This window comes from Excalfactoria chinensis, chromosome Z (assembly GCF_039878825.1).
Source record: "Excalfactoria chinensis isolate bCotChi1 chromosome Z, bCotChi1.hap2, whole genome shotgun sequence".
Lineage (NCBI taxonomy): Eukaryota > Metazoa > Chordata > Aves > Galliformes > Phasianidae > Excalfactoria > Excalfactoria chinensis.
The window spans coordinates 45,124,468-45,195,871 of record NC_092857.1 but is presented as its reverse complement, the minus strand read 5'-3'; the positions used below and the strand labels follow the sequence as shown (position 1 = coordinate 45,195,871).

General features: G+C 42.8%; 2 protein-coding genes across 8 annotated transcripts; one reads left to right on the top strand and one right to left on the bottom strand.

Moving 5' to 3' along the window:
* The first annotated feature begins 7,589 nt into the window (after window positions 1-7,589).
* CLTA (clathrin light chain A) lies at window positions 7,590-26,641 on the top strand. Of its 3 annotated transcripts, XM_072360347.1 has the most exons (7): window positions 7,590-7,887; window positions 14,604-14,641; window positions 21,272-21,389; window positions 22,378-22,489; window positions 23,879-23,932; window positions 25,133-25,168; window positions 26,194-26,641. In XM_072360347.1, exons 1-7 carry the CDS (start codon window positions 7,680-7,682, stop codon window positions 26,363-26,365), a joined length of 738 nt encoding a protein of 245 aa, XP_072216448.1. In that variant the 5' UTR covers window positions 7,590-7,679; the 3' UTR covers window positions 26,366-26,641. The 3 variants fall into 3 exon arrangements, with proteins under 3 accessions (XP_072216448.1, XP_072216449.1, XP_072216450.1); XM_072360348.1 differs by lacking the exon at window positions 25,133-25,168 and having other exon boundaries at window positions 26,194-26,622; XM_072360349.1 differs by lacking the exons at window positions 23,879-23,932; window positions 25,133-25,168 and having other exon boundaries at window positions 26,194-26,622.
* Window positions 26,642-30,111: 3,470 nt separating this feature from the next.
* Window positions 30,112-65,103, bottom strand: GNE (glucosamine (UDP-N-acetyl)-2-epimerase/N-acetylmannosamine kinase). 5 transcript variants are annotated; one of them, XM_072360129.1, is made up of 12 exons: window positions 64,900-65,103; window positions 50,299-50,507; window positions 48,093-48,544; window positions 47,466-47,618; window positions 46,831-47,043; window positions 46,060-46,147; window positions 43,383-43,593; window positions 38,476-38,605; window positions 35,414-35,635; window positions 34,275-34,457; window positions 33,619-33,735; window positions 30,112-32,296 (listed from the first exon to the last, which is right to left on the bottom strand). In XM_072360129.1, the coding sequence occupies exons 1-12, from the start codon at window positions 64,948-64,950 to the stop codon at window positions 32,061-32,063; spliced, it is 2,265 nt and encodes a 754-aa protein (XP_072216230.1). In that variant the 5' UTR covers window positions 64,951-65,103; the 3' UTR covers window positions 30,112-32,060. The 5 variants fall into 5 exon arrangements, with proteins under 5 accessions (XP_072216230.1, XP_072216232.1, XP_072216231.1 ...); XM_072360131.1 differs by lacking the exon at window positions 64,900-65,103 and adding an exon at window positions 55,637-55,710; XM_072360130.1 differs by lacking the exon at window positions 64,900-65,103 and adding an exon at window positions 55,338-55,439.
* Between the last annotated feature and the right edge of the window lie 6,301 nt (window positions 65,104-71,404).

The following is a 71,404-nucleotide window of genomic DNA, read 5'->3' as shown; positions in this document are numbered from 1 at the left end:
GGAAAGGCTGAGACCTGCGGCCTGGAGAAGGCTAAAAGGGTATCAGCCAAAGATGGGCACCAGTCAAGTGGATGGGGCCAAGCTGACTTCAATGGTGCCCACTGACAGAACAAATGGGCAGCGGGCAAGATTTGGCAAAGGGGTGCGGCTGGCCTAGGGAGTACAGGTGTGTGGTTGGCACCTTTGTTCTCTCTGTGACCAGACAGGATGGACCCAGTGTGGAGCCATCCTGGGTTCTTGTAAGGGCTGGCCACTGAAGGGGGAGCATCTCCGGGGCATCGGCTGTGTAACTAGGGAGCCCTTTCACCACTCGAACCAGTTCTGTTCCTATTTTTGTATATGAGTATGGCTCTACCTGCAGATTCTTTGCTGGATTTTGGCAAGAATCAGTCACAAACACTTTTGGGTTTTATTTGTTTGTTTGTTTGTTTCTTTTGTGTGTGTGAGCAGAGCAAGTTTGGGTCCAATCTTCAGTACAAAGATTTAACTGTTGTCCTGAAAACTTAATGGAAAACTATTTGGTCAATGTAGTTTTTGTTTTAGTGCTACCAGGGGGAAATTTTTAACTGAATGGTCAACTGGTCATATACCTTAAAGGGCTGGAAGAATTTACAGTTTTTTGCTTTAAGCTGAACAGCTTCTTTAAGTTCTATCAGAGGTGGTAAGGGTGAGGCTTTACAACAGAAAGCTAGGGCGTTACTTCCTGCATAGTTGCCGTCTGTTTGATCAGACATACTAGGAAGTTAAACTACTTTTTCTCCCAGGTCAGCCCTGCCAGATTGGCAGGCGTGTATTCTTTTGGATGAAAGAATATGATGTGCAGGGTATTCTAAAAGGGCAAGAAAATATGAAGAGTATATTAAAGGTCCTCCTTTGCTCTCAGGTTTTTGTTTATCTCATGAGCTGCCTGCAACTTACCTGCAACATTTTACTCAAGCCCTGTGTCATGAGGATGCCTCATGATAGCCTCACAATGCCATCAGTTTCCTTGTTAGTGCATATGCCACAGGAGAGTTGCTTAAACAAATTTTATGCACCAGGGGTTTGAGGCTTCAGCTGTTCTGCAATGGTCAGATTTTTTTCTTCTTCTTAACGAGACTTTTACCTGAGAAACATCTTTCATGTGGAAGGCTGAGGGAGCTAGAACTACTTAGTCTGGACAAGCGATGGTTCAGGAGGATCTTACCAATGTGTATAATAAATGCCTGATGGGAGTAAATGAAGAAGTAGCCATGCTTTCCTCCATGCAGTGCACTGACAGGATAGTAGATGTTAGAAACAAATTTTAAAAAATAAAATCAATTTGAGCACACAGAAAAAACTTTACTGTGAAGATAGTCAGACACTCAAACGGGTTGCCCAGAAAATCCTGCACAGTTCTGCCAACAGCATATTCTTGTTGATACTGCTTACACAAGCACATTAGAGTAGACAATTCTTAGTCATTCTTAGAGCCTGATTTGTTTGCCACTTCTTTTGATGGGGGAAAAAAAAAAACAACAAAACAAAAAAAACAACAACAACAACAAAAAAACTAATGACATTCTTAATATCTAATTCCTTTCCAAAACATCTAAGTTTTGTTATTTTCTTTGGATTATTTAGCTCCCGTCAGTTCATCCAAAGTGGGCACTTATAATCTCATGCTTCTCAGAGTTTACTTTCAAGGTATCAACTCTTCTGGCATTCAGATGATTTCTCATATCTCATTCCTATCATTGCAAGAATGCTTATTTAGACCATTTCTTGTTAGCTGTAGCTGTAACTGCCTGAGTCAGTATGTGATCAGTTATCTCTTTGCATTTGCTTTGAGGAAACTTGCAGCTTGACCTTAAGGGGTGCACAGAATAGTTGCTGTGAAGGAGACAGATGCTGGAAGCTTCCTGTGCTTCTCAAGCCAGTTCCTTTTGGCTCCCGTGTCTTGTGGGCAAGCAGCAAGCAAAATATTAGGTTCCTTAGCATAACTTTTTTTTTTTTTTTTTTTTTTTTTTTTTTTTTTTTTTTTTTTTTTCCCCTCTTATCTATAGCTTGATGGTTGAGGAATCTTTTCATTAGTTTTTGGGGACAAGACCCTAGCCAACACGTGCTCTTCCTTTCTGATTGCCAAAACTATCAGCTTCTGTGCAAGAACACTTTAGTTAAGAGAAATTTTCAGAGATGCTCTACATGTGCAGATGTCAGCTGGACAGTGCCTGTCTCATTTGCATGCCAAATGAGTTATGAGAGAGTTGAAAGCGCTTGCATTGAAATTTTCTGCTCTGGAATCATCTGTTCTAATAAATCTCTAATTTCTTAAAACCATTCTAAGATTCCAGTGTTTTGTTGAAATGAATTCCTTAATGTTGGAACTACGTTACTGCTGTCATTTTTTTGTAAATGCTCAAAAACATCTTACAATTACTTAAAATACAGAGCTCAGTATTTTTAGAAGGGAGAGTTATAAGTCATTCTGTTACAAAGAATGGGGAGAAACTGCACTATCCTTAAATCATTTGTTGTCTGACTGTCATTTTTTCTTTCCATAAAGTGTTATTCATATAATATTCCTGTACTAATCTTCACATCAGTTATCATGGACAAATTACAAATGGCACTGTTGTTATAGTCTATAGCCTAAGATGTGACATCTGCCTTTAGAAAATAACGTCTCTTGACTTCTTTTGCAGGGTAAGAAAGTGGGAACAAAATAATAGCTTTGATAGTACAGAAATACTTCCAGATGCACCTGAGTTATAGATAGGGTATGAATTTTCTAATTCACCATCAAAGCAGATCTAATAACCCACTGCAATTTTTTTCTGCCTCTAAAGCCAGGAACATTGCTACCCTTTCTGATTTAACTCGGATAATTTTATTGGGCCATTTGCAAGCTTATTATTTTGCTTTTTCCTTTCACGCAGTTTTAAGACAAGCAAGTACACAGATTTGCTTTTCATTTGAAATCACAATATTCTCCTTGTAATGCAGGCAATAAGTCATCAGGAATCCCCCATAGGGCTAAGGAAGATTTAAAGAGTAGAAGAGGCAGTTAGAATCATAGAATCGTAGAACCATAGATGGACCTGACTTGAAAAGGACCATAATGATCATCTAGTTTCAACCTCCCTGATATGTGCAGGGTCACCAGCCACCAGACCAGGCTGCCCAGAGCTACATCCAGCCTACCCTTGAATGCCTCCAGGGATGGGGCATCCACAACTTTCTTGGGCAACCTGTTCCAGTGTGTCACCACTCTCTGTGTGAAAAACTTCCTCCTAGTATTTAACCTAAACCTACCCTGTCTCAGTTTAAGACCATTCCCCCTTGTCCTATCGCTATCCATCACCATTATCAGACGTTCCCCATTCTGTTTATAAGTTCCCTTCAAGCACTGGAGCCTTCACCAAGCTCAACAATCCCAGTTTCCTCAACCTTTCCTCATAGGATAGGTGCTCCAGCCCTCTGATCATCTTAGTGGCCCTCCTCTGGAACTGCTCCAAGAGCAACTTGTCCTTCCTGTACTGGGAAGTACAGCTGCAGGCCTGGACGCAGTACTCCAGATGGGGCCTCACAAGGGCTGAGTAGAGGGGGACAATCATCTCTCTCTCCCTGCTGGCCACCCCTTTTTTAATGCAGCCCAGAATGCAGTTGGCCTTCTGGGCTGCAAGCACACACTGCTGGCTCATGTCTAGCTTCTCATCCACCAGGACCCCCAAGGCCTTCCCTGCAGGGCTACTATCAAGATCTTCCCCTGTTCTGTATATACACCTGGGATTGCCCCAACCCAAGGGCAGCACTTGGCCTTGTTAAACCTCATTATGTTCACATGGGCCCACTTCTCCAGCCTGTCCATGTTTCTCTAGATGGCTTCCATTCCCTTCAGTGTATCAACTGCACTGCTCAGCTTGGTGTCATCTGCAAACTGACTGAGGATGCACATGATGCCATTATCTGTCTCACTGATGAAGGTGTTAAAGAGCACCGGTCCCAAGACTGACCCCTGAGAGACACCGCTTGTGACCGGCCTCCACCCACAGGACCATTGATCACAACCCTATGGCTGCATTCATCCAGCCAATTCCTATTCCATCAAACAGTCCATCCTTCAAATCCAATTACTTTTCCAATTTAGAGAGAAGGATGTGGTGAGGGACCATGTCAAAGGCCTTGCAGAAATCCAGGGAGATGACATCCATCACCCTTCATCCATCCACCGAAGCCATCGTTCCATCATAGAAGGCCACCACATTGGTCAGGCATGATTTGCCTTCAGTGAAGCCATGCTGGCTGTCTCAAATCACCTCTTTGTCTCATATGTGCCTTAACATGGCTTCTAGGAGGACCTGCTCCATGATCTTCACAAGCACAGGGGTGAGGCCTGTAGTTCCCCAGGTCTTCCTTTCTCCCTTTCTTAGAAATGGGAGTAATGTTTCCCTTTTTCCAGTCAGCAGGTGTTGGTGAACCTGAAGACAAAAGGTCAGTGTGCTAGGACAAACAGCCACACACCAATATGGTTAAATAGAGCTGTATCCATTGACTGCCCAAAAAGCCATACTTTTATAGCAGACAGACGAGGGTATTCAAAAATCACACATGCTAATTGGAGGAAAGCTACTGCAATAACAACCCTAAAACCCCCCTTCAAAGCTGCGAGCCATTCATTCTTATCCTAGAGATGTCCTTGGTTCTCATGCTGTTTATCCTGCTCTGTAGCTGCTGCTCTGTTAAGTCCTTATCTAGAACCATAGCTGCTGCTCTGTAAAATTCTTCTAGTTTTACCACAACTGGGGACTTCACCAGACAGCCATGATTTTTGAAATATGATGAAGAGCAGCTCAGCAACCACATTGGCCATCTCTTTCAGATCCCTAGGATGGATATCATCTGGCCCTATGTACTTATACACATTCAGTTTCATGAGGAGGACCCCGATTTGTTCCACTGTTACAGTGGGACAGAATCCACTCCCCACACCCTCATCTAGAGGTTTAGGGTCCTGTCAGACATGGGAAGCCTGACTACCTGTGAAGACTGAGACAAAGTACTCACTGGGTACATGGGAAGCCAGCTCCCCATTACCTTTCATCAGAGGGGGACCACTCTCCTTGGCCTGTCTTCTCCTGCCTATGTACCTTTAGAACCCCTTCTTGTTATATCTCACATCTGTTACCAAGTTAAGGTCCATCTGTACCCTGGCTTTCCTAATCCTATCTCTAAATACATGGACAACAGCCCTGTATTCCTCCCAGGCTACACAACCCTGCTTCCACTTCCTGTACATTTCCTTCTTTTCCCTCAGTTTAAGCTGCAAGTCCTAGCAGCAATGATGTTCACCTGTCTTCCCTGATCAACTTCTGCTGGGTGATGGAGAGCCATTGCGTTCTCAGAAGGGTGTCCTTACAGAGCTGACAGCTCTGTTCTGTAGCCATGCCCTTAAGGGCAGTATCCCAGGGGATCCCACTCAGCAGTTCCTTGAGCAGCTGGAAATAAGTTGCTAAGTTTATATCCCAAATTCACTCAAGCGCTTGAAGGGGAAAAATAAGACAACTGTATCTTTTTGTGTGCTTGGGAAGAAGAGTAATTAAAATGTACATGTGAATTGTGCTTTCAGGAGAAATTAAGGGACAAGGCCAGTAAATTTCAGTGTGAGCATGATGTGCTTCATGGGGAGTTTCATTTTTACTGTCTTCTGTTATGAATGATGTAGTTACTCCTGTTATTCTTTATTCCTTCACCCTCCTGTGGCTGCTAGAGATTCATTAAAATAAATGCCATGGTTCTATTCTTCCTAGAAGATAAAACTGAGATAAATTCAGCTTACTACCATGCTAGATTCTGAGTTTTCACTTGAGAAATCAGGCATGCTTTAAGTGACTCAGCAAGGTGCAGGGAGTCATGTGGGACCCGTTTGTATCACCTTCCTAGCAAAACGTAATGGGCAGCCAGACAAAACATACCTCAACATGAAGTTTGCCTCGCCTTGTCTAATTCATGTAGGAAAAAACTGACTCCCAGGGATGTTTTTTTTTTTTTTTTTTTTTTTTTTTTTTTTTTTTTTTTTTTTTTTTTCTGTATTTGGCATTTCCAGAACCGTGCTGGAATGGGACTACAAGTTAGGCCTGGGTGGCTTATCTCTAATGTGCTTTGACACACGCTGACTTACAGACAGCACCTAAGTGGAGGCAGAGGCCTTACCACAGACCTTGGCAGGAAATCCACATGATTTAGACAGAATTACTGTCCAAAAATATACATTTCCAACTGTATGGGAAATTGATAATCACAGCCTGAACCTCTGGTTAATCAGCTGAGGCAAGTGTCAGTCAGCTGTGGGAGCACAGGTGAGAGTAATTTAGCTGTGCTCCCGGAAGGGGTGGAGCTTGATTCCACCTCCTCTAGACCTCATTTAAGGGCTGACCACCACTAAGGCAGCATCTCTTGGAGATTGCTCCCTGGTGGAAATTGCCTCAGCATTTCCCAGTGCAGGCATCCATATTGGTGAGTTTTTCCTTATAAATAACCTTTTGAATAACTGTTATCATCTTTGTATCATTCCACCTTACACCAACTGAGATACCTAACATGTGGTATGCATAGGTTAAGCTTTTGGCCACTGAAAAGAAAACATGCAACTCCACAGCATCACACGTGGATGCTTCCACTGGCTCCTTCTGCAGCACCTAGGCCCATATGCAGGCAGGGAACTGACACCTGGACACTTCCCTGGGGCAGTGTCATGGCACTCACTGGCTTCTGGGAAGTGTCTGGACAACGCTCTCAGACATTGGGTTTGGATTTTGAGTGGCCCTGTGAGGTGGATTGTGAACCAGAAGCTGGACTGGATGACCCTGGAGGATGCTTATGGGAGTCTTTATTGCTCTATCCAGCTCCGTGAAAGGAGGTTGTGGAGAAGTGGGAGTCAGGCTCTTCTCTCAGTTCACAGCAATAGCACAAGAGGATGCATGAGGGGAGGTTCAGGTTGGATAAGAGAAAAAATGGTTTCTGAGAAAGAGTGGTGGCTCAGTGGCATGGGCTCCTCATTGAGGTGGTGGCATCGCTTCCCTTGGAGGTGCTCAAGAACCACATGGATGTGGCACTGAAGGATGTGGTTGGTGGGCATGGCAGGGATGGGCTGATGGTTGGACTCTGTGATCTTAAAGGTCTTTTAAAAACTTTAATGATTCTGTGGTTTAGTGGTACACCTGGCTGTGCTTGGTTAACACTTGGAGTTCTCAGAGGTCTTTTCCAACATACAAGATTCTATGACTCTTTGCCCCCTGCAGCTCACTACGATTCCGAAGCACAGCACGGTACAGCTCAGAGTTACTACGACGTGGCAGAGACTCAACCCCGCACGAAGGAAGTCACGCGACCGCTATCGGCCGGTGGGGAGGGGGGGGAGCCGCGCGCACTCCCGCAGCCGAGCTTGCGCGTTCCCAGCCCCACGTCCCTTTTCCGCTCCCCTCTCCCCACTCCCTACCACGCTCTTGGCGCTGATTGGCCCGAGCCCACTGAGGCGCGCGGAGGATTCCGTTAGCCCCGCCTTCGCCGCTCGTTGATTGGCTTTGCCTCTAGGCGGTGCTCGTCTCCCATTGGTCTAGGCGGAGGGTCCTCTGCTTCCGCGCCGATTTCTGTGTGGAGGCGCAGGCCCGGAACCTGCTGTCGTCCGTGCCCGGCTTGTGCTGCTATAGCTCGTCCCTATGGCTAATCTGGAGTTCTTCGGCGCGCAGCAGCCGCCGGCCACCGCCGGTAACGGGGCGGCGGACGGCGCCGAAGAAGACCCTGCCGCTGCCTTCCTGGCGCAGCAGGAGAACGAGATCGCGGGCATCGAGAACGACGAGGGATACGGGATTCTGGAGAGCGGCGACGTGCCGGAGGCGCTGCAGGCAGCGGACGGCTTCGACTCTGGTACGGCTCGCGGCCTCCCTCTCTCCCGTCTCCGGCGGCCTCCGGCTTGCGCCGTTCCGGGCCCTGCCTTCCGGCGAGGCCGCCCGGCCTGCAGCCCGCTGCGCTGCTCCTGTGCGCCCGGAGCCGGGGGGATACTGCGGGTAGGGTGGTGCGCGGCGCTCCGCCCGGCGGTGGTCCGCGTGGAAGCGGCGGTCTGCACTGCGTCTGAGCGGCTGGGCTAATGTTTAATTTTACTCAGCCTCTGGCTGTTGTGTCTCTGTAACCTTTGTACCGAAGGTGAGAAAAATGACGCTGCAGAACGGGTTGTTGTGCTCAGAGGAGCGTCGTTACGTATTCTGGGCATCAGGGTGAGGGGGTTCTCCGTTAGTGTGACTGCGGCTGAAGTGATCCTGAGCCTCTGGCACGAGTGTCTTTAATCTGAATTTTGAGTGTAAAGGAGCTGTGAACGTAGTGAACACTGTGGTGAAATGCTGTTTCTTTGTTGCTGCAAGGCATGCCACGAATTTATCTCTGCGCACAGGCGAGTGTGTTTTGATCTTGAGGGCCATTCATTTATCGCTTCCTGAACTGGCAGACAGCCTCTTCAGTCTGAGCTGAATTACTTTGCTCGGCAGTTCACTATTGAAACTTCTTCAGAATTAAGTTTTCAACATGAAACACTGTTACTGAAGTGACTGGTGTTTATGGGGCTGTTGGTTCAAAATATCCCTTAAAACGAAGCGCTGTTAAGTTATCTGAGTAATGGAGATGTGCTGTATCCAGTGCTAACCTAGAGGTACTGCAGCCCTTAGAAACTGGCTCATCCATGAAGGACAGGCTATACAGATCGCATGTTTCCATGCAAATATCTTTGTCAGATGAAGTGACATCCTCACGCACTAAAACATGAGAGTAATCATTAGAACGCCATCCTCTTCCAATAGCAGGTATAATGTGATTTGCAGACTTTATAAGACAGAAACAGGCTGTCTATGAATCCCCTCTCGGAAACCCCGGATGTTGTTCTGTGGAACTTTATGCTTTATATGGCAGAGAAGAAAGCTGTTGGGTGTTCGCATCTCAAAGGGTGCTGGAACCAACTAGACTTGTGATTTCTGTGTGTGCGGTCTGGCTCTTGCAGTGTGATTCCTTGCCAGCTTGTTAAATGCTTCCAGGTTGGGTGGAAATGGAAAAGTAGTTCAGCTGTGGCTGAAGAAATTTTTCACTTCCTTTGCGAAACTGTTACTGAAGAACTTCCTGTAGAAAGAGAGCCATAAAGTAGTGTATATAATAATTTGATCTAAACATCTACGAAGTCTAGGTGTGGTCTGTATGTCATTTTGCTTTTTGGTATGAATTTGGATTTTCACTAATGCTCTGGCCTGTTGTATGGGTGTAGCTGATAATCTTTTTGGAGTTCTGGTGGTTGCTTTATTAATACAACACCTATTTGTTGACTGTTGAAGCCTTTATTCCCTATTAGGAAGAATAGAAGGTGCAGTTTGCAGTAATGCAAAGTGTTCTTGTTCAGGTGACAGGTGTATTTGTAACTTGTTGCCATTAATTATAAGATTTCTTATGATCCAGTTAACACCCTAACAAACATCTAACCACACTAGTCGTTATTAGTTTACTGAACTGTTTTGGTGAATGAAAATTTATTTTTGAATTTATTTATATAAATCCTTAAGAAAAATACGTAAATAAACCCTTAAACCACTGTGGTAAGGGATTTCTGTATTTACTTTTTATTTACTTTTCTTTAGCCATAACTTTCTTGAACTCTCGATTTATGAATCTGCTGGATAAATTTTTTTGTTTTTTCTCAATGCTGTACAAGAATTGTAGTTGAGGCAATTCTCTACTAAAGTGCAAAGAGCTTGACTTCAAATATCAGAAATAGTCTCCAGCTTCCTTAAATATGCTTGTGAAAAACATGCTGTCTCACACAACATACTGTTTAAGCCAAGTCTATTTAAAAAAATTAGTTAAATTCAAGGTCAGTGTTGAAATTCATGTACTTAGGCTAGTGGAAACATAGTTATGGTAATTGAAACTGTACGCCTGTTAATTGTAGCAGTGTTGCGTACTCTGTGTTTGGGGGAAGGGGCATAATATTGTTGAGCTCACATGGTCTCACTGAGCTTCACTTCATATTGCTTCTGTCAGGTCTGCAATACTGGCCCATATGTACATAGCCATTCCTGGGCGTATGAAAACTAGTCGTGTTTTCACTTGAAATGTGAAGCATAATCAGTATCTCAGAAGACAAATGGTGTGTAAATATAGCACTATAGAGCAGTTGTCTGGTTATTTGTATCCTGATCTCTTTTGGGATCCCCTTCCCAGTGAGGAAACAGTTGTAGTGGTTCACTTGCTGAGTCCACTCAACAGGAGTGAATATGTTTGTGTTGAAGCATCTAGCTTCCAGAATCTGCATGTCAATGTAAAAAGCCTGTAAGGGCTTGTTGATGGCTTCTTACTGAGAAAAACATTCAGTGGCAAGCAGTTCTGTGTTAACAGTCATGAAAATACTACTAAAGTTTAAGGTAGGCTGTCTAGTCTTAAACATTGACTTCAGTTTCACGTTCAGTTGTCTTCACGTGAACTTCAGGGAATGATGCATTTCCATCTTCTCATCTCCATCTTCTGAAGAGAGGCACATGAGCCTCTCTCGGAGATAAGGAACTTAAATCTCTCAAGGACTGAATATCCTTTTTTTTTTTTTTTTTTTTTTTTTTTTTTTCTTTTAATGTCTTTAGGAAAGAATTGTTTCCTTCTGACTCTATTTAACATTACAGACAGAATGAGTTACTTGTCAGTGGCTATTGTTTTTTCTAAGCTGTTCAAGGTTTCAGAGTGTTCTGTAAGGTAGCACTGAGAAAGGTTTGACTAAAAAATTGTGGTAGTATATTATTATGAAGCTCATGGTAAAAACATGCCTGTTTTGCCCTTTTGGAAAGTTATAGCAGCTGTTGTGATACAGCATTACTGCACATACTAGACCACACTTACCTATGCTGATTGTATTGAAAATGAAAACTGAGTTTTATGACAGTAGACTGAAATTAATGAGAAGCCTTTTTCCTGGCTTGTTTTTTATTTATTTTACCCATATCTATAGAAATGAGGTTTTGGCTGGAAAGCAGATTTCTTCCTCAGTGATATAAGAAATTATCTTAAAAGAATGAGGAAGCAAAACCCTCACACAACTACTTTTAGAAAATAAGCATTGAAGAGAATACTCACTATTTAAAAGGTATGCTACAAGTAGCTCATAAAAGCAAAATTTTACACAGTCATATTTTAGTTAATTTCTCTTGCATGGGGGATGTTCTCTAAAGCCTACTTGTTAAGAAGAAATCAGAAGGAATTAATCCGTGAAGTATAAAATGCCTGGGCTGGAGTTAGAAGTGTTACTCTTCATGGTCCTCTGGTTCTTCTGATAGCCTTCATCTGCTGTGTTGACAGTAAATCATTGCAGAGGCTAGTGAACAAGGCTGAAACTGTTTTGTGCTGCATAGCTGTATGGTCTTAGAGCAAGGCATTACATTTGATTTAAAGAAGAAACTACAGAAAATATTTTGTTAATGCTTGCTTGCAATACCACAGTAGTCTTTAGATGTTGTGGATGATAAGTGGAATTAAGCATTGCAGAAGGGGAGATGATGTAAGCCTGTTCTGCTTTACCAAGGCAAAAGAAACAACAGTGGAACACCTAAAATGAGACAGCATCAAGATGTTCCCCTTTTTCTTCCTTATCTCTTGTGTACAGATTTCTCCAACTGTCCTTGCATTCCACTGCAATCTTTAGGACAAAAGGGGTGTTGGAAGTAAACAACTCCCAAGGATGGATGGTGGACTATCAGGATGCTAGAAGGACTCTAGATGACATTGAAGATTGCTAAATAAGGCCATGTCTGTTAGTTTTTGTTGGGAGTGGACAGGGTAATGAATTTGGGAATGTAACGGATATGTAATACATGTGAAAATATGACCTATTTGCAAATGATCAACTGGTGGAGCATTCTTGGAGAGGTACCTGATGCTACCTCAGCACTGCCAATAAGGAATACCTTGTTTAACTATAATAAAGCTTTGCTGTTAAGTTTCTACACATCAGTTTCTTTGAATCACTTTCTAAATCAGTTGATCTTCACTTCAGCAAGCCTCTGACAGCTCAGTTGTTGAAATTCAGTTCAAAGCTAACTTTAAATGAGAATTGTGTCAGCTCTGAAGTAAGCCCTTGGCCAAACCTTTACTTCGGCGTTGGGATTTCTCTGTAGTTTTTCCCTACTTAGTACTACCAGGAGAACAACTGCTTATGGATTAATTTTATTCCAAGTCTCGTGCTGTCTGCTTGATCTGCCCTGGTTCAGAAGTTCAGCTTTCCTGGTTGTTCCTTTAAGCTAGAAGCTTAACTTTGCAAATTAAATGTATGTTAACTTGTAGGACTGAAGTGCAAAAACTGCACTTATCTTCAAGGCCATTTGTCTTGTAAGCTGTTGTACATTTGGAGGACACTGATTCCAGCTGTCTTTTTCTCGCAAGCTCAACTGTTGTTTCCCTCCTGTGCAGGCAGACAGTGGATACAGCTGATACAGGTTCTGCTTAACTTACAGGCTCAGGCTAAAAGTTTTCTGGGTGGAACTTTGGAAGTTTGTTACTCTATTGCCAGCATGTTCTGGAACTGTGGATACTTGGATATTTTCTGTGCTGTGTCCAAAGTTCAGAAGGAAGCACCAAGGAATATGGGATGTCCTTAACTTTTTCAAAAAGCATGGTGTTAACTTTGGTAGCTTTAGGGTGCTGTGTTAGGCATGGATGGACTCTGAAGCCAGTAGAGAACTGTCACTGTTCATAACTACTGAAAACATTTTTCTGGGGGAAGTTGTAGACAAAATGACATCCTTTCGTGAACAAGGAAATCTGATACATGGATTGCTTTTCTTTCTGAAACAAAGACTGGCAAACTTTTTTTTTCTTCTTCTATAGAGACAGGAGAGCTGAAGAGAGAATATTTGACTGTTGATTCTGTTCCAATTAGTGTACTTGTGTTGGCACATGATAGCACAACAATAGTGTTCTTTTTTATTTTCAGCAGGCAGTGTGCTTTGTCAGCATGCTGACTTAGCATTGTAATCACAAGTTCTAGGAAGCTTAAAACAGATGGGAAGCTGCAGTATTTTTTAATGCTTGTGACTTGTGTGCCCTCTAACCATACTTTCTGCTATACCAATTAATGTCTAAGCAGAAGAAAAGTAGTCTTAAGACAAACACATCTGTTTTTCATCCCTGCAGGAATGTTGTTCCTTTTACCTCTTGCAGACTACCAGCTTGAATGCTGAAGACTTCGACTTCAATGAAAGTTTTCTCTTTGTATCATGACAAGAAAAATCTTAAAGATGTAATCCCCCTTGCCTAGCTGGTCAATCAGTGCTCCAAGTATGTCTCATGGAACAACTGCCTTCCCTGTGGATATTAGAACTACGTTTATTTCAAGACTAACCTTTCTTGGATCCTCCCTCCAACTAGGTTCTGTCTGATGGTGCAGGTTGCTCTTAGCTCTTCCCAGGTAGGCACTGTAGACAGCTAGTTTGTATTGATAGAAACCATCAGAACAAGTTACATATCCTGGCTTAGCTGTAATTCCAGCCCAGTCTAAAAAGGTGAACAGCTGCAGCATCCTTTTGTAGCATAAAGTGTAAGCAGGTTTCCTTTGTGCCCTTTGGTCTTCCTAAATGTAATGAGATCAGTTGTTGGTTGTGCCTGTCTCTACTTGAGTCAGTATGTGCTCAGTGATCTCTGCACATTTGCTTTGAGGAAGCTTGATGTTAAATAATGTGCAGGATAGCTGCTGTGAAGGAGACAGATGATTCTCAAGCCAGTTCTTTGGCTCCTGCAACTTTGTAGCAAGTTGCAAACAAAGTAGCTATTACTCTTGACATATAGGAGTCTAGCTCTAAAATATTAGCGTCCTTTAACTGGAAAAACTAATGCTTATTAACTTCAGTTACCTTTCTCCTTCTGAAGCTAATAAGTGCATTTTTGGAGGCTAGTATCATTCAGTGTTACCATGTTTTGACTTAGGACTTTGCATACTTTTGCACATTCTGTAAATTATTTCTGTTTTGGAGTAAGAGTTAAGGGCTTGGTAACAACCAGTGTTTACTGGTAAAGGTGCAAGGAGAACTTGCAACAAATAGAGCATGTGGTAGCATGACAGTCTGCTCCAGGTGAATTATTGACCTTATTTAGGAAGCTATTGTGAAATACTTGAGTTAGGGGGTAACAAAACCATGATAAGATTTAGAAGGTGTTGCCCTATCAGACTGTCTTCCAGGTAATGTGAGAAGAGTAAATCATATTTAACTTCTGAATAGTTGTCTAGTATTCATTTTCTGAGACAGGGATGAGAAAATTGGAGAAACTCCAGGACATTCCCCATAGCATCTTCTCAGCAATATCAGCTCTGCTTTTTGAGTAGCCTATAGCAAGACTTCATAGTGAAGAACTGGTTTTAGTTCTGAAGAATAATGATTCACTGTCTCTTCTGTCCTGGAAAAGGAAGAAAAGTGCAGAGAATAAGGAATTGACCCTATGGGGGATTGAGTAACATTCACTTACGTAAATCTCCTACTGGAGATGCTGTAATAAAGGATTTCAGACAAATAACTGTAACAAATCTAATTGTATTGTTTTTCTCAGATGGTTAAACTACAGTTATTTTTTTACAGGTGCTATTGATGGAGTGATGAATGGAGTTGTCTATCAGGTAAGATAGAAGTAATATTTGCTTAGAATGTGCTGTTCTACTGTGAGAACTTCAATCTCGACTTGCACTCACTATTTCTTCTCTAATGTGCTTGTCTCCTGTCTCATGACCTCATAAAGGTGCTAGTGCTCATGGTATGCTCCTACTCTGAACTTGAGGGCATCTTAATGCAGTAGTCTATTTTGAGCTATGGTTGAATGGGATGTGACCACTGTGAGCAGGCTGACAGGCTCTGTAATATGACTTAACATTTACTTGTTACTGGCTAATAAATCAAATAGAACATGTTCTGACTACCTACTTCAGAGTCAAGTTTAGAAGTTGCTTACTTGTTACGGGTAACTCATACTGTCTTATCAAAGTTGGTCTTACAAGGAACAAATTGACTGAAAATATTGTGTATTTCTTAGTGATGTAAAGTTGCATGACATTAAATTGCTGGCAAGTGGCTCATTCACATTAATCATAGAATCATAGAATCATAGAATTACTCAGGTTGGAAAAGACCTTGAAGATCATCAAGTCCAACCGCAGCCTAACCAGTAGCCTATCTCTTAAAAAACAACCACAAAACAATACCTCAACAACAAACCTCTGCTAAATCATATCCCTGAGTACCACATCCAAGCGGCTCTTAAACACATCCAGGGATGGCGATTCAACCACCTCCTTGGGGAGCCCATTCCAGTACCTAACCACCCTTTCTGTAAAGAAGTTCTTTCTAATATCCAACCTAAACTTGCCCTGGCGCAACTTGAGGCCATTTCCCCTCGTCCTGTCACAAGTCAGTAGTGAGAATAGACCTGCCCCACTCTCACTGTAAGAACCTTTCAGGTACTGGAAGACAGCAATAAGGTCTCCCCTCAGCCTCCTCTTCCTCAGGCTAAACAGCCCCAGCTTCCTTAGTCTCTCCTCATAGGGCTGATTCTCCAAGCCCTTAACAAGCCTCGTTGCCCTTCTCTGGACCTGCTCCAGTACCTCCATGTCCTTCTTGTGCTGAGGTGCCCAAAACTGGACACAGTACTCGAGGTGAGGCCTCACCAATGCTGAGTACAGGGGCAGGATGACTTCCTTAGTCCTGCTCACCACACCATTCCTGATACAAGCCAGGATGCCATTGGCCTTCTTGGCCACCTGGGCACACTGCTGGCTCATATTCAGCCGACTGTCCATCAGCACACCAAGGTCCCTTTCCGTCTGGGAGCTTTCCAGCCACACCTCCCCAAGCCTGTAGGATTGCCTGGGGTTGTTATGACCAAAATGCAGGACCCGACACTTGGCCCTGTTGAAACTCATTCCATTAACCTTGGCCCATCGATCAAGTCTATCCAGGTCTCTCTGTAGTGCCCTTCTCCCCTCAGGCAGATCAACACTCCCTCCCAGCTTAGTGTCGTCTGCGAACTTACTGAGGGTGCACTCAATCCCCTCATCCAAATCATCAATGAAGATGTTAAACAGAAGCGGCCCAAGCACCGAGCCCTGGGGGACGCCACTTGTGACCGGCCGCCAACTAGATTCCACTCCATTGACCACAACTCTCTGGGCCCGGCCATCCAACCAGTTCTTCACCCAGCGGAGCGTGCACCCATCCAAACCACGGGCAGCCAGCTTCTCTACCAGAATGTTATGGGGGACAGTGTCAAAGGCCTTACTGAAGTCCAGGTAGACCACGTCGACAGCCTTTCCCTCATCTACTAAGCGGGTCACCTTGTCATAGAATGAAATCAGGTTAGTCAGGCAGGATCTACCATTCATAAACCCATGCTGACTAGGCCCGATCCCATGGCTGACCTTTAGTTCGTCCATGATGATACCTGAGATTATCCTTTCCATAACCTTCCCAGGCACCGAGGTGAGACTGATGGGCCTGTAGCTGCCAGGATCATCTTTCCGGCCCTTTTTGAAGATAGGCGTCACATTTGCCAGTCTCCAATCCACCGGGACATCCCCAGTCAGCCAAGACTGCTGAAAAATTATGGACAGTGGTTTGGCGACCACATCCGCCAACTCCCTCAGAACTCTAGGGTGCAACCCATCCGGCCCCATGGACTTATAAACATTCAGCTTTCTAAGTAGATCCAGAACCATCTCATCACAGATCACGCAAGGCTCTTTTGGTTCCCCCTTCCTGTCTACCAGTGTAGGGGGCTGCGTTCCCAGGGAGTTACAAGCATAACTATTGAAGACCGAGGCAAAGAAGGTATTAAGTACCTCAGCCTTGTCCCGATCCTCAGTGACCAAGTTGCCCTCAGAATCCAACAAGGGATGGGGATTTTCCTTAGCCTTCCTCTTGGTATTGATGTGTTTATAAAAACATTTACTATTCTCCTTAACCTTAGAAGCCAAGCTCAGTTCTAGCTGCGCCTTGGCCTTCCTAATATTCTCCCTGCACAGCCTCACTACAAACCTGTAATCCTCATAAGTAGCTCCCCCATTCTTCCAGAGACCGTAAACTCTCTTTTTGTTCTTTAGATCAAGCCAAAGGTCTCTGGTCAGCCAGCCCGGCCTCCTCACCCGTCGGCTCATCTTTCGCGATTTTGGGACAGTCAGCTCCTGCGCCTTTAGGACAATTTCCTTAAAGTATTCCCAACCTTCCTGGGCTCCCACACTCTCCAAAGATACTCCCCAGGGGGCCCTCTCAACCATAGTCCTGAGGAGGTTGAAGTCCGCCCTCCGGAAGTCCAAGGTGGCAGTTCTGCTGACTCCCCTCCGCGGTTCGACAAGGATCGAGAAATCTAGCATTTCATGATCACTTTGTCCCAGACGGCCTCCAACCTTTACATCCCTCACCAGACCATCTCTGTTAACAAACAGCAGGTCCAGAGTTTTGTTTCCCCTCGTCGGCTCCTTCACCAACTGTGTCAGGAAGTTATCTCCCACACACTCTAGGAACCTCCGAGACTGTTCCCTGTCTGCTGTATTGTAATCCCAGCAGATGTCTGGGAAGTTGAAATCCCCCACCAGAATGAGGGGGAGTGACCTTGAGACCTCCCCCAATTGCCTATAAAGCATCTCATCCACCTCATCATCCTGGGTAGGTGGCCTGTAGCAAACTCCCACAATAACATCGGTATTGTTGGCCTTGGTTTTTATTCTGATCCATAAGCTTTCAACCCTGTCATCATCATTATTGATTTCCACGCATTCACAATCTTTTTTAACATAGAGAGCTACACCACCACCTTTCCTACCTAGCCTATTTTTTTTAAAAAGTTGGTAGCCCTCAATCACTGCACTCCATGTGTGGGAGTCATTCCACCATGTTTCAGTGACGGCAACTATATCAAAATTTTCTGAACAAACAATGGCCTCCAGCTCTTCTTGTTTATTACCCATGCTGCGTGCATTAGCATAAAGGCACCTGAGCTTGGCCTCCTTGCGATCAGCAGCAGCCCTAATAGCCTTGTGACTACTATTAGGCGTTTCCACAGCCACCAGCTTAACACCAGCCCTCGTGTTTTTCCTACAAGGAGGCAAGTCATCCTCCTCCTTCACCAAGGGCCAAGACCTTAGGGGTTTAGAAGCATACCCCTCTCCTGCAAGCACAGGGACATTGCATGCAGTTTCCATTTTGGTGACCCCAGCTACTGCCCCACCCCCCTTCATAACTAGTTTAAAGCCCTCTGGATGAACCTACCCAATTCTCTCCTTAAGATCCCTTTTGACCGGTGGAACCCAAGGTCAAAAAACCCAAACCCCTGCCGGGCACACCAAGCTCGGAGCCAGGTATTGATCTGTTGGCCCATTATATTGAATCCCTCATTCTTCCCTGAAGCAGGTGGGATAGAGTTGAACACAACTTGTGCTCCCGAACCCTTTACCTGTCGCCCCAAAGCTCTGAAATCCTTTTTCAGAGTCCTCATGGAAGTTCTGCCTACCTCATCACTACCAACTTGGAACATTAATAGGGGATAGTAGTCAGAGGGGTGGACTAGGGAAGGAAGCTTCATCCTTACATCCTTAACCCGGGCACCCGGGAGGCAGCAGACCTCTCTATGTAGAGGGTCTGGCCGACATATTGGCCCTTCTGCTCCCTTCAGCGCAGAGTCACCAATAACGATGACCCGTCGTTTTTTCTTTGATGGTGATGTTCTAATGGTGGGTGAGGAACGGATGGACTTGGGGGACACCACCAACTGAGGAGTACTACCATCATCACCATCCGAGGACCGACTCAGCTTAGGGGGTTCCCTTTTAGGTAGTTCCTCCACCCTCTCTCCACTCACCTCCTGATTGATTTCCAGTGCCTGAAACCTATTGCTCAGGGAGAGTGGTGGACACGGGGCAGGCAGGCAGGGGGGATACCCACGACGGCGAGTTGGAATTCTCTGCCAGCCCTCCTCAGTGGTAGGGATTGTCCTCCTGTGGTAGGGCAGGGGGTCCACCACCTTCCTGGTGTTTTTTCCATACTCCTCACCCTGCTTCTTACTCCCACGTTCTCTGGTGGCCCTTAGCCGCTGCACTTCCTCCCTGAGTTCCACCACCAGGCTTAGCAGCTCGTCCACCTGCTCACATCTCACGCAGGTGGGGGCCCTGCCACCCTCCCCAGGCAGCAACAACTCCAGGCACTCCATACAGCCAGAAACCTGAACTGCGGCATTCCTGGCCTGGCCCTCTGTCTGAGTTGCCACAGTTTTGGAAGAGTAGGATCTCTTCCTGGTGGAGACCATGATTATACTGTAGTCCCAAGAACAGCAAGAAGAGCGTAGGAAAAACTAAAGGCTAATACTTACAGCCCCTGCTACTTCAGCCACTACCTATAAGCACAGCTTACTATGAGCAGAGATAGTGACTACCACGCTGGTGTAAGCTGTGGGCGGAAGCTAGCTTCCGCCCTCCTTGAGGCTCTTTAAAGCTTGTTGTCAGGTGCTGACGTTAATGACCAGCAACAACAACACGTTTGCAGGCTGTTTACAGGCTGTTTAAACTGCCCGGCAGTGTCAGCTCCACCCCGATGACTCAGGAGCCTGCCTACAGCTGACAGCTCCCCAGCACAGGCAAAGCAAGGCACTGCTACTGCCTTCACAGAAGCCTTAAACAGAGTTTTTCTTGAGGAGGAAGAACTTACTTTTGGTTTTTTCTACTCCAGATCCCTTCTACTCCAGATCCCTTGCCCAGTGCAGTCTTACCTGCTCTGTAGCTAGTCTCCGCAGAAAGTGATCAGTGGCTAGCTTCTGCTCTCCTTGAGGCTCTTTAAAGCTTGTTGTCAGGTGCTGACGTTAATGACCAGCAACAACAACACGTTTGCAGGCTGTTTACAGGCTGTTTAAACTGCCCGGCAGTGTCAGCTCCACCCCGATGACTCAGGAGCCTGCCTACAGCTGACAGCTCCCCAGCACAGGCAAAGCAAGGCACTGCTACTGCCTTCACAGAAGCCTTAAACAGAGTTTTTCTTGAGGAGGAAGAACTTACTTTTGGTTTTTTCTACTCCAGATCCCTTCTACTCCAGATCCCTTGCCCAGTGCAGTCTTACCTGCTCTGTAGCTAGTCTCCGCAGAAAGTGATCAGTGGCATTATGAAAGCATATTTGTCAAATTACAGACAATGTTTTGTCTGTGTCAGGGAGAAACAGAGCATGCTCACACAATTGTTGTGGAATAGCTGAATTTAATACCAGTTTGGATAAGGCGTTGCTGATTGTTAAGAGAGTTGTTTGCATAGCCCTGTTTAGATAAATACTTAAAAGGCAGCAATATATAAGCTGCTTTTCCACAGACATAAGTGAATGCTGAGATGGATGGAGACAAACTGCTTTCACTGCTATCATTCTTATATCCTCACTGTTGCTGTGAGGTTCTTGGGAAAACTGCTTGTTATTGGGTCTCTGTGTCTCATTATACAATAAAAGGCAGATGAAATTCCTTGATTGTTTATGATTCTTATCAACTGCTTTGTTAGATAGAGCTTTTACTTGATGAGGTATTTAATCTGGTAAGGGCATAGTGAACCAATGGAAAGAGCTGGATTATGCCACTATACTATGTGGCAATGCACTCATCTTTGAAAGTGTTAATAACCCTATGCACTGTAAGTCTTTGAACTGTTGTATGATAAGCTGCAAGTGCTAGCATACCTTTTAACATTTAAGCAAAAACCAACAGTGCATCTTGTGTTCTAAGCAGCTTATAGCAGTCCCAATTTTGTAAAGCACCTAACTGATATTAGAAGCCAACTTCCTTTGAAGCTTGCAAATTTCTCTAAAGCAGACTTGGAAATTACAGAGAACACTTGAATCTCCTGTTTACAAAAAAAAACCCTTAAAAAATATACTTTTGTTGCAGATATTTAATGTGAAATGAGCTGGGGGGTTGTAGGCCTACAGCTGAGATTCTAGGATTCATCTTCTGCTTTCTTTGGTTATAGACCTCTGGCACAGTTTGAATTCCCAGTCAACTTGAATTTGTTTGATCCCCAGTTGGTAGAGGCAAATCCATATTAGTTCACATCAGCTGTGCTGCCCTCTGTAGCAAGGGATTTTTCATCATGTGGTACAAACGTGGTATAGCATCAGAAGAATATCATACATTCAGTTCAAGTGTCTGCTTTTATGTAGCTTGCAGGTAGTTATCTGAAATGTACAGTTTCAGTATATAAATGATATTACTGTTTTTTCTCCTCCTTCTCTCCAAGGAGAGCAATGGCCCAACAGACTGCTATGCTGCCATATCACAAGTAGATCGACTGCAGTCAGAACCAGAGAGCATTCGTAAGTGGAGAGAGGAGCAAAAGGAGCGCCTTGAGCAGCTTGGTAAGGAGAGTGTTTGTTGTAGTAGTATTCTAGGTTGGAACTCTGAAGTAGCAGTTTCTTAAGCAGGAAAACTTTTCAAACAATAGCTTCTAGCTCTTTGGAGTTTAACTTGCTGCTTGAGCAAGACTTCGAGTAAGCAAACTTTTAATATTGGTGTAGGACTTAGCAAGCAAGTGGTTCTCTGAACTCTTTTCCAAAACTACTGAAGTGACCTGTGCTTAACTTACCAGTCAGTTCCTCATTTCTGTAACAGAAAATGAACAACTTTTATCAGCAGAAAAGGATTGAGTAGATACAACTGTCAGCACTTTTCTCCAAGGGAGTAGATTGCTCATTTTAAGATTGCTGAGGCCACTTGTCATGTAGGTGTTAATCCAAAAGCGTAATTAAATAACCAAATAGTAACTAAATTCATCTATCAAAGGCAGCCACACCTACCTGTGGGCAGATCCTATAAACTGATGTGCTTTCCAGTTTCAGCCCTTACTTCAAGAGTGTCAGAAGAGCCTTCTGAACATATGATACCAGATAGAGCTGAGCCTGTTGTTCCTCTTTTATACCAGTTACTAAAGATGAGTTTATCCTGAACTGTGAGTTAAGTGTAAAGGCAAACTGACTATCAGATTCCCTTAATTTGTCTAATGTATAGAGTTTACTGAGCTTTATTCTAGAACAATCATAGCAAGGTAACAGTTTTTTAGAACGGTTTGTGGGCTAGCAGACTTATTGAATTATAATTAGTCCACAGATGCTTAGACTAAACTGAACTAGACTGTCTCAGTGCTGTACAGGGACATTCTGTTTAGCTAGCCTTCTGAATGTTGAGGGCATTAGAGTTCTTGTGGCCTAAATCAGGAAAAAAAAAATCCATATTTGAGTGGACTAAATAACAATTTGCACTAGACTACACCCTTGAACTATCAGTTGAAATGGTAATGAAATCCAAGTGGAAGAAACATGACTGACAAATCAATTCTTGAATCTTTAGATGCTAATTCAAGAAAACAGGAAACAGAATGGAAGGAGAAAGCAATAAAGGAGTTGGAGGAGTGGTATGCCAGACAAGATGAAAAGCTCCAGAAAACAAAAGCTAGCAACAGGTAAGATTTCTCTAGTCATCTGAGGAGCTATATTGCTGGCTGTGGAAGTAATCAGGTGAAGGAGAGAAGAGTAGAATGTTTACTTTATCCTAAGGCACTGGTCCTTCAGCTGCTTAAGTAACCTATCCAATTAAGAGATGAGTGTCCAGTTGTAGACTAGTCTTAAGTTTCTTTAAAGATTAGCTTAAGTGAGAACACTAAAATTATGAGCTATTCCAGAAGCTTCCTTAGGACAACATTTGAATTTGGACAGAGCTGATCAGTCTGCTTGCTGCGCTGTATGTATGCAGCTGTACAGCTCTTCAGTGACTAATTACCTGCAGCTTGTGGCCTTTCTTGCCACCTTTCAGAAACTTGAAAGCAGTCTCATAGTTATTTTAATACAGATCATTTTGTTAGATATCTTAAAACCTTTGGCTGCTGCTTGTGGAAGTTTATGAGAAATAAACAGAGCTCTGTGAGTGAAGAATTAAACACTTACTACTTAACTTATTAAGTGTCATGCTTGAATTGGCTCATTAAGGGCTGTGGAGCAGAAACAAGTGACCTAGTCACAATCTAGTAAATTCTTACATTTCCTTAGAAGCCCCCTGCAGAATTTTGACTTCTGGCTACATAAAGGTAAATATGATAGTGCTGACTTAATAACACTTAGGTCTTTACTTCTGACCTAGAGCTGCCAGAGTCATTTTCTTCAGGTAATCATTGGGGCTGCTTTAAACTTTGGAAATCCGTAGACTTAAAGTTGAAATTATTTTTGAAATGTCATAACCTGAAGGGCTATCAGGTTTATTTTAAGTAGTCTTCGGTAGACTTTACTTACTGAATGACAAAAGGAGACTTTGTATTTCCTACAGAACTATAGATTTGTCACTCACATTCCCTCAGATATAGTATTTCTGTTGGGCTGAAAACAGGATAACTGCTGTTACAGGTAGTGGCAAGAGGTCATTACCCCTTTAGCTTCATCTTGGCTAGTGGTTTGAGATGAGAGTGTGCATTCTGGAGAAGGGTCTATTTTAAAAAGAGCTGCAGTCAGAAAAGTAAAGTGTTTATCTGAGAAAGTGCTCAGCATTCTCACCAACCTGGTGAGATCTCTCTATTGCAAGTAGTCTCTGCTATCTGGAGATGATTTCATCTAACACAGAGACAAGCCCTAAACTAGGTGGTCCTGATTTTCTATGATATAGGAGGGTATTTGTGTTGCCTCTCTGAGTCAGCAGCTTAATTGGTATGTTCCATATGGTAGCTGCTTCTCTGTTTCAGTGAGTGTAGGTGATACTAGTTAAATCTGCTTTTTAAAACTGCCTTCAGTTGTGTTCTGTACTTCTCATCCTTATCTCTTTTCTCCTGCCTGCTTGCCTGCCTGTTGGACTATTTGCTACCTAGGGTAGCAGATGAAGCTTTCTACAAACAACCCTTCGCTGACGTGATTGGTTATGTGTATGTTGTTTAACTACTAATTCTGTTTGCTAGTCAGCTGGATAATGAGGAGGGTCAGAAATAGCACTGAATGTCCAAAGGTGTCTTCTGCCAAATATTTCAGCCACTATGAGTAGAATAGCCTTTTTTCCCCATTGTTCCAAATATGATCTGCAGCATTAAGTGCTGTTTTTCTGTGAAGATTATATTCAGCACATTTAAATTATGTAGAATACATACCACTGGCATTTTGTCAGTGATTCAGTAGCCTGTAATATGTTGGGCTTCACAGTTTACTGACTTTCCAGGCCTATACAGCAAGATGCTTTGATGCATACATAGATTACTGTCAGATGGAGTCTCATGTGGGTGCTGTATTTAGTCCCAATCACTCCCATGGTGAAGTATAGAGTATAACTGCATTTTTTTTTTTTTTGGTAATAGGCATTGTGTTCCTAATCTGTGCCATTCACCTAAATAATCAGAAAAATATTAAAATGAGGCTTGCATATTGTGCAAGAGGAAGAAATCACATGCTTAAATCAAGGTAGAAGAGGTGCCTATAGAATTTAGGATGCTATTAGAGAAAATGTGGAAAAAACAAGATGATGGTATTAGATAGCTAGCATTAGCTGCTGGCAAAGGAGCATCTATGTGTAGGTGTATTGCCAGCCTCACAGGTCAGTGAGAAGGCAGCCGTGATTTTCAAGCCACAGTAACTATGCTAGTTTCTATGGGGAAAAGGGTTGCAATGTTCATTGGCTTGTTCATGTATTTTAATTTCTCCCTTTAATTTTTAGACTTGAATTGAAAGATGGCCATGTCACAAATTCTAAGGTGACACCTTTAGAAGGTGTACTGGTGAATCATGGTGTGTCTTTGAGTGCATTTATACTGAAAGTCAGGTGTGGAATTAATTACCTAATTGTAGACAGATGTAAAGCAAGACTTGTGAAATGATGGATTTACAGGTGGTGTTTGACTTTGTTCTGAAGTCTCCTGGAGTTAATTTAGATTTTTTTTTTCCAATAAAATCCTTATTTTTCCTGTAGCAAATGTGCTATGCAAGTGCTGCAGAACAAAATTGGCAGCATGCTTCCTGAATGTAGGCCGAACTGCTAGTGCATGTTGAGCCAGCTGACCATCTGCATTAAACTCATTCTCATTTTCTATATCTGACTTAAACTTTCTCTCGTTTCTTTTCTTCTCTTCACCTTTAAGCACAAACATAAACCATCCTTGCTACAGCCTAGAACAGTTAAGTAAAAAATCTTCACTGCCCCTTAAAAGTGTCATGTCACATAAAGTAGCAGTGTTGTAGTGATCCTTGTCTTCAGTGGTGTCTGTAACCTTATCATCCCTGTGAACAGTGTGAACCCTCATGGGGGAGTCATCCTCACTGCTTTTTCTGTATTGCTTGTTGGAGTAGATGGATTTGGTTTGATCTCTGAATGCTCACTGCTCTTTTACTCAGGTAGCTACCAAAGCTCCAGAGTTCCAGTAAATGGTACTGGAGTGTTACATGTGTGTTGAAGCAATGCTGTTGGCAGCACAGAAATGCCAGAAGGGTACTTCTGGGAAGCCGTTGGTGCTAACCTGTTCATACTGTGTAAAGCCTCCTTAGGGTGAGAAGAGGGGGAATGTGTTTATTGTGCTAGCTGACTTCAGATGAATCATCCTATCTGCCAAGATGTGCTTTAGACTACAGCACCCACAGGCATGGAATTCATTAATTACATTCCTTCTGATTTGTGCTGCTTCCGTACAGCATTGGGAAACATCAGCAGATAGTTTTATGATGGCCTAAAGGCCTTGGGACTGATTTAAATCCTCAAATGGAATCTGTTTTAAGACATACTTGTGGGGAACTGTGTATTTCTAGTTGGCAAGTGTCCAAAGCAAGCCATCAAGCGGCAGAAGCTTAAATATTTAAGACTTGGGCGTTTTTCCATAAATAAAATGTCTACATAGGAGTATCTTACCTTCTGGCAGTTTGAGTGGTGACTCCTGTTAGGCAAAGACTCAAAGACTGCTCTTAAAACCAAACACCTGTATTCCAACATTTTACACAGCAATCTTTTGCACTGCTTGTGCACAGCATACTACTGCAGCCTGCTTCCATCTCCAGGGCTGGGGCAGTGGGAGCTTAAGTAGCCATTATGTTCACAAGCAGCTGTCAGGTCACATTTCTTATGAAACCTGCTGAAAGGAACTGCATTCTTTAAGTGGGAAGGAGTGCCTTATGTTGGGTGTTAACACAAGGTCCATTGCATTGCTTTCAGGGCAGCTGAAGAAGCCTTTGTGAGTGATGCAGAAGATGTTTTTCCGGGAACTGAGTGGGAACGTGTGGCTCAGCTCTGTGACTTTAATCCCAAGTCTAGTAAGCAGGCTAAAGATGTGTCCCGCATGCGTTCAGTCCTCATCTCACTCAAGCAGGCTCCGCTGGTTCGCTGAAGGAAAGCACAATGGAAACACTACAAATGCAATATCTTAACCTTACTCAGAGAAGCTATGTTTGCTGTAATTGGATTAATTGTTTCTATGTTTTTGTTGGACCAAACATGATGTATCTAGAGTTGATCATGGTTTGATTGCATGTTCTTCCTCATATTGTCTTTGTTTTAAATGAGAGTCTCCTGAATTGTAGTCTGTGCTGTTTGCACTGAGAAGTCATTTCCAGTGTTACTGATATTAAAGATACATTAAACTGCAAAACGTGTGGAGTCTGGATGAATTGAGAAGCTCTCCTGCACCATTTTCACAGGGAGTGTTTTAGTCAAGTGTTTCTCTTAATTAGAGATTTCACTGTGCTAGTGAACGACTAGACAGCAGTATATCTAGTTTTATGGAGGCTTTCCAGCTTGTCTCTCTGTAAGCTTTCTTAAAGCTCTTGAGAGCTTTAGTTAGAACTGCTTCCTTATCCAATTTGTTTCACAAGACAGAAGCTTTGGGAAACTGGAACACCGGGCTTGTTAAGGAGCTTATCTTGGTTCTGGTGGAACCAAGGACACCACCTTCTGCAGGTAAGCAATTCTGCGTGGTTTTCTGCTGTGTGACAGACTCACTCCAGCTATAGCTTTTAGGTTAGAAAAATAATACAAGGGCACTGAGTACTTAAAGGCTCTGACATTCATCTGCTTGTTGAGCTGTCTGTTTTGTCATATAAGTATTCAATGCTGGTTTGTGTGCAGAGCCCTTTTGTGTGCAGACTGCCAAGCAAAGGGAGGGACAATTTTGCTGCTGCTTGTGTAGCAATTGGATTGCAGCTCTTTCCCAGAGTGGCTTGAAACAAACTTGCTTGGAGGTGTTCCTTCCTTGTTTCTTCAGCCTCACCCAGCGTTCAGATCAGATTGCAGTTTTGCTCTGGTTGGCACAGTAGCTTAGCTAGCGTGTAGAATTTCTTAATCTTTAGTGCATGAGATGAGAGCCTAGCTCAGTTTGGGGAAGATTACAGATGCAGACTAAAGCTCTCTGGAGTTTAGAGCGAGCTTTCTGTGTGCCAGTGTGTGCCCCTTGTGTCCTGTCCTGGCACTGGATGTTTCTGAAAAGAGCCTGACTCCGTTTTCTTTATGTTGTCCCTCCAGCTATTCATACACATTGATACAATCCCTCTGAACCTCCATTTCTCTGGGCTTAACAGTCTCAGATTTGGTCCTCTTCCGTCTGATGCTGTTTATCTCCACAGCAGTAATGTGGCCAATGAAGAAAACAGAATCAATGGAATCTCAAAAAGTATGGACACTTTCCATCTTTCAAACAGAATTCCAGGCGCATGCAAACAAAGCCTTAAGCAGTATTGAGAGAAGCTGTAGACTTTACCAAATATATCCTGGAATATGACTGGTTTTGCTTAGCCTGTGCTCAGGTGGCAGACAGCACCATACTGGCCTGAAATGGTAATGAGCTGAAATGGGATGGTGTCAAGGCCATGAGCCCATTAGAGATGTTAGTCTGAGTACTGTCTTGCATCTTTCTGCCTCTGAGAGGAAGCCAGAAGAACAGAGATTGGAAGTTGTCAGTAGCTATGAGCCCCCTTTCCCCCCTTTTTTTTTCTGTGCAGCTGGTCAAGAGGAGAATGCATAGTTTACTGGCAAGTATTTGAGAAGGAACAAAGGATTGTCTGTTGAGGTTGACAAAAGAGGATTCATCTGGTGGTGCCTGTCACACAGACAAGCTTGTTCCTCTGCAGAGCACTGATGCTGCAGCAGCATGCTGGCACTGAGTGCAGCCTGCGCAAGGCTGTGCTGTCTGCTGATCTTCACTGTCAAAGGTTGTCAATGGAGGCCTTTGTGCAGTGACTGGGTATGGGATGGTCCATTTAAATTAGGAGTTGTAGCAATGGTGGCCTAATTGTAAAAGCAAAGCAAGAGTGGTGTGGGGAGGTACTGTCTCTTTTTAAGCTAATGGAAAAAAAAAAAAGTGAGCTCTCAAACAAGACTGTCTTCAGCTAAAAGTTAAAGCTTTGTAAGGATCTGTGGTTTGCTTATGGTACTGCAGATACCTGTATGGGACTGGGAGGAGGGCTGCAGATGTAAAAGCTCCCCTCAGTTATGAAAGTAGCAGAAAATTGGCTGTGTTACCCATGTCCTTGTTGCCTTCCTCACTCTGAAAAAGGAGTAACCTTAGTCTGATTTTACACCAAACTAGAGCGTACCGTGCAGTCAGTGTTTTGGGCATCATTCTGTTTCCACAGAGCAGACTATGTAGTTTGTGTTTTATGTGAATTAGCTGATGGACCAACCCAGAAGTGCGACAGACATATATTCAAACTTAATCCGTGGACTTTGGCTGTGTCTTCTTCGGAACCTCATGAGCGTCTTTAGCTGTTTTTAAAACAGTTACAGACCCAGAGTGCAAAACATCTGCTTTCAGAGTATAAAGCAAACAGCTGTATGCCAGACTAAAACACAGCTGTACTAAATGCACAACATTAGCAAGGGCATTTCAGCTGCCAAAGTAAGGGTTTCAGTGTGCCTTAGATGAGCAGTTTTCCAAAGTTACTTAGACTTCCTCGAGGGGTGTACAGTTCCAGCATTTTCCCCTGAACTCCCCACTGCATTTGAGAGAAGTGGTGATCAGATTTCACCGAGGCAGGTGACTGAATATAAACTGTCGCTGTGCAGTGTGATCTGTTTGCAATACAACATTGACATTATTTCTACTGGTTGTGCACCCCAACTTCTGATACTTTAAGTGGAAGGATCACCAGGAGGCTGAGGCATTTGTTGATTTTGACTCTCTGGGTAGCAGATCAAAGACAGAAAATGCCGAATAACTACATGTGCTGCTCAGGAGACTTAAAAAGACTTTCTAGACATTGCCGCAGTGCTGACTAGTTATGCTGTTTGCAAAGAATTGGCAGGATTCAGCAGGCAGGCGGCTGGCAGAACCCAGCTGGCCTCCTCACTGCTCCAACTCCTGGCTGTGTCTGTGCACAGGCAGTGTTGGGTGGAACAGTTCTTCCTACCAGACACAGTAGTGCAGCATGTGGACTGGTTTTGCAGTCCAAGTCCATAAAGTTTTGCAGTGATTACATTAGTTGTAAGGTACAGCACTAAGCCTGCGTCAGTGTAAATTACTTTTCAGCCTCTTGGCACTATGCAATTTCAAGTACTGCTGGTGCATGTTAATACTGATGATAAAAACGCATGTCCTAAGGGGTCTCCTACCCATGCTCCTCAGTGCTATATGCCATTCTGCTTGGAGGGCAGACTGTGGCATGCTTAGCAACATTGTTAAGGCTTCAGCACAGTTATGATACCTGGTGTGCTTATGAGGTGCATAGTAAAACCAGACTTCCAACTCCTACAACAGGTGGTTTTGGCAGGTGGTGCCAGTACAGCAATGGGAAGGCGCTGCAGTGTAAGTCAGTCTCACATTTATTTACAGTCTGACATGCTGGTGATAGGTTGGAAAAAGGAAATCCAGCTATTACCCTTCTGCTCTCCCAGTAATCAACATAAAGACTGATCTGCTGTCCACAGGGCCCATGACTTTCAAGGAGTGGGGTGCTTTACAGTGCATAAGGTCAACATCAACTAACCAAACCGCATGGCACTGCAGATGTTCTTCCCTGGCACCAGACGGAACTAGGAGTAAATGTCCACGAAACCTTTGGTTCACAGAAAAGTGCATGAAGTGTGGCAGGATTCTGAACATGGGAGGAAGAAATAACAAAACAAGCAAACAAAAGTCACTACTACACTTTTAAGTATGAAGATCTTTTTAATTTTATAAACTGACAAATGTCTCAGGAAAACCAAGAACTCCTGCACCACTTGCCCCTTTGCAGCTGGTTTTTGTACAGTCGCCAGAAAAAAACACCAAACTTCAAAAAGCATTTTAATAACCATTTTCTCAAAGAGAACAGACTTTAGATTTATTTTATCAAATGCTCTGAAATGTTGAAATGTTCTTCGTATTTTGTCACTGCCTGCCATCTCCCTTCAGCTGCTAAGGAAAGATTTTATCTGAGATGTCAAAAGGGAAACAGCACTGGGAGGTTTGGAAAGCAGAACCTGGTCCCACTTTTAATCAGACATTCCTCGTGATGCTGGGAGGATGGAAAGGTCAAATGATAGGGATTCTCTCTGTTAGAGCCTCAATAATGTCACCCCCACCCTGAGCTGCTGTCACTGTAGATCAAAACAGACTTCTTGGCCTGCTCATGGAGCTACTGCTCTGGTATTGAAGTTACTGGGACTTGCTCACAAAATCCAGACACTAAGGGAAAAAGAACATATAAAGCCTGATGCAACTTATTTAAGGGTTAAGAGCCAGTACATCCTTACTATGGGGCAGATGGTTTAGGTCATTAAATGCCAGAATACAAGATTGTTTCTCTGGCAGCTGTCTTCTTTCTAAGATAGCTGACCACTTATATTGTCCTGTTTTTCAGTTTTTTCTTGTGTCAAGTAATTGTCAGTACTACAGCATCTTGAAAGTGTGCTAAAAAGCAGATCAATAAAGACAGAACTATGTATCCAATAGGTCTAGTCAAAGAAACGTGACTTCCTTAAATGTACAAGAGGATCACACTGTGTGATATTTGGCCTTTATCCAAGTCCCAGAAAAACTTTCTCTCTCTCCCAGAATGTTTCTTGTAGAAACTTCCACAGTGTCATATAAATTATCTTTTAATGAAGCAAGCCTTTAAGGTTAGTTGCACCAAGGCTAATGAATACCATGAATGTGAGGATGAGGCTCAGATTTGACTTTGCATCTTGTGAGCTGACGGTGAATGCAGGACATCACTGACACTTCACCTGCAGCCCCAGCACTGCATTATGTCACTCTGCGGTGAATGAGATTTCTCAAAAGGCAGTCTTTATGCTCATCTGTACTGCATTACTGGCTGTCAGATAACTGGCCACCCAAGAATAAAGTCTGCTAATTTGGGAGACAAAGTGGTTGTATGAGTCCCTTGAGAATACCCAATAAAACGAAATTCAACCTCAACAATAACATTATTTACTGTGGGCTGTTGCCAGAATACAAAGCCACTTGCTGCTACACTTGTCAGTTTGTCTGGATTGCTCTTGCAGTCTGCAAGCTCACAAGACGACTGTCTTTTTCTTTCATATGCAAAGCTTCTAAAATGGGACTCTGCTCTCTAAAAGCGATGTAATAAATAACCGTATCCTCCAAGTCCTTCACAAACCACTTCTAAACAGAGCTTCTTTGTCAGTGGAGGCACCTTCCCTTGCTTCCACCTGCAGAAACTAACACCTGCAGTTGGTGATTGTAAATAGAAAAGCTGGTCACATTGTAGACTTCTCATTTCACAAAGGTGAAAAATGAGAACTGGATCCCCAAGTATTAGCTATAATTTGACACAATACATGTATTCCCTACCATACATCAAGATACACTCATAAATAATTCAGCTACACTTAAATCAACATCTGGGCTTGCCAGCAGAGGTGATTAAGATAAAGAAAATTGCACAATAGTTCCTATGAATTCTGATGAAATTTAGAAAAAATACAAAAAAGGTAATACCTCAATTAGGAAATGTTAAAGTAGTCACTAACTATTCAGAACATTGTTACTCTGATTCTGTAGCTGCTCTGGTCAAAGATTTTGGGCAAAGTATTCCCTCCACCCATAAGGAATCTGAATAGTTCATTTCAGTAATTCTTCCATGCACCTAGTATATTCTACGGGTAGTATAATCCAGTACCAGGCTAGCAGCTCCAAGAAGAGCAGGGTCTGCTAGATTTGAGACCACCACATCCACAGTTTTAACAGATGAAAGAGCCTGTCGATGTATCACATCTTTGACAGCATTAATATAGTGGCTGGCTAGAACTCCAGAAAGGATCACAAGGGAGGGGTTCATGGTGTGCAGAATGTTCACAACTCCAAGTCCTAATGCTGTACCAGCTGAAAAAAAAATAAAGTGAAAAGAAATTACATGGAATACTCAAAGCGGTGCAAGCACAATTTTTTGAAATAGATCTGATAGCAGAAAATATCTCAGTATTCAGAAGAGTGTTTTCTTCCATGTGGCAACGAGTTTTGAGTTTATGTTATAAGACTGTATTAGTCTGTCATTAACCTTTCCTTTAAGGGGAAAAAAAAGTGCAGTAGTGCATCATTCGGTGATATGGAAGTGAACGACCAAGCTGCGTATTACCACACTTTCCAGAAGAAAATAGCAAAGTATTATTTTAACTTCTCATTGCTACCAGGTATATATGTAGAAGGGCCAATGGCATCCTGGCTTCTATCAGAAACAGTGCAGTCAGCAGGAGCATGTAAGTGATCAGCTCTCTCTTCTCAGCCCTGGTGAGGCAATGACTTGAGTGCTGTGTCCAGTTTTGGGGCCCTCACTGCAAGAAAAGACCTTGAGATACTGGAGGGTGTTCAGAAAAGGGCAACAAAGCTGGTGAAGGGTCTGGAGCACAGGCCATATGAGGAGCAGCTGAGGGAGCTGGGAATGTTCAGTCTGGAGAAGAGGTTCAAGAGTGACCTTATTGCTGTCTACAACTGCCTGCAGAGAAGTTGTTGTGATGTGGGGGTCAGCCTCTTCTCCCATTTAACCAGCAGTAGGATGAAAAGGAATGGCCACAAGTTTTGCCAGGCAAGATTCAGCTTAGATGTTAGAAAATACTTCTCTAAGAGAACGGTCAGGTGCTGGAATGGGCTGCCCAGGGAGTGGCAGAGTCACCGTCCCTGGAGGTGTTCAAGAAATGCTCAGATTCTGTACTGAGTGACATGGCTTAGTGGGAAATACTGGTGACAGGTGGATGGTTGGACTGGATGATCTTACAAGTCTTTTCCAACCTTGGTGATTCAATGATTTTATGTCTCAAGGTAATAAAATAGTACGTTATCCAATGTAAAATAATAGGCAAATTGCCTTTGCTTGCTCAGACTAGCTATTAACTTGCCTACAATAAAATGTCTCCCCACATTATTCAATATGAAGATCTTGAGACCTCGCTTCTTTTTTTTTTTTTTTTTTTTCATTTAAGACCAAACAGATCTTTTCAGGAACTTTTAATCTTATTAGAACAGAGAATCTTTAGTACACCTTCTGCTCACACTCCCTCCAACGTTTGCATTTAACATTTCATTGCAGGTAGTAATTATTCATATGGGGGTCCTCAAATCTTGTTTGTAGTGCTAGAGTGCATTACCATATCTGCATCCCCAAAAATCTAGTCATGGGAGGGCATTCTCACCTTTGGTTATCTTCTTACCTGTTCTGAGAACGCCTTCTGCCTTTGTGTTTCCAAGTTTAGCTGCTTGAATGAGATGTGCAGCACTAACAACCTCTTCATTCTTCATTGACATTCCTTCTACTAAAAGCAGATCCTCTGTTTGATGAGAAGAGAAAGCCAAGAAATAAGAATAGCGAACTGTTAACTTAAGAAATGGAGTAAACAAGCAGTTAAGGTTTCTGCCATCTCTACTTACATTCTGAAGTCTGAAACCTGAGCTATCGGCCCTGCCCTGAATTTAGCAGTCACAGTTCAGGGAACTGCTTGTAGAACAACAGCATCAAATTCAAATGAAATAATTCACTAGTATGATCACCTGCACCAAACCTTCATAAAATCAAAAATAAATGTAATCAGCCTCAGTCAATGAACTGAGAAATATAGCTTGCCTGCATACTGCCATACGTGAAAAAGAATTGTATGGTACTAATACAGGCTGTTGCAGCTCCTCCACTGCCTATACACAAGACCTCCTAGCTAGCTGCCTGTAGACCTGTTGTTGTCTCCTCCTGGTGGCAGCTCTGTTCTTTTTTTCAGCGTCTGCTTTGAATTTTTGTTTTTATTTTTATTCTTTTCTATACTGAAGTTTAGGGATCATTTAAATATTTTCAAAAATAAAACACGTAGCTACGTACCGTCATGCAGTTTCTTAGCTTCTCTCTGCAATGCTATTCCAGAGGCATAAGCTTCTATGCATCCTTGGCTACCACACAGGCACTCTGGTCCATCTAAAGACACGACAATATGCCCAAGCTCAGCAGCACAGAAAGAACTGCCATGGATCAACTCATGTTGATGAATGATTCCACCTCCAATTCCTGCAAAGATACAAAATCAGCCAATAGTAAAAAAGGCAAAATGCAGTCTTCAAAGTTCAGTTCAGTAGGACACTGAAACTGGCTGATTGTAATACAGATGGGAAAAAAATACGTGCATCCATGGTCTTCTGACTGGAGCCCATAAATGGCTGTTATTTGACACATTTTTCCATATTCGGCATACATGCTAAGCAACCTTGTAGTGACCTCCTGCTCTTATCTAACAAAACCAGTATATATTGCTTGCCATTCCAAGCTTATTCTAAAATCTATGGATGATATTGGACTACTGTGACAGATCTTTGAGGCTTGCGGGTCATGCTCTTTTTCTCAAAGCTGACCCTAGAAGTGGCCTTAAGATTTTTTATTTTCAGAGTTTTTAATAATACAGCATTTCAACAGCTGTTCAGAATAACTCTAGTCATTCAGAATACCCTAAGTGCTATGGTAAGTGGTCAAAAGGACCGTATGCTTAGAAAGAAAAACTTACGTTTGCATTTGAAATATCATCTGTCTAACTGAGTTCTTATCTAGCTATTCTACATATACAACCTGATCTTGTACTTCTGCAGACAGGAGAGAATTACTTAAGATACAGAGCAGAAAACTAAAATTACTCCAGCTAAAGTTGATCAAATTCTGCTTATTTTGAGAAAATGTCTTGCAAGCAACAGCAGAACTTACATCTATCAAGAATCATAGAATCACAAGGTTGGAAAGGACCTACAAGATCACCTAGTCCAACCGTAAAGAGGTACCATGCAAAAGGTTTCATTTGCCTGAACATAGTAGACTACAAATAGTTATAGTGGCACAAGGATTTGTGGTTTAAGAAGTGAATATATCAGGGTTTTACAGGTGTTTATCAGGTGTTCATGCTTTTAAAACTAGATGAGCCTCTGAGTGACAGCTCTGGCGTTTTGACTTCATATTTAACTGAACAATAACGCACTCACCTGTACCAGTGATGAGTGTTACAAAATTTTCTATTCCTTTTCCATGACCAAATTTCCTTTCTGCTAGAGCAGCACAGTTTCCATCATTGTCCACCCAGACTGGCAAGTGAAGAGCATCAGATATTGGGGTTCTGAGGTCTACAGAGCTCCACTCTTGAATGAGTTTTGTGGAGTGAAGTACAATTCCTTCTCGAGGGTTTACCCGTCCACCTGTGGAAATACCTAAGACCCAGAAGTACAGGAGAGAAAAAACAGAACTAAGTCTATTTAAAACCATGAGTAAAAGTTAGCTTTTCTCTATGCACTGAGAAGTGTTATTTCTCTTGTCAGTGTTGAAGCACAGTGGCAAAGTAAAATATTCTATGTATTAGCAGTATTACTTCTACAACTGACACGTAAAGAAAATTCACAAAACTAGATTACTCTGCTGACCACACACTCAGTAGCTCAGGACTAGCTAGAAGGGGAATGGTTCATGTTAGTCAACAGAGAGTTAGTCTTCCTACTTCAAGCAATACTGCAGCAAATCTTAATACCTGCATTTCTTTTTAGTAATGCATGAAAGACAACACCATAGCAAACTGTGCAAAATAAATCATTAAAACTCTGAACTGTTCAGTCTACTGAATGGAATCATGGCTAATAATTGTTACCATTAAACAGTTTTCTCTAGCTGGAGAGGATTCCAAAGCTGATGGACGCTTTCAGGACCTCTGAGGAGTTAATCACTCTATTATAGAGATATTTAGTTCCAAACAGCACAGTCTGGATATTTTAGCCATAGTTCTTGTGCAGACATTATATAATTCTGTAGTTTATATAGTTTATACTCAGTTTATACTCAGGAAATCCTTACCAGAAGAAAAAAATATTCAAGCTAACTCAGCAAGAACGTATTAAAACACGCCTTTACTTCTACCATTACCTAAGATAAATAATCAGTACTACTAATAGTGGCTCTAGGATCACATCTTGTTCTTCTAAGTATTTGCAAGACAGAAGAGAATACCTGAGTTCATGATTTTTAGACTTAGGGAAATAATGATAATCTAGCAAATCAATTATTCACATAGAAATTACATGTCTTTCTCTAAAAGAAATCTTAATTTCAAATAACATTCTGATTCAAACTATGAGACTGAATGAGGCAAGTATCAGACAACAAAAATAAAATAACCAGGTAAGAAATGTATCTTATTCTGTAGCAAAACTTTTCTCTTTCTTCAGGAGCAACCAAACAGTAATGGTCAGTCACAAAGAAAGTGGGCTGACAAATAAATAGGAATGTAATTCTGGAATAATTAAACAAATGAAAGAAATAGTTTTTTTCTCCATATAAGAACTCTGTATATTGGCTCCTATAACACCATTATCCTAATTCACCAAGGTGACAATGAAAAGTTCTTAGACATTTGGAATACCAATTAATGCAGAGTCTGCGACCACTTCTACAAGAAGTGTGAGGCTTTCAAGACTCAGCATCTGGGCACAGTCAACTAGTCTGGGTGGTTAAGTCATGGGTATTATGCAACAGGTAGTCTGAAATATCTGAAGTGCAAAAGGGAAATATCTTCCTACATACACTGTTTCAAAAACAATTAACTTTCAAAGTTCAAAATAACTTTAATATGCCAGACTGAAGGGATGTTATCTGGTTTGAGGAGTGGGTCTGTTAAACATGGCCAAGTGTAAAGTTCTGCATCTGAGCAGGGGTAATTCCCAAGGTCAATCAATATAGACTGGGGGATGAATAGATCAAAAGCAGCCCTGAAGAGAAGGACTCAGGGGTGCTGATGGATGGAAAACACAACCGTATCCTGTCTGCATAAAAAAAGTGTGGCCAGCACAGTGAAGGAGATGACTATCCCACTCTGCTTTGCTCTCATGAGACCTCACACAGAGTAATGTGTCCAGTTCTCAGTCCCCAGCACAAGAAAAACATGGACCTGTTATACTGCATCCAGAGGAAGGCCACAAAAATGATCAAAGAGGGCTGAAAACCCTCTCCCATAAAAAGTGGCAGAGAGAGTTGTGGTTGGAGAAAGTAAACGTTTGGAGAAAACATTTGGAGAAAACACTTGAAGAAGAGAAGGCTCTTTCAGTGTACGCAGGGAGCAGAGTAAAGACTGCAAGACTTTCTACCACGTCATCTATTGACAGGAAAAAGGACAATGGTTTTAAATTGAACAAGAGTAGAATTAAATGGAGTATAAAGAAAGAAAATTTTCACAGTGAGGGTGGTGAGATACTGGAACAAGTTAACAAAAGAAGCTGTGGATGCCCCATCCCTGGGAATGTTCAAGGCTAGGTTGGGGTACTTTGGGCAACCCGAACGTGTGTAAAGTAACCCTGCTGATGGCAGGGGCACTGGAAGTGGATGGTTTTTAAGGGTCCCTTACAAATTAAACCATTCAATGATTCTACTACAGTGTAAGCAAAATGGAAATGAATGAAAAGGTTGCCTTTGTCTCTGTTAGCTGCAAAACTGATCTAAGGTTGTAGCCTTTTTATTCTGCCCTAGTGCAGCTGAGAATTCTACAGCACAGCCAATCCTGGCCATAAAGAAAGGCTTACAGGATTCAAAGGAAACTGAACTCAGATGAAGTTGTTTCAAGAGCTGCTTCAATACAAAGATTCTGCAGGGAATTTCACAATTGATTTCTATATACCACAGACTTCATGCATGTTTAATTTAGAGAACCTTTCTGCCATTCAAATTCAGAAGAATAGAGACCATATAAAACAGTACAAACAGCAATTTTTTTTTTCAGTAACATGGGAGCCTCTACTGTAAGCTCAATCGTGCTAGAGGTTAGGACTTGGGCACTGTTAAAACTTAGCAGATCACCTTCCTGGCTGTTACAGACAAGGGCAGCTTCAGTATTTATAGTCAGCTTCCCATTTTCTTAAAATTCATTTTTTCAGATGCAGGTAGGAATGTAGTGTAAGAGTTCAAAATACACAGGATCAATGCGAGGGAAGTGCTTTACGTCAGTCAGTAGTGATTTTGTTACATATTGAAATTCTCAGATGAAAAGACAAAAAAGTATTTATTAACTTACCTACTCCCAAAATTCTGCAGTTCAGATTTACTGCCTCTGATGCAGCTTCTACACACATCTTTAGAATCAAGCTTAGTCTGTCTTCATAAGTTTTAGGGTTGAGCTGGGTATACTTCTTAACTACTTCACCCTAGAAAATAAAAAACCATAAGTATTCTCCACAGAAATTTGGTCTCTAATGAAATTTCTCTTTAATTTCAACACAAATCAACTTAAAAATTGACATTTTGATTGTTTGTTTGTTTGTTTTTAAATACAGTATATATCTTAGACCTTGGTCCTACAGAACAGATTGTCCTCTGATTGTCCTCAGCTCAATTCTTAAGTGCTAAGAAAATTCATAATAATTGCTAAAAAGAAGACAGAATCCACAGCTATCCACACAGAATGAGGTGTTTCTAATCCGACCATGTGGAAATTTGATGTTGTTGCAGACACTGCTACTTTATGCAGTTGCAAGCATTTTGTTGCTACACCAGTCAGAGAAAAGTGCTTGGAATTTTAATGTACAACTTACTATGCTTTCAGAAATAATACTTCTTCTAAGTGGTTATGACTCTGAGTCACTGAAAATATTTCTGGAGTACCATCTACTGCGACAACTGATGTATGTGGGAGGGAGGATGCAGGAGGAAGGGATTATTTTTAAAGCCTGCGAGTCGTGCAGTGCTAGTAAAAAAAAGTAGTTATGCACATCTGAATCTGTGGTACAAAAGAACTAACCTTAATGTAATGATAATACTGCAGGACAAGGCTACAAATATATTATTTTGTTTAGCAAGGCTGTTCTTTGTATTATATACTGAGTGCTCTACAAAATATACCTAAGTGAACAGCTGTGTATTTGCACAACTAAGGACAAAGGAATAACAAAGTCAGTCAGTCTATATGCAGCACATCTCACATGTTCTTGCCAAAATAACTAAGAAAATGCCAGAACTTTGATCTTTATGAACACTATGTTTCACTCTACCAGCACCGGTGATGATGTTTTCTGCTGTTGTTACTTTAAATGATGTTCAGTTTGCTCTTCTGGTTTGGGGGGGAAGGAGGAATACAGGAAGTTATTTTTAAGACTAGGGTACGGCAAACCTCCAGAGACAGCAGTTTGCAAAAGGAGCACTTCCTGAGTTCTTGAAAACTACTATTTTCTTCATAAAACCCTCACCTTCATCTCTGCCACTTGTTGTTAAATGCTTAAAACTGTGGTGTAAATTTTATTATGAAGCTTTGATCATTTTGCTGTAATTTGCTAGCATTTTGACGTTCATAAATGCCGCCTCAAACTACACACTGCAGAACAGACAGCATTTTTTCCAATTCAGTTACCTTCACGCCTGTGTTGGCAGAAACCATGGCATTAGTTTGATTGCTAAAAAAAATTACACTTGGTAAAGTTTTCTTTCAGACATTAGCTGCCACATACACACTTTCAAGTGAATACAAACATTCTGAACCATAATGGGTCAACTTAGGCAGTTCTTCCCATTTCTGCAGGGAGAATATTTTGTCCTCCCTTTTAATTATGTCTAACTGATTTATTTATCTGGAAGTACCCAGTGCAACAGGAGCAGTTTTTCCAACACTGAGAATAAAAGCCAAAAGCTTCCTCACACACTTTAATCAAATCCTTAAAGTGCTGCAAAATTCAGAATTTTTACTTATTATTTTGCTTTCCAGAGCAGAAAAACTGATGTTTAAGTGAGTTAAAATTCTTCAGTCTTAACTGCATTCTCATTATCACCTGGGTAATAATTATTTCAAGTATTTTAACACGATACCTAAATAATACTTACATCATTATTGCCCCTACCTTGAAGCTTACAACTTCAAGAAGATATTCTGTAATTCATGGAAATCAGCTGACGATCATGTGTGTATTTACTTGTTTCACTACAGGACACCTTTGCAAGTGATCTGATACCAGGCTGATACTGATGCCATTTTGGTAGCCTCAGTTACTGCTTTATAGGACTTCAGTTTTCATTACCTTTCACCAACTATTTTGCTAAGTTAGTTGGTGAGCACTCATGATATGCTGTCTGTAAGAAGCAAAGTCATGCACACAACGCATCCTTATCTGTTCTATGGCACAGGTGAAGAAAAGGCTCTTACTGTGCCATCTTACCAGACAAATGGGTAGGTGAAGTTCTAAGCATTAACTCTCCATACACACTCTAACAGCTGTAATTTCAAGCCTATTTCAGAAGTAGTTCCTACTGTGTACTTCTGTGATGAAGATCATACTATCCCAAACTACCTATTCCAGCTTTTGAATTTACAGCTAAGTTGGATAGTAAAAAATCCTTTAGAATAATTTTCTACTCTGTAGTTTTAATCCATTGCTACTTCTTCATATACATGCTGAACTGATTTTTTTCCTTGCAGAAGAGGCTTCTACTGCCCAGTGGCACAGTGGTAGAATTGCTGCTTGCAACACCGGAGGGCCTGGGTTCGAATCCCCACTGTGGCGCAGGGGGTAGAAGTGCCGCGCTGCTACACAGAGGGCTCAAATCCCGGGGGCTGGACTCGATGATCTCTAAGGTCCCTTCCAACTCGCACGATACTATGATACTATGATGATACTATGATATCTGTAGGCCTTTTTTTACAGTCAGTTTTTTCTTCCCTGTACTAAACAATTCCAGCATGTTCAACTTCTCCCTGTTTTCCAGGCTTGTAATTAGTATTTTATTTTTCACCTGATTCTTTGCAAGTGGTCAGCATCTCTGTGGTGTTACATCTTACGCCAAATGCTTTTCCATTTAAGGTTTGGTGCCATTACTGATCATGCTGCTGTGTAGGAAGATAGTAAGATTTTTGATTACTACCTTTTCCTATCTTGTGACCTCCTGCCACCTCCTCTGAGTAGACTGCTTTTATACATACCGGCAGTTACTAAAAATGGTTCTCTGCATCTGTCACAGAGCTGTGTAAGTCAGCAGGAAGGGAATGAGACAGGGTATGGAACCTTTCTCTCTTTGTTGACAAATGAAAAGCTGCACAGTGAACTCAGGCAGCTTCTACAGGGAACCAACAGATCAGAAACTTGCCTGTTGGGGTACTGAGTTGTCTTAGCAAGGATTTATGAGTGCTCACAACCATGCCTTTTAAACTAATAGGTAATTAATGGTCGTATAAATTTATGGAGTTGCATATCAGATAGAATCATTATTAGTGGGCAAATGTGCCAAAAATGTGTTTGCGGTGGATGCAATAGGCAGTGCCAGCAGGGCGTCCCCTGCTTCAAAGTGCACTTTACCTCTCTCACCCATCACAGATTCTCTCAGTTTTTTTTGTTGTTGTTGTTGTTGTTTTTGTTTTTTTGTTTTGTTTTTTTTTTTTGTTTTTGTTTTTTTACAGAATATTTTCCAGTTGTACACCATATGCTTGGTATATACTTGGTATCTTGCACAACAGTACCGACCAAGTGATCATCAAACACGCTAATCAGACATTGAAATTGCAGTTAACACGGTTAAGGGAGGGGGGAGTCAAGGGTGATCTGCCAAGGGTGATCTGACTACAATATTGCAATAGGTGCTGGTAGTGCTTAACTAGCCAGCAGCTCTGGTGTATCTTCTTGGGGGTCTGGTGTTGGGTGCTCAAATCTTCTAAATGATGCCCACAGATCTTCTCTCATGGGGTCGAGGGTATGCTTATATTTCCACAGGAGCCAGAACCCAGTGGATTCCTGCCTGTCTGGTCTGGCTGTGGTTGCCAGCTGTTGCTGCCTCTACTTCTGCTCTAGTAGCATAGAGACGCTGACACCAGAATGTGATGACCGCATGTGTCTCGATGGGAGCATGTACCTGGTCCTAGGTACTGTCTTTATCTGGCCCCAAATAGTTCGTAATACGTGTGCGACTGCACTGCTTGCTTGTTGGGCAGCAAAGAATATGAATCACATTTCCCATACACTGACTGATATAGCTGATACTCTGAGTTCCCTTGGCACTGGACTGACTCAGACAAGGATGGCGGCAGACTTTCTGCTTGCTCGAACTGGTCTAGGTTGCGCTGAGATGGAACAACACCTAGGCCTGAAAGGATTCTGCTGTCTTGACTTCAGCGCGAATGCATCTTCGGCCAAAGACAAGATACGACGGGAAGTGAAGGACATAGCTGACTCGACGTTCCAGACATCAAGTACAAGGACTGGGGTTTCTTCTCCAATTTGCTTGGTCTTCCAAGGTGACTTGAGAATGTTCCTACTGTGGGTGTGACTGCCTTAGTAGTTATCCTGCTTGCTGTGTGTTTGATTCCTGTTATAGTTTGTATTGTTCACCATGTTTTGGATCGGGCGGTTAGTCACCTTCTCGCAGTTAATTTAGTTTTTAAGTGCACCACATGGAGATGGTTATCAACCACTATCCACGTGTGACTCTGAAACATCACATTAGCAAAGAGAGGGGGGAGATGTTGGGGTACTGAGTTGTCTTAGCAAGGATTTATGAGTGCATACAGTAGTTCTGAGTAGATGGAGTGTTCTAGAATAGCTAATTTAGACCTGTAGGTTAAGAGTTAGTGGGCGGGGGGTTTAGGTAGGTGTGTGTACAGGTTCTCTCGTGTGCATCGGGTTTTGTGCAGCGGGTGTATGCGTCTGCGCGGGATTTAGGATGGTATATAAGGAATGTGACGCAGCAATAAATTGAGAGAAGACATCGTGGAATCCATGTTTGTGTCTCTCCCCCGGACAGTCGAGGTCCCGGGATAAGCCGGGTTAATTGGTGAATATGTCACTTGCCCTGTACTTCTAAGACTGAATGACTTTGTTCAGATGGTAGGCAACTAGGACCATGCTGTTTCTTTCCCGAAGTCTTCTGCATCCAAACCTATATCCATTGTAGGAAAAGAACCAGAAAGCCCCCAGAAGTCTGCAGAGTAGTGAGAAGGATAATATTTACCTTCATGCTGACAATTGCTACTCGGAGATTTGTTCCACCTAGGTCCACGGCCAAAGCACTCTGTGTCTCTAGAATGTGATCTATATCTTGAGAGATATTATCTTTGACGGGAGGAAAACAGAATTTCTTCTGCAATGGCTCTTTGAGGTCAATAGATTTAAGGAACTTCAAAATCCTTGGAACAGCATTACCATCACCGTATATTTTTGAACTATAATATGAAAAAAAAAAAAATCAATTTAAATGGAAGTAACACTGCAATCTCCAAATCTTTAAATGACAGAAGGCTGTAATACTGTACCATTACAAAATTCTGATATTGCTATTATGACAGTGCTGCACTTTGGACTAGTATATTTGTGGGATACAGTAGACAAAGTACAGTAGCTTGAAGATCACACACAACAACAGACTGTGCAAGCCTTACATTACATTTAGGAATATGGAACATGGTGTGGAAAAAATGGAAAGCTTTTCAACAGAAACAAACAAACAAAAAAATTAAAGACCCCTCAGAATAACAATCTAAAATCACAGATATTAGGAATTAAGCTTCTGAACATGCTACACACTCAGTCAATATATGCTTATCACAAATATGACAAGTACTAACAGTAATAAATTGTATGTTCACAGAATCGTTGGGGTTGGAAGGGACTTCAGAGGATTATCCAGTCCAGCCCCCTGGTAAAACAGGTTCCCTACAGTAGGTCCCACAGGAGAATGTCCAGATGGGTTTTGAATTTCTCTGGAGGAGACTCCACAACTTCTCTGGGCAACATGTTCCAGTGCTCTGCCACCTCCACAGTAAATAAGTTCTTCCCTGTGTTTGTACTTCTTCCTGTGCTGCAGTTTTTGTCTGCTGCCTCTTGTCCTGTCACTGGGCACTACAAAAAGAATCTGGCCACATCCATTTGACTCCCACACTTCAGATATTTATAAAAAATGATGAGATCCCCACTCAGACTTCTTCAGGCTGAAGAGTCTGAGATCTCTCAGGATTTCCTTATATGGGACATGCTCCAGGCCCCTCATCATCTTTGTGGGATCCTCTGATGGACTCTCTTCAGAAGTTTTGTCTTTTTTTTATTTTTTTAACTGAGGAACTCCATTCCTTCATCCAGGTCACTGATGATGTTCAGCAAGACCAGGCCCAGTACCGACCTCTGGGGAACACCGCTAGTTACAGGCCTCCAACTGGACTAGTGCTGTAAAAGCTGTCTGGGCTCTTTCTGTCAGATGGTTCTCAATCCACCTCACTGTTCACTCATCTATCCCACATTTGCTTAACTTTATTACAAGGATATTGTAGAAGAAACCACTTAAAGCCTTGCAGCAGTTAAGGTACACAACTGCTTTTCCCCCATCTACCCAGACGGTCATGACAGCACAGAAGGCTACTAGATTGATCAAGCATGATTTGCCCTTGGTGAATCTGTGCAGACTATCCCTGATGACCTCCCTTTCTTCCACTTGCTTGGAGATGGCATCTAGAACAAACTGCTCTACCACCTTCCCAGGGACATGCAGGAGGCTGATGAGTCTGCAGTTTCTTAGGTCCTCCTTCTTGCCCTTCTGAAGTCATGAGTGACACTGGCTTTCCTCCAGTCCTCGGGCATCTTTCCCATTCCCCACGACAGAGGGTGATGTAGCAGTCACTTCTGCCAGATCCCTCAGCACTTGTTTGGTGCGGCCAATCAGGGCCTGTGTATTTGTGTGTATCAAGTTTGCATAGTCAATCTCTGACCAGATACTCATCGAACAAAGGAAAGTCTTTCATTCCCCGGATTTCCTCTCTTACCTCCAGTGTTTATTCCCCATGCTGTATGCATTGGTATACAGACACTTTAGAGAAGAATAAGGAGAAGAGGGTGCAGGTATCCCCAGAGGGAAGCAAGAGGATCCCTTGTAGCTATAAACACCCGAGAGGCAGCTGGCTTTGTGGCTCCTGTCATGACACTCAGCTAAAAAACATCTGCCACTATTCTGGTTGGCCTGATTCATCCCCCAGTTGATTGCAGTGGAATGTTAATAGTCTCCTATGGTTCTGCCCATGTTCTGCTTTACTGCATCCTCCATGCCCACATGAAAGAGCAAAATGGGATTAGCAGTCTGTGCTCTTGACAATCTGTGGTACCCTCTCAGCAATATCCTGGATCTTGGCTCCTGGGCAGACCTCTCAAGACTCCCATTCATGTCAGTTTGCTACAGATAAGCCTCATTTCTAAATATCTCTATACATAATAATATCAGACATTTAGTACTCCATTGTTTAGTTTTATTATTATACTGAGGTCTTTAACAAATATACTCGAGTCTTGTCTTTAATTAAACATACTAGTATCCTATAGTTCTTAAGAGCTCAGATGTCTTATAACTGAGCCAATCCAGCTACAAAGAAGTGTGTCTTTCAAGCAGGTGTCAAAGGTAGGCAGGATGTCCTCCCCCATGCTCTGTATTCTACTATGGAACGAACAGTCCTCAAAACTCTAGTCTAAAATAATGCATGAATTTCCCCTCTTTGCTTTCTGCTGGATGTTAAACTACAAGTTATACCAAAACATCATTAGTAACCTCAGATTAGCACACTAAAAAGTCTGTGATCAAATACGACAAACCACCTCTAAATGCTTTTTCTCTACCACTTCAACATCCTCCCAGAGTGAAACATACTTACCATGGATACTGTTTACCAAACTGGAGCTGTAGTGCATGCAGAATTTTGTCTTGTGTGTCAGCATCACGAACATGAAGAACATTTTCACCTAAATGGTAAAAGTTAACAAAATAGGATAAATCACCTACAAAAATGATGTCAGAGGATAAGAACTGCTTTAGATGAACCAGAATGTAATTATTTTTGTTTCTTCTGAGCAGGAAACCACAGTCAAATCAATATTACTTTTCAGTTTCTCTTTACTTTCCAATAAAGCAATGGTGACTCCTAGAGTACATTATCATGCCTAGCAGAACATGTAGGGCAGAGTACTACTTCTCAACAGAATTCTGTAAGTACAATGAAAACCATGGGCAAGTGGTTATTTATGTCAAATCTTCATGACTGAAGTAACACAATACAGACAATTCCTAATGTGGTGATGAGTTCCTGTTTCTAAAGTGAAAGGTGCATACAAATGAACATGGAAGTAGCTATAGAGAATAACAGTTAGGTGCCTCTTCTGCTAAATGGGATGCACTGCAAATGGAGTTATATATTTAACTAGTTTACAGATTAATGCTTCATTATCTCATTGCTAACTTGATACAGAAATACAGGAATAACCAACAAAGCTTTAACAGGCCAAAAATTAAGTTTTACTGCCACTGCAGGATGGTCTCTGTAAAGCATCTATTTTACTTTACTAAGTACATTTACATTTATTTTACTAAGTGAAACAAAAAACCTTCAGAACTACAAAGAAATTGAAGTAGTTATGCAAACATTTACCTGTTTCTCTTCCTGTCTGACGTGTCCCCAAGTTGATGACAGGTGTGCCAAATGCTCCCACTTCTCTGACACCACAACTGCTGTTACCAATCATGCAACCTGCATGGGCAACCAGCTGAATGAACTGGTCAAATGGGACATGCTTCACTGCCCGAAAATTGGGATGATGTTCAATGCCCTTCTTCCTCATCACCCGAACCATCTCTTTGCTTCCTATGGAAAAACAAAAGACATGAATAAATGAATCAAGTTCACTGAAAGTCTCAACACACAAAGAAGCTAATAGCAGTCTACTGAACTGTCACCTCTGAGCTGTTTTCATTTCCTTTCAGGCACTTAAGTTTAATCCCCAAAATCATTTCAACAAATCTAACATAATTTTTCAGTTAGTGCAGGAGGCATTACACGTTGCTTCCACATGTAATACGCTTTCCCTTCATCATCCTTCCCACACTGAAAAGCTGAAACATCCTCCAGCAATTTGGACATGGAGTTACAGTGGATGCAGGTCCGATGCTGAGATCATCCAGCTATTTCCATCCGGCTGGAGATTCTGGGAAAAAGCACTCTGTATGAATCAATTTATGCTTTACAACCAGTTATCCATTCTTCTGTCACACAGGCATTTTACTCACCTGCATCTACATTGGGGAACAGAACAAGTGTTCTCTTGTTAAAGGAAATGAGTGCATCTAGTGTCAGTTCAAACATCTTTATGGAATGTTTAATATCTGTGGTTACAGGATGTTGCAGAGCAACTATATAATCTCTGGGTTTAACATCTTCACCTGTTCAAATGGAAAAAAAAAGAAGAAAAGCGTTGTTTTCCAGTAGCAGAGAATAGTAAGAGGAGTGAGTGATGTAACAGTTTATTGTTTGCCTCTCTAGACACGATTCACAACTTTTACCTCTCCAAAGCACAACACACTGTTAACTTTCAGGCCTAGATCTAAATCTCTCAAGGTCTAAACCAGAGCCAAGGGCTGTTCTCAGATCTCTCTAAGTCTGTAATAACATGAGAGCTCTGAAGCTGCTCCTAACTTTCAGTGACAGCAGCAAGAAAAGAATCGACCTGAAGGGCTACTTCACAACAGGAGACAAGTAGGTTTGATCAATCTTACTGTGATTTGTGATTCTCATTATCATTCACTACTCGGGTTTTAGATCCCCAGTTGGTCACCCCAGCATCACAGACTATGGATTAAGAACTCAGTGAGTTTGTCTAAAGTCATTTGAAAACCATAAAGAAGTGGATTGCTTACCCAGCCACATGTGTATAACACTCATGTAGTCCTTATTTTTGGCAGAGAGAAGTTTGTCATACGAAGGACAACCTGCTAAAAGGATGCGATCGTGGTCTTCACACATGGCTATCAAATGCTGCTCTGCACTCCTTGTGCAGCACACATGGTAGTGGGCCAGTTTGGTTATAGCATGTCTAATAGAGTCGTCAATGGTCCCACTGACTTCCCCACCTTCAATGTGAAGAATGCGAATATTCATCAGGGCTGCAGATGTGGCTAGTGCCAAAGCATCGAATCTGTCACCGTGAACTATCATTATATCAGGTTTCAGGCGGTTCAGGACATCTGGTAACTTCACTAATGCGAGGCCTACTGATTCCACCATGGCTGCTTCATCCTCCCCTCTCACAATAGTGTGCAATCTTGTATGAATATCGAAGTCATCTTGTTCAATCATGCGATAAGTGTTACTGAAGGTAAGAGAGAAAGTGTTAGAGGAAATAGAATTTGGATTTACAGCAACACGGCTTGACAAAATAACTGCATACTAAAACACTAGAACAGTTGTACTGTGTTTGAACTAAGGCCTGCGGTCAAGTCTCCCCCACTAAGAAAACTAATCTGGGAACACTCTTATACAAAGATCATCCCTTCTACTCCAATTCTATCAAGTTTTCTGGACACCTTTAATAAAACGTTTTGTTGAGTACGCTCCAGAATCCCCAGAAACTGAACTCTTTATTCGTGTCTTTGCAGGGTCTATTGGAAAACATATATGGCACATTTTCTTTTCTGAAAAGATATGCCAGTTCTTCACCAACATATAGACCTTGCTGGATAACCATATAAATATAACAGGAAAAAATGCAAGGCTGAAGACTGCTGCTTGATAAAACTTAAGAGAGAGAGAAAAAAAAAACACACCAAGATATTTTCCCATTTTGTCTTCAACCTATCTGATACGTTCACTGTCCTTATCTAAAGATTACACTTACAAATTAATTTAAACCACAATGGGACAAGACAAAATCCCCTTCAGCTGGTGAAGCAGGACTGGCTTATTTTTCCAGCCTGACCATATGCTAACTGACAATAGGTTTTTTTTTGTTTGTTTTTTAGTTCTGGTTACTTTTAAGGTATTGAATTCACATTACCATATTACTGGATGAAAACAACGGCCAGTGCAAAGCAAGAAACAGAGCACAATACTGAGAATGGACAGCAGTCACATTTCCTTTCTTAGCAGTCTGATATAATAAAACTTTTCATGACCTCATAAAAAAAAAAAAAATCACACCTTAACTTATCAAGTGCCAAAACTGCTAGTTGGAAGTGAAGATATGCATGGCATTTCTAAATGTTTTACAATGCTTGAATGCTGAGACCATTATGCCAACTCCTTACTTTGACTTGCAAAGTGTTTTCTTATCCATTAAACTTTCTTAGCCCTGTCCAATAAAAGCATTTGGAGCAAATCCAGATAGAAAGAACCCCAGTAAAAGTATGCATGTTCTTGCTTCTGCCTTCCTCCTTTCCCTCAGCAGACAGGAGAATGCTTACCTGGGATATAGGAAGTTGTTACAAAGGAAAGGATCAGGAACAAGACGTTCCATCTTCCCAGGCAGGTAATCTAAGCGACTGCTCACTTACACAGTATTACAAAGGGGACCTTAATCTCTCCTGCAAAATCATATCGAATACCCCTCCTACCTCTACCCCTAGTCAGTCATTTTGTAAGAAAGAACTTATCCTATGCTGCTTTCTTCCCCTGCAATCCTGGAGGTGAGAACTAACTGTACTTCCCTAAAACACCAATTATATAAGAACTTTATCCAGTAAGTATGTAAACTATAAGAGCTTCAACTCAGAATGACTGCAAGTTATCTTTTTGCCATGAAAATTCAAAATTGTAACACATTTTCATTTGACAATCACCAGATTCTACAGTAAGTCTGAATGAACTGAATTCCTCACTTTGTTAGAAACTGTTAAAAAATTCAGTTCCAGCACTTACACAAATCCTTCTAAAGTTCCAAGACTGATTTGTAAGGAAAAAAAAAAAAAAAAAAAAAGGCTGAAAAAAGAAACAGAATACATCTATAATGAATGAAAAATGAGGTTTAAAATTTTGTTAAGTACTCCCATGATTCTGAGACCCAGTATTCATGATTCTACTGCCAACACTTCAGAAACAGAATGGGAGAGGTACAAAAATCCACCTTACCCATAATCATCAATCAAGTGGGAGCCAAGCACTACAACATCAAGCTCGAAGAACTGTGGTTCTGCCTTAATACCAAACATAATAGGAGCTAATTTTGAATAATCAGCACGGTTGCAAGTAGCAACACAGACACGAAGTTTGCGGTTGTTTCCATTCTTCTCCATGTCTTCTTTTTGTTTCTGTTTTGAAAGATTCTTGAAATACAATTCCTGAAAAATAAATGAACAAATAAGCAGAAATTATTAGTAACTATCGTATAGCAAATAAATAGCACACTTTATATATAATATAATCATACATATATCATATATCATATGTAACTGCAACACAGAAGTATAGACACACTCTGCCTTACCCAGTGACAGCAGACAACTGATACCTTGCAGTACAGATTTTAGAAGAAAAAGAAATAGGGTTGCTTTTTCCATTTATGTAGAATTCACTATTTTAACACCTGTTCTTCTATAAGTAATTCACATATTCTACACGAAGAGTATTTAAATACTACGAAGTTCAATTGTAACTTTTAAACTGTGGAATTGTGGAACACTGGAAAAGGGTGCAGGCAATGTAGAAATAGTATAAAGCTGTTGTCAATTTGTACAGCTAGAAAACTGGACTAGCCAAAGCTCAGCTGCAAATCAATTTAGCTACTACAGTCAAAGACAATACATAACACCTTTATAAATACATCACTGCAAAAGGAGGATTAAGGAAAACCTCCATCCTTTATCGGATGTGAGGGAAAATGAAGTGATGGAAAATGATTATAGGTTTAAAATGCTTAGTGCCTTTTATTAGGAAGGCCAATTTTCCCCATGATACACAATCCCCCTTAGTTGAGAGATGGTAGCAAGGAACAAGATGAAGCACCTATAGTCCAATGGTAAAAAATAGGTAACCTTTGTACCATCTTTGTAACCATCTTTGTAATATTTATAAATTCAACGGGCTGGATGGAATTCATCCATGGGTACTGAAGGAGGTGGTGAAAGCACTCACCAAGCCACTCTCAATAATTTACTGTCAGTCATAGCTAACTGGGGAGGTCCCAGTTGACTGGAAATCAGTGAATGTGACTCCAGTACATTAGAAAGGCAGGAAAGAGGATCAAGGGAACTATGGGTCTGCCTGTACTCATCTTGGTACTGGGAAAGGTTGTGGAGCAGATCCTCTTGAAAGCTGTAAAACAGCAGACATGGAACAACTGAGAGAACAGATGCAGCCAGCATAGCTTTATGAAAGGCAGGTCCTGCCTGATTAACCTGATCTCCTCAGACAAGATGACCCTCTCAGTAAATGATGGAAAGGCCGTGGATGTTGTTCACCTGAATTTTAATAAAGTGTTTGACACCATCTCCCACATTATTCTCCTGGTGAAACTGGCTGCTCACAGCATGGACAGGTATACAATCAACTGTGTGAAATGACTGGATGGGTGGGCTCAAAGTGCAAACAGAAATCAGTCCAGTTGGTGGCTTGTCAGCAGTGATATTCTCCATGGATCAGTTTGAAACTAGTTTTATTAAACACTTTAATTTATTAATGATCTGGATGAGGGGATCAAGTGCACCCTCTCTAAGTTTGCTGACAATAACAAGCTAGGCAGAAACGCGAATCTGCTTGAGAGTAAGAAGGGTTTCCAGAGGAATCTGGTTAGACTAAGTCAGTGGGCCAAGTCCAACTGTATGACATTCAACAATACCCAGAGTTAAAAGTAAACCTATCTGGAAATCAATCACTAGAGGAGTTTCTCAGAGCACTATTTTAGGGGCAGTTCTCTTAAAAGTTTTGGTAAATGACTTGGTTGCAGGACTGAAAGGAACACTAAGTGAGTTTGCTGACACCACTACACAGGGAAAAACTATTGATTCCCCTGAGGGTAGAGATGTCTTGCTGAGAAACCTTGCAAACGTGGGATAGGGCAATCCTGGATATATGTAGACTGGGGCACAAGAGGCTAAAGAGCAGCTCTATGGAAAGGGATCTGGAGGTTCTCATCACTCCCTGGAACTATCTGAAAGGAAACTGCAGCAAAGTGTGTGTAGGTGTCTCTTCTCAGGTGATAAACACAAGGAGAAAAAACTCAAGTTGTGCCAAGGATTCTTTAAAATAGACACTAGGAAGAATTTCTTCCTCAAGAGCGTGATCAAGCACTGAAGCAGGCTGCCCAGAGAAGTGCTGGAGTCCCCAGCCCTGGAGGTATTTAAGAGGCATAACTAAAGGAGATGGTTTAGCAACCAGATTTGCGAGGTCAGGCTGCTGGTTGAACTTCATATTCTTGAAGGCCTTTTCCAATTTAGATGATTCTGTAATTCTAAACAGTAGAATGACTTTTTCTTATTCAAATGGAAATTCAAAATTTCTAGCTAAGATAATTATTGGCACATAAGTAAATTAAAGGAAAAAAAAAACCAAAACACAACTATTATAAAACCACAGAATGTAGCAAACTGCTAGGAGATACATTCACTGATAGATTCTGTAAACAAAAAGAAAGTTCTTGCTCAAGCCAGTTTATGTATCTGTCAAACACAGTTCGGTGAAATGCAGTGAGTTAAATATTGACTCCTAATCCCTTCCATACTATGTTGCAGGCCAAAGTACATCAAGATATTAAATAATACAACATTGGGTCAGGTTACAGTAAAAGAACAATTTTTGGAGTTAATAATGGCAATCATCATTAGTTGAACTGGAGTATATTTCTCGTTGCTGTTGTTGTTTATTTTTAAAAAAAGAGCTCTTGACAACGAAAATCTCCCAGAAACTGAATACTTGGTTCTTGTGTTTTTGTTGTTGTTGTTGTTGTTTTTAAACAAACAACATCAGCAGTTAATGTAACAAGACATTTCCTCTAATGGACTCATACAACCTGTTAAGTAGCTGATTAAGCCTTGTAACCGCGTTTAATGTTTACCTACCCTAAACCTACCTTTACAATTTTACCTTGCTCTTTTGAATTACTTCAGCCAATGAAAAAAATAAAGATTCAGAGGGAAAGAAAAATCCATTAAAAATACACAGGAACCCAGTGGACACTTCTGTCTCCCTTTCTCCCCCCAGCAGAAACCACCATTTTGGTAGGAGAACATCAAACCAGGTATATTTTTGCAGTTCTCCTTCTGTGAATAACTGGATTTTAAATAAGTACTATCCTCAGGGTATGAAATCCGATGCTATGTCAGATTTTTACTGCATTTTCATGGCAAGTAAACACGAGGTGACTTCTTCCAGCTTAACGCACAAGGATTGCTCACCTCTGACACAGATACAGCAGCATCAATCTCTCTACCCATTTTGATAGCTAGGGAAGCTCTTCCCAAGCAGCTGCTGTGTAAGCATGACAATAACACTGACTGTCCAATTTCATGCTCCTTTAATTTTTGTTTTTTACAGTGCAATAGAAGTTTGCTGTGCGGAAAACAGAGAATTACTTCTGCAAGGTCTTGGAAGGATCAGATTTTGCACTTTCACAGAAGACTCAAGGTCAGATGACAGCCTGGGGTTACATGCTGTGCAATGTACACAAACAACACAAAAGAGAGAGGTTTTCAGCTTTCTCACATTCTGACTTCAAAATAATTTTCCTTTAGTTGTTTCTACATTACTGATACTATTGCACAGGTATTCCTCCATGTCCACCTTATAAACAGGAAGAAAACAAAAAAACAAAAAAACAAAAAAACAAAAAAACCTCCACACCCTCACATTTTTCAGTAAATTTTTAAAATGAAGTCCATTAGGCTATTTTAGCATCCTACCCTTGTGACATATTAATATAATCATCAGTTTTTCCAAGTTTTCCCTATTTTTGATGTATATTAGATTTTGTCACATATAACAACAGCAACAAAAAATATTTTGCACAACAGTCATGTTAGGACCTGTCAGAAATCCATCCCAAGTTGTCAATGGTAAAAGATATTTCTAGTTTCCACTTGCAATCCATTAGAGCTCTGTGAAACTGTAACTGTCACGGTGATAATTTTTTTTTTTTCTAATATAACTCCATCAGTCACGATTCACTTTTGAGAACGAAAGAGTGGCAAAAAGCAAAAACAGCTGCCTCCCTCATCAGAGCTCATCAGAAATGGCATTTCTCATTCAGCCCAGTAAACCATCAGTGCCAACCACCTTAAGCAGAAGAGATACAACCTGGAACTTCAGCAATTTATTCTCGTGAAAAATGAAGCTGAATTCTATAAATTCAGCCACAAATTAATAGCATTTGTTCTACAGTGAGGTGTTACATTTGTATTTTCATTAGACCCTTGCTTAAAAAGCACTGTTATAATTAAAAGCCAGTTTACACTTTCAGATGGTGACACCTCAAACTAATTACTTCCTCCCGCTAGAACTTCCGCAGTTATGTGTTTAGATGGTGGCTGCCCTAATTTGACCTCATCTCTCTTTGTATCCAACAGGCTATGCAGACTCCCAGAGCCACATACAATTAGCTCAGGGTGCATGTTACCCTTTATCGCCACAAGCAACCTTGAATCACACCACTTGCAGTCAGATCCTGCAGCATCACTGCTCCCCCAGCTCTAAACCAGACTCTTCTGGAGATGCTCCTGTGCAGGACATCCTAGCTCTGCATGTGTAAAAACAGTGATAAATGAAATCACACCGAAGATGTGAAACCGACATCCCTAATGCGTGTCTTTGAAGCTGCATGAATGACGTTCCCAGATCAGACACAAACCTCACCAGCCTCTCACCAGACTCCACTGCCGCACACACATTCCACATTTCAGCTTCGGTCAACGTTACGTTTTGGGCAGCCCCGAAGCAGAATTATTTTTAGTACCCTGCTGACCCCCTGCAGCACAAGGTTGTGCTGCAGGCCTCGGTTCAGGCGGCCGTTCTGCTGCTGCCAGACCGACGCATTTTCCCGAACCCCGCAGATGCACCCCGAAGATAAACGACCCGCAACAACCCGAACCGAACCACCACTGACTGACGGCTCTCAGCAGAAGCGAGGCGCTCCTCCCCACACGCTCGCTCCTCCTCTCCCCCCGGACCCGCCGCCTCACCGGCTCCGCTTCCTCCCCGCGCATCCGCGCCCATCGCCGCAGGGCCCAGCCCGTCGCGGAGCCGCCCGCACGCGCGTGGAACGGCCGCTCCCCTGCGGCAGACCCTCGCCCTCCCCCACCCCGACCAGCCACGCCACGCCACACCACGCCACACCACGCCACGCATGCGCGCCACGCCCGGTGACGCCCGCAGAGGCACCGCTCCTCCGCCGGCTGCCCGCTGCCGGCTGCCCGCTGCCCGCTGCCCTCCCTTCGTCGCGGCGCGGCCCAGCCGCCCCGGTGTCCCGCTCGGCAATCACCTCGCCCGGCGGCCGCCTCTTCCCGCGCCGCGCAGAGGCCGCAGTAGCTGTGCCGGAGCCGCGCGCATAGGAGCCCCGCCCACGGTGGGCGGGGGGGGACGGCCCGCCTGTCAGCGGCTGCCCGGGCCCGCCGAGACACCGAGGGGGGTACAGGCTGGCAGCCGTGTCCGTTGTAGGCGCTGGGCAAGAGCGAAGCGCACAGCGGCGGGTCCGCGGCTGGGACACGTGCCCGACCCTCAGGAGGCTCTGGGTGAGCCACGCGGGTGCGCGGCCCGGGTGTTAATTCAGCCAAGAGCGCCTGTATTGACTTCCATCCCGTTGGCTTCACCGGCAGTGCCGTGATGGAGCTAGTTTAAAACCTGCCTCCAGGCGTTACTCATCACCTCTGTGCTTCAGATGACTGTAAGAAACACCTAATTTTCTCAGACTGGGTCTGACCTGGATCTGGGTTCTGCTCCTCAGCAGCACTTGCCCACTATGTTTTCCTATGGAAACACCTAAATAAAATGCTGTAGTGCCACATCGTAGACGAAGGAGGGTTCTTCACTGTGATTTTCCTCCATATGACGGATCTCTGATTAGTGCTGCTGAAGCCTGAGAAACTGACAGACTGATGTGGCAGGGCCATCCATCCTCAGACACTTAGAAAATACCAAGCTCATGTCACAAACATCTATTTGGCACCTATGCTCTGACAGTTCTTCAGTCCAAAGTGTATCTTTATTCATCCACCCAGAAGGGCTTCTCAACTACTATTTTATGACACTAGCCCACGCCATCAGAGGTGGATGTTGGTGGTACAGCAGTAGAGGTGGATCCTTCCCACCAGTATCCCATTACACGCTGTTGCCGTGTGACTGGTGGTGGCAGAGGGGCAATCTGACACCATAGCAACTGACATGGAAGCGTGTATGAAGCAAAGGTATGACACTGAATTCCTCCGTGCAGAAAAAAAATGGCACTCATTGGCTTTCATTGAAGCTTGGTGAACTTTTATGGGGACCAAACAGCAGGTGTCACATATTGAGGTGGTGCGTGACATGTTTCAGCAGTAGTGATGTGAAAGACAAGTCATGTTCCAGATGGCTACACACAGCTGACATACCATGAAACAAAGAGCATGTTGATCAGCTCATCCATGCAGATTGGAAGATTATGAACAGAACTGAATATTGGCTCCTGTACATTGGAAACAATGGTTGCAATGTCAGAATAGCACAAAGTTTGCACTGGTTGGGTGGGTCCCACAAATGATCTCACAGAAAAAACACCATATGCCAGTTTGTCAGGACCTACTGAACCAACATGAGGCTGAAGATGACAGTTTCCTGGATCACATCATTACCAGTGATGAGAGGTGGTGTCCCCACTATAAGCTGGAGTCAGAATGGCCATTCAAGTGGTGACAAGTGAATGAATTCCTCCTCAAAGAAAAAGTTCAAGACACAGCCCTCAGCAGGCACAGTGATGTGCACTGTCTTTTGGGATAGGAAAGGGATGATCCTTCTGGATTTCCTGGAACCCAGACAAATCATCGGTTCTGACTGCTATGTGATGACACTGACTAAGATGCAGGCTCAAATGTCCAACGTCAAGTCAGAGAAGAAGACAACCTTTCTCTTGCAACACAATAATACCAGGCCCCATACCAGTCTGAAGATGGTGGAGCGCACTGCCAGTCTTGGTTGGACTGTCCAACCATTCGCACCATATAGAGGGGCACCTTCCAACTTCTATCTGTTCAGGCTGATGAAAGATGAACTGTGTCAGCAACATTTTCCAAGCAATGAGGTAGCCTGCACTAGTGCACACTGATAAAAGAGCAGCATGCAGGCTTTGCTCATCACTGTCAAAAAGCACAGCTATCGGTGGGGACTATTTTGAAAAAGAGTGTTTCGTAACTGAGAATTTGCTCTTCGAAACAGTGCTGTTGTGCTCTTTGTATCTGTTGTAGTTTTCTTGGAGGTAAATAGGAGACATTACTTTCAGATCAACCTACATAATGTGTGTTACATCCCTTCTGTTTTCAATTTCAGCTTCTCAAAAAAGAGAAGCTCATAGCACCTCCTGTAGGCAACTCAACTAAAAGAAAATAAATGCAAGGAATGAGAGAAGTCCAGAGAAGGGAACAAGGCTCATGAAGGGCTTGGAGAATCAGCCCTACAAGGAGAAGCTAAGGAAGCTGGGGCTGTTTAGTCTGGGGAAAAGGAGGCTGAGGGGAGACCTTATCACGCTCTTCCAGTACCTGAAAGGTTCTTACAGTGAGAGTGGGGCAGGTCTCTTCTCAATAGTGACAAGTGACAGGATGAGAAGTGACAGGATGAGGGGAAATGGCCTCAAGTTGCGCCAGGGCAAATTTAAGTTGGATATTAGGAAGAACTTCTTTAAAGAAAGGGTAGTTAGGTACTAAAATAGGCTCCCCATGGAGGTGGTTGAATCACCATCCCTGGATGTGTTTAAGAGCCGTTTGGATGTGGTACTCAGGGATATGATTTAGCAGAGGGTTTTTAGAGATAGGGTACTGGTTAGGCTGCGGTTGGACTTGATGATCTTCAAGGTCTTTTCCAACCTGGGTAATTCTATGATTCTATGATTCTATAAGTTATACTTCTATCCCCTCAGTAGGGAAAAAAAAAAAAAAAAAAAAAAAAAAAAGGTTTTGATGAACAAGTATGAAAATTTTCAACCATAAAACATCTTAAGAGGCTTTGTGGCAATTTATTAAAGAAACAAACAAACAAAAAACAATCCACCAAAGGCAATACTTGTCCTTGGAAATACTTCAAACTCTGTTTGAAATTGACTGTTTTCAAGAGAGAAAGAGCATCTTAACTGGATCAGTAACTGGAGATGGGCTTACTTTTTTTTTTTTTTTTTTTTTTTTTTTTTTCCAAAGAGGGCATGTTTGCATGTTTGCTGCTTAGGCTTTGAACAGGAGACCCTCTGATCATGTCCTTTTATCTGCATCTGACTTAGAGAACGTACTGTTTGGAAAGTCATCCTGAGTGAGGTGACAGATACAGACTGTGACCTGCACCTGAGAGAAGGGACCTGTCAGTCCCTGACCGCACTGTCACACAGGAGGTGGATAGCATGGGCTGACACTCAGTGCCACTGCCTTCTGAATGGAAATTACCTCCTTCCACCCAAAACAAAGGAATGTGTCTTTAAATCAACATCTACATCAAGTGTAGGCGTTATCTCCCTCCTTAACTCCCCATTTACATCTGTTTGATTTATGTCAAAACCAGTTGCTGAGTATAAGGAAGTGAAAACTCAGTCTACGAGTTTCACAAGTAACCAAAAGCAGCTGTGCATATCCTTGTGCGTTGTGCCAGAAAAAAAAAAAAAAAAAAAAAAAAAAAAAAAGCATGAAAGAGCTTAAATAATAAAGGTAAAGGCATAGTGCTTCCAGTACAGCTGGTCCTTCTGATGCAGTCATTCTTTCTGAGGAAAGCGGTGTCCAGCAGTGTTCAGCTGCTGTGAATGCACTCTGTTGTGAATGTACCTCATAGGAAAAGACTGGGTAATACCTATTATATGATTTAAGGAGAATACAAGCAGATGCACACAGCAGGAAAAGCATAACAAAATACTGCCTTTCTGCATCTTCTTGTTTGTTCTTCACAAAACTACCAGGTGAGCAGTGTATAGTCAATACTTACGGCAAGCAACCACAGCAGTTTTAGGTCAGTAGCACCACAGCATGGACTTGCAACTTATATCTGATGTTTCAGAGAAAGGGGAGATAGGGAAGATGAGACAAAGTTGTTTATGCCATGCTATAAGATTTGGGGTTTTATTTCCTGCTGCCCTCACAGCACAGATTTCTCACATCCTTGCTTATAATTTAGATGACATGGATGCTGGTAAGGTTTTTGGCACAGAGTTCCTTGCCAAGGAAGAGGAAATTAAAAAATATCTGAAAATCAAAGAACCTATGATAAAATGAGGTCCATCAAAACCAGGTAAGGAGAACTGAGATTGTCGTTGAAATTACAGGAATTGGATAAAGGCATCACAAGACTTTAAAGTTGCTAGTGTTCTATAACAGATTACAGTGATGGTAACATCATGGTTTTTGGTGGATTATTATATAATTTATATTTACCTATAAAATTTGAATCAGGTTTCCAGTAACTTGCTAGAGTAGCAATAGACGCACAGCATGAAAGGCAGCTTCTGTTCTGGTGGACTCTTTGGCCAAGGAGGGCTAAGATAGAACATATCTAAAACCCACACAAAAGAGTGCTGACGACGTCAATGTGATTTATATCATTTCATTCAATCTCTGATGACTTGAGCCTACATCTTCAACTGAAAGAAACTTTACACAAGTTGGGATTTTTTGTTTTGTTTTGTTTTGTTTTTCCCCCCACCCTGTCTCTCTAAAAATAAAATAGTGGATCTGACCCACTTTCTGCTGCCATCACATGATCCACTCTGCTTGTGAGATCAATACAGTGCTTTAAGGGTCTGTTTTCTTTACTCGGGTTAAAAGCTCTTAAGGACGTGGTTTGTCTGTTTCAAGTTCCACTAGTGTACACTTCTGCTAGAATAAACATGATTGCTATTGCTGATTCATGCTTGTTGACACACGTCAAGCATCCACTAGGGGATACAGCACACTTCAAGCTGGTTTTGAAGCAGCTGGGGTTGAATAATGATGGCAGCCTATCTGGGGTGATGCTTGTAGCAGGATTTTCAAGCAGGATGGCAGGATGCAGTCTGCTGAAGCCTGTGCTGTGTCTAAGCGTCAGATAAGCAGAGAAGACAGTCTACTTAAAACTGGCTGAGATGTGTTCAAACAGGAATGCATGCAGCCACTGTACCTAATTGAGAGTATTTGGACAAAAGCTGGGGAGGAATCAACTTGGTTGCAAGCTGTTGTCATTAGATAAGAACAGTGGTAAGTCTGTCAACAAACATTTCAGTTTTCACTTCATCTTCCCTTGGGAGTGGTATTTTTCAGGCACACTTGGTAAAGGAAAACGTGAAGAAGAAATGGCCAAGTTAGCTCGATGAAAATGCCTCTCAAATGTGAAGGACCAGAGAGCAGAACAAAGTTCTACTAAGCTTTCTCAGTTCTCATCACTCTGAGCTTCTATCACAACTTGTTAATTCTCTTTAAAGAGGCACAGTTACAAAGCATAACTTGATCTGCTATCTGGCTTTCAAGAGGAAGCTTGAGCTGCATCTTTTCTCCTTCATGCATGCTGCATTATAACAACCCTAGAGATGTAAGATATCAAAATTATGATCTGCCAGTAGTGCTGTGGCTCTAATCTTCTCTTCCACATTCCACCCAGCATTTGGTCCTCACTGCAGCCTTCCTTTCAGTGATGGACTGGTGCTGGCCATTTTTGTCTCAACTGGTGCAGACAGTGAGGGCAGATCCAATGAGGAGTTGCTATTCTTGTGGGGCTGTGCAGGTTTGCAAGCTCCAACAAAGGTGCAGAGATGTGCTGCCATGGAACAGGAAATGCAACAGGGCAGAAGCAGAAATGCACATCCACTGATAGGACTACCTGATTTTCCCCACTTCGAATTGAGATATGTTATTGAAAATAATAACTAAATGGACAGCAGAGAGGAAAGTTGCAGCACCAAACTCTGTCCTTCTGTCAGGATTAATAAATACTTCCTACACTGTGAGCAGGTCTGGAAGTTTCTACTTGTTCATCTTGTCCAGGTAGTACATAAGCTTTACAGCTTTTTTATAGCTCCTAATGAGCCGTGTGTGTGTGTGTGTGTGTGGTGTGTGTGTAGCAAGAAATGGGCAAATCCTCCTGACTCGTAAGCCTGTAACATACCAGGTCCAGTTATGCAAGTATCATTTTTATTTGTGTGACTTTTAGAGCAGTCTTAAATCCTACACTATTAAGTGGCTGTTATCTGGCCCTGAAACAATGCCGTATTTTTGTATCCTTGCAGAAATGCTGTGGAAGGCTCAGATGACAGTCAAAAGCACAACATTTTCTGCATCAAGCACTATCTAAAAGTATATTTTTGTTTTTAATTCTAGGTCAGGGAGAAAACAACCTCCTTTTTGTTGTTGTTGTTGTTTGTTTGTTTGTTTGTTTGGACTATCTATAGCCCACATTTTCATTACCAGCAATCTCCAGAAATGGTTTTGTTCTCCAAACAACAAGCAAAAGTTGAGGAAAAGTAAGAACAAGCACACCAATTTAAAGGAGGCACTATCTCTAAGGACTGTGCAAGAAGACTGCCACAGACCTTCCATAAACACGTTTTACTTGGGCAGAAAGCCAGGACTTTGTAAATGACAAAGAGCAAAGTTTTATAGTTCAGGGTGACATTTAGAAAGGGGAAAACAAACAAACAAACAAACAAACAAAAAACAACTAATATGGTAAATGATAATTTACTTTCCATCCTTCCTCTACACAGTTAATTGAAACAGAACATCACATCTAAAGTATCTGAGTGATGATCAGCAGTTATTCTTAGATAACTTCCAGGACAGTCTCATTTTCTCAGCTGGACTTCTACGCATGGTATTTCATTAGGGCTTTGATTTGGTACTCAATGTTTGAATGAAATGGTCTCAAATTACAAAGTAAAAACTACTGCTAAAATATTTACTGACTTTGCGGGAAAGGCAGTGCTCCCGATAGGTGCTCTAGACTCCACGAGCTGTACTGAGGCTCTATGGGAAAGGCCATATGCCTGGAACACCACCAGAGACAAGCAGCCTATTTTCCCAAGGCGAGATGTGTGCCAGTATGTAGAAGGCCACCCAGAGCCATATGGTTACAGACACCTTCTGATCAGCTTGGCTACAGAGGCAGTCATGTTAAAAATCAGCACAAGCATCCCTGCCTTTGACTGAGGGGACTATTTGCCAGTGCTTTCTAAAACCCTGACAGGCAATTCTGGAGTACTGACACTGTGTAGCATGCTCTCGTGTCTCACACAAATCCTGTGAGCTATCTCATTCTTTTACAGTAGAATTATGAGAAAAATGTGGCAATTGGAAAAGGATTTTCAAAAGGATGTTTTGCACATTTAAAGCAAGGTATTTAGTGGGAAAGTCACCACAACCAACTCCCACCACATGGGATTATGCAGGTTTGCCAAAAAATGTTAGGGGGATCCTTGATTCTGCCCTAGTCTCATTTTTATGTAATGCATAAAAATCCCGTTTTCTTGAGCATCACAGGATTCTCAGTTCCTTAATTATTTCCCACAGTATCTCACTAGCTAAATACTCCAGGCTGCAGGTAGACTGGTTAAATATAAAATGGCACAGGAGTAGTGGAGCAGAGGTGAGAATCCTTCTGGTAGGAGACCAAAGTCAAAAGGTTCTCTCAGTTTTTGTGTAGTAACATTCTACTTTAAAGCCTGGGGGGGCTTCTGTTGCCCTCTGTTGCCATCTGCCCTGCTCACTTCCTTGTTATGAATGGGGAGCTTTGATAAAGTTAGTTCCCATCTCTGTGTTAGTCTACTCTTTTCAGACTCTGATGTCATGACACGATGGTGTCGTCTTTAAACTTAAGGCACCATGGGGAAACACACCTACAAGAGGTCAAAAAAACTTTGACAAAGAACTTTTTACTTAAAAATAAAGGCTATGGACATATTTTCAGCACTTGCTGGAAATCCACATTTTTAAAGTCTGTATCTTAGATGGATGCTGTCACTGGAGGATATCCAGGATAATGTTATTTCTCAGCACCTTCAGGGAGACTGGGAGCCAGATCTGAGCTAAAAGCTGACTGGGAGGCAAGAGGAAAACTAGCATGTATAAAGACATACTTTAGAGAAAGAGGAATTTCTAGATGACATGGTAAGACATTTAGATTCAAACAGAACAAGACCTCTTTGCATGTACAGGAGCACATCTTAGGTTTTGCACTTTGGCAGACATCACAGAATCACAGAACTGTAGGAGTTGGAAGGGACCTCTGAAGATTGTCCAGTCCAACCTCCTGCTAAAGCAGCTTCCCTAGAGGAGGTCACAAAGGAGAGCATCCAAGCAGACTCTGAATATCTCCAGAGAAGGAAACTCCTCAGCTACTGTGGACAGTCTGTTCCAGTGCTCTGTCACCCCCACAGTAAAGAAGATTTTCCTCATGTTCAGATGGAACTTCTTGTATCCCAGTTTGTGCCTTTGTCCCTTCCATTACTGCATACCACTAAAAAGAGCTCGGCTGATAAGTACTGATAAGATCCCCTCTCAGCCTTCTCTTCCCCAGGCTGAACAGCCTCAGGTCTTTCTTCCTCTTTCCTCATAGAGGAGATGCTCCAGGCCCCTCATCATCTGTGTGGCCCTCTACTGGACTCTCTCTAGAAGTTCTCTGCCTTTCTAAAACAGAGGAGCCCAGAACTGGACACAATACTTCAGATATGGCTTCACCAGGGCAGAACAGAAGGATCTGCTGGCCACACTCTTTTAAAAATTCAACCCAAGACACCATTGACCTTCTTGGCCTCAAGGGCACACTGCTGGCTTATGACCAACCTACTGTCCATCAGCACAACCAGGTGCTTCTCTGCAGAGCAGATCTTCAATGTCTTTTCTGCATCCTTACTACATGCAGTCATACCTTCTGGTCACAGACATGAAAAAGGATGAGCAGTCATTGAACCTGCTCTACAGGTGGTATTTAGCAGCCAGCGGTAACCACTTTGGGCACAGCCAACCCTGTGCTGGGAGTGCTGCACAAGGGGAAGAAGCAGGGACCTGCCTGGGGCTTGCTGGGCACCTCGTCAGCCCCCATGGCTCAGCAACCCCTTCTCCCTGTGTCTGGCTCTTTTCTGCCTTTCCCTCAGCACCACCTTCACTTCACTTCTGTTAGCTAAACGCCTTCAGAGAGAACCTACCCAGAAATACTGCCCCACAGAGATGAAGCTCCCACACCCACCCACTGCCCATATCCTGCTTGGGATGTGAATCCTCCAAGGCTCCGCATCTTTCTTCTCAGTGCTCCCTTCAGAACATCTGGCACAATGGGGCCATGCCTCAGCGCCACCAGGACAAGTCACAAGAGAGACGGTGCCGGCTGAGCGAAGGCTTCCAGCTCCTAAACCTTAACACGGACTACGCAGTAAAGCTAAAGCCGCGCAGCACGGCGGAGCTCCCGCATCCAGTCCGCCCGGCGCCGGCCCCGCGGGGTCGAGGCACGGCATCTCCGGGCGTCGCCCTGTTCCCGGGGGCTCCCCGAGGCCCCCACACCGCCGCACCACCCCTCCCGCCCCCCCACCCCCGCGGGCTGCGTGGAGCCGCGCCGCTGACTTACATGGGGGCCTTGGGCGGGCGGCTCCCGGCGCGGCGGCATGTTGGTGCCCATGGCCGAGCCGCTTGTCCCCGGTGCTGCCGCTGCCAGGCCGAGGGAGCAGAAGGAACAGGAGAGGAGCCCTGAGCCGGCGGTCGCGGCGGAGCCGTAAGCACCGCCCCGAAGGGCGGGGAGGAGGGAGGAAGGGATGAGCGAGAGGGAGGGGGCGCGGTGGGGGACGTTGTTGAGTCTCAGGGTCGTCGAGGGTGTGCGGTCGGACGGTGCCGCGCACCCCTGGAGCCTCGTTCAGCTCGGCTGCCGAGGCGGGGAGCGGAGGGGAAGGCGGGCTGCGCAGGGGAGTCAGCGGGTTGCCACTGAGCCCTCGCGTGGTAGCGCTGCCGGGATGTCCAGATGTACCGCCTAGCAGAGCGGTAGGACCCGCGGCTCGCTAGGGCCAAGGTGCTTGGGAGGCAAAACCTACATGGCAGCTGCATCGAACAGCGGCGCTTCCAAGCGCAGGTCCGTGAGGCAGCGACAACAGAAGCAGCGCGGACTTCGGGAGTCTGCCTCCAGCTGCTGCTTGCATCTGCGTACCCCATTTCAGGGCTGCGTCCTCTGTGGCTGCTTGCAGCTGCGCTCCGTCCTCCGGGCAGTGCTGAACGCTCACCCTGCTCCCGGACCGCCCCTCAGCCCACACTCACAGCGAGCTGCTGCCGCATCCGTGTGGCCCTGACTTGCAGGTTCCAGGGTACAGCAGTTGTTCCCTGTCTGGCTTCTGGTCTTAGGCATACAGGCCTCGATATGTGCTGTCCTCAACCGTTCTCTCCTTTCCTACTGTTTTTCTTTGTTCTTGTAATAGAATCATAGAGTCGTTAAGGTTGGAAAAATCCACCAAGATCTTGTCCAACGATCAACCCACCACCACTATGCCCAAACACATTCAGCCTAACACCTTTATAGCACAACAGCTTCAATCAGCAGATCTATGTCAGTTCTACTGGGCAGCTCCCACTCTGTGGCCAGATTTGTGCCTTACATCACCGACAAATTTTGTAACTCAGGACCCACATGCTGTGCTAATAACTGCTTTCATCCCTCCTCTTGCAGCCATAGAAGTTTATGGTTTTACATTTCATTGCCACTGTGTTTCTGATTGCTCATTTTACACCGTTATGTACCTAAAAAAAAGGCAACTACAGGAAAAGGTTTCAAATGTGGACACTTGTAGAACAGGAGCTTGAGGAGGTAGTTTGCCATGAAACACATATTGTGTTTTTCCCTCTTCTCCATATGCATAACTGGCACAACTTCACAACTTTTTTTTTTTTTTTTTTTTTTTTTTTAATGTGTTTTAATGTTTTAAATTTTTTCCCCCCGTTCTTTGCTTTTTCTGTGTCAGAAAGTTACCTTAAATTTTTCTGTCTGCAGTCTGAACTGAAACCCATATGTACTACACTCTTCTATTAAGCCACGTCTCTCCTTTGTATTTTTGCAGCTCTTAGTGCATTGAAACATCAACAGATATTCTTCCCCCAGAGCAGTATTATGCATATGTATGTATTTCCATATGTGCATACATATACATAAGTCACTCTGACAGAAACATCTCCTTCCTTAGTTCCTAAGGAAACGACCACAGGTACAAAGAGTGCAATAACACTATTTCAAAGAGCAAAGAGCTGTGCATTTCCACCAGCAATGAACAAGAGCCTGCGTGCAACTTTCATAACAATCTGCACCAGCAGAGGCAATCCACTGTTGCTATCACCCTGGCTGAAATGCACCACCCACTGCCTCACTGTGTGACATCTGCTGTTTGATCTCCATGCACTTTCAGCAAACACTGATAAACATCAGTGGGTACCATTTTTTTTTTCTGCATGGAGGAATTTAGTGATACACCTTTGCTCCATCTGCACTTCTGTGTCAGATAACACTCTGTCAGATTGCCCTTCTGCTGCCGTGTCACACGGCAACATGTAGTGGGATATCGGTGGGAAGGATCCACCTCTACTGCTGTACCACCAACATCTGCCTATGATGGTGTGGGCCAACATTACAAAATAGGAGGTACTACTTTCTGAGAAGCCCTCGTATATGCAGGTATGTGTTTTTTTTTTTTTTTTTTTTTTTTTGAAGATTTGCCAGTTATGGAAGATTTCAGAAAGTAAACTGTATCCATATTTTCCCATATCAATTGCTTGGCTACTAAAATTTCCCCAGTGGTAACAAAAGAGAGCTGTTAGAATTGAAGCACAAGGCTTTCTATTTTCCCTCAAACAGTGCAACATTAAAATAAATAAATAAATAATCAAAGAACCCCACCTAAATTCCCCCATGCCCAACTTCCTTCTTACTGTACTTTTCCACCTTAGCAGAGGTCAGTCATCTTGCTTCTCCAGAACTCAGTCACCGCCTGTCTGGCATGGGACCTCTACTTCCTACTCTCCTGATGATTAATCCACTGCCAGAACAACTGGCCTTTGTTCTGGAGGGATATTAATGCAAACTCACTCATCCACCTCACTTGATTCTCTCATACTATGTTAGAAAGCACTGAGTCTGCTAGGAGCTATGTCTGTGGGGACATTTTATCCTTACCTCTCCACATTAGGCCTTTTATTGTCAATTAGCCCTTTTTTCTTTTCCTGAAACTTCACAAGAGCAAAAGCCACTGCTCACCTGGTTGGTCAGCTAGCACATAGTTCAAAGCAGACCTGTTGTCTGGTAGGGAGAGAAGGGAGAAGCTTTAACTCTGTACAGCTACATGGGATATTAATATGCTTACAGTGATATAAGGACTACACAGTGATGGCACTAAAGCTTCAAAAATTCATGCCTGCCAGGGCATCTCCACATCTTTCTCCTGGCCTTTCCTACCAAGATGTAGGCAACACATGCTTTTCTCTCCTAATTTTGCTTGGGCTGTCAACACCTTACAGGTTCACGTCACCTCTGTTTTGAGGGATAAGTGTCTCGGAGTCCTCTGGCCTGACCAAGTGGAGAGGCATCAGGCATAGCGGGAACTGAATTTTTTGCAGTATTTTTCTGTTCTTGTTCAGGAATCCAGAACCCCGAGCTGGTGGTGCAGGAAGCTGAGAGTAAACAATAACTTACCTGACCTCTTGTCTTTGCTCTGAGGCAGGGAGGAACAGGGAGAACTTTCAGAGCAAACTCTGATTAACCTTGCTACACCAGCTCTTCTTGTTCTGCCCTCCACTATGTCCCTTTACTTGTCTGTTGGTGGCTTCTGCTAAGATGATGTGCAAAAAAGATCTACTCAGAAAAGAGAAGGCACTTCTATGTAGTCCATGTTACAAAAAAGGCACTCCACAAACACTGCAGGAATTCAGTATAACAATGAGAGCAATAAAGTTACTGAAGGAGAAAGGAAGTGTCTCAGTTTTTCCAGTATGACACAAAAAGAGGTTTCACCAGTCACTGCAGAGAAGGGCTGTGGACTCCTCCGACCAAATGGGGCTCTCCACTGGCATTCTACAACCCTCTTGGGGTTAGCCAGCCTTAGTTGATGAAGTAGAGATGAAGCAGATGGAAGTCATGAGTAAGTCTCTTTTCCTCCTCTACAGATAAAGCCTGGCCAGCCAGGCTTGTCTTGTCAGGAGTGGAAAAGGGATTTTGGATGCACAACTGTAGGGACTCTGAATTGAGAGGGAGAAGAATGAAAAAACTCCATGTGGAATATCTCTATGCTTGCAAATTTAATGAAACCTACTAGCTTGTTCTAACAGGGGATGAAGATTAGCTGACCCATATCCATTAAAAAAAACCATCAAAACTCCATCCAAATATCTGAGGATGTAAACGTGAAAAAGGTGCATAAGTTTCTGTAGCCAGTAGCATAGTGTGGTTAGTGGCAAATACATTTTGTCAGCCACAACTCATTAAAGTAGAATCAGTAACATCCTTCAGATGTTCAGATGTTCAGATGACTTCTCTGCTACCAGGCACAAACCACAAAATTTATTTCCACATCTGTAGCCTTTTCCAGCTGTAAGTGAAATCAGATTTTATTCCTGTGTTCTGTGTAGTTTTAGAGGTTTTAGCTAAGTCCTGTATAGAAGTACCAAAAATGTGACTGTATGTAGTATGGTACACAAGCCACGCTGTGCCAAAGGAAAGCCTTTGTGGTTAAATTCAAAAACTTCGGGCTATCCTGCACCTGTAGGAAGTATTTGCAATAGTTATTATCTTCTGATTTTATCTTCTGATTGCTTATGTCTGCAGTCTCAGCTGCATTCACATGGAATAGGAGTCTGGAAACAGTAGGTTTGTATGCGTAAAAGAAGTGTGGGAGTAGCCTGGAGAAAGGATTCACCAGGGATGGCATGGGATGTTTACCTAGAAAAGAAGAGGGGCCTAGCTAGTTCTGTAAAAGTGAAAGGAAAGAAAAGGAAGAGAAGGGAAGGGAAGGGGAAGGAAGGGAAGGGAAAAGAAGGGAAAGGAAGGGAAAAATAAAGAAAGGACATATTGATTGCAGTTTTTTACCTCAGTATATTGCAGATTCCCTGTTACCTTGCTGTCTCACAAAATAACACTTGTTCTGGTGCTAGGAAAGGCAAATGAAAACAACAAATATTATCAGGGAGTTGAGTGATTAGTTCAAGGACAGCTTTGTGGATTTCAAAGAACACTGAGGAAGCCTGTGACCTTAATCAGAAGTCAAGAGGCCTAATTAATTCTTCAAAAAAGAGATCCATGTGACTGATAGACAAGCTGGTAAGAAAGAACATGCAGAAAAATGCATTTGGCTATTACACTGAGGATGGCCCTCAGACAATTAATTCCCTTTAACCAAACTTGGGAAAGATACCTTTACCTCTTTTCTGCCTCACTCCTGTGATAGTTATTGATGTATTCTCAGCAGTCACCTTCTGCACTTCACCATTTGGTTCTGTGATTCTGTGGTACAACAAGAAGACTAGCCACAATCCAATGTTTTCCAGTAAGCCCTGCTTCTTCACATATTTGACTGTTTAAGAAGATAGAAAAGCAGTCAGTCAGGGGTATGAGTACAACACAGCCTTAGCTGATGGTTCTTAGGACTTCCTGTCAGTTCTCTCCTAGCAGGTAAGTGCACTGAGTGCTCCTGTCCCAAGTCTCAGAGGGGTGCCTGTTCTTACAGTAGCTCATCTCAGCATATATCTGGGCTTGAAAGATGCACCTGAAAGAATTTGCAGGCGGTTCTGGTATGGCCTTGGTGATTGCTCATTCACTGTCCTTGATCAGACCACGGGATAACTGATAAAAACAGAGAATAATAACTTATGTTGGGAGGAATCTTTAAGATCATCTAGTTCTAACTCCCAGACATGGGCAGGGACATTTCTCACTAGACCATGTTGCCCAAAGACCCGTTCAACCTGGCCACAAACAGTTCCTGGGATGACGCATCCTCAGCTTCTCTGGGCAGCTTGTACCAATGTCTCATAACCTTCACAGTACGAATTTCTTCCAAATATCTAATCTATATCTAATTTCTTTCAGTTAAAAGTCCTTGTAAAAAGTTCCTCTACATCTTTGTTGCAGGCCCACTTCAGGTACTGGAAGACTTCAGTTAAGTCTTTATATGTAGAATAGGTACTCTAGCCCTCTGGCCATCTTTGTGTTTTTCCTCTGGTCTCACTCCAACTGGTTCTTGTTCTTACACTGGGGACCCCAGAGCTGAATACAGTATAACAGGTAGGATCTCACTAGAGTGGTGCAGGAAGGGAGAATCAACCTCCTTGGCAGTTTGATTACTCTTCTTTCAATGTAGCCCAGGATGCAGTTGGCTTCAAGTGTGCTCTACTGACTCATGTTGAGACTCTCATCAACCAGCACCTTCTCCTCAGGGATGCTTTCAATCCATTATCTGCCCAGATGACATTTGCACTTGGGACTGTCCCTATTCAGGTGCAGGACCTTGCATTTTGCCTTGTTGAACTGTATGAGATTTGCATAAGCTTATTTCTCAAGCCTGTCCAGATCCCTCTGGATGGCATTCCTTCCCTCCAGAGTGTTAACTGCACCCCAGTGCTTGCAATCCACAGATATGCTGAGGATGTACTCAATACCACTGTTCACACCACCAGCAAAGTTATTAAATAGTGCTGGTCCCAATACTGACCTTGTAGAATCACCATTCATCACTGGATGTTGAGCTATTCACCTAAAGTCCTTGAGTGCGGCCATCCAGCCAATTCCTTATCCATGGAGTACTCCAGCCCTCATGTCAGTATCTCACCAATTTAGAGACAATGATGCCATGTCTTGAGAGCAGCCCTGATGAGAAATTGGGAGTGTTATTTGATGAAAGATTCAACATCAGCCCACAATATATGCTTGCAGTCCAGAAGCAAACTTTATCCTCTATTGCATCGAGAGAAGTGACCAGAGGGAGGTGATCCAGCTCCTCTGTTCTCATGAGATCCCACCTGGAGTACTGTGTCCAGATCTGGGGCCTCAAAAACAAGAAGAACATGGAGGAGGGCCAGGAAGATGATCAGAGGACCAGAGTACCTCCACTGTG

Coding starts and splice junctions, on each gene's coding strand:
- CLTA (XM_072360347.1), top strand. CDS start 7,680: ATGGCTAATCTGGAGTTCTTCGGCGCGCAGCAGCCGCCGGCCACCGCC. Junction 7,888..14,603: donor AGCGGACGGCTTCGACTCTG/GTACGGCTCGCG, acceptor ATTTTTTTACAG/GTGCTATTGATGGAGTGATG. Junction 25,169..26,193: donor CCTTGCTACAGCCTAGAACA/GTTAAGTAAAAA, acceptor CATTGCTTTCAG/GGCAGCTGAAGAAGCCTTTG.
- GNE (XM_072360129.1), bottom strand. CDS start 64,950: ATGGGCACCAACATGCCGCCGCGCCGGGAGCCGCCCGCCCAAGGCCCC. Junction 43,594..46,059: donor TTTGGTAAACAGTATCCATG/GTAAGTATGTTT, acceptor TTCATATTATAG/TTCAAAAATATACGGTGATG. Junction 33,736..34,274: donor AGCTAAGAAACTGCATGACG/GTACGTAGCTAC, acceptor CTCATCAAACAG/AGGATCTGCTTTTAGTAGAA.